The sequence below is a fragment of the Mytilus galloprovincialis genome, chromosome 3, assembly GCF_965363235.1.
Source record: "Mytilus galloprovincialis chromosome 3, xbMytGall1.hap1.1, whole genome shotgun sequence".
Classification (NCBI taxonomy): domain Eukaryota; kingdom Metazoa; phylum Mollusca; class Bivalvia; order Mytilida; family Mytilidae; genus Mytilus; species Mytilus galloprovincialis.
This window is the reverse complement of record NC_134840.1, coordinates 54,647,430-54,708,377: the sequence shown is the minus strand read 5'-3', so window position 1 is coordinate 54,708,377 and position 60,948 is coordinate 54,647,430. Positions and strand designations below refer to the sequence as shown.

General features: G+C 30.6%; 1 protein-coding gene across 1 annotated transcript; it reads left to right on the top strand.

Annotated features, from left to right (window-relative positions):
* The first annotated feature begins 1,601 nt into the window (after nt 1-1,601).
* LOC143068340 (uncharacterized) lies at nt 1,602-32,471 on the top strand. Its single transcript, XM_076242313.1, has 5 exons — nt 1,602-1,767; nt 6,041-7,850; nt 17,797-17,950; nt 23,799-23,943; nt 29,095-32,471. Exons 2-5 carry the CDS (start codon nt 6,155-6,157, stop codon nt 29,278-29,280), a joined length of 2,181 nt encoding a protein of 726 aa, XP_076098428.1. The 5' UTR covers nt 1,602-1,767; nt 6,041-6,154; the 3' UTR covers nt 29,281-32,471.
* Nucleotides 32,472-60,948: the final 28,477 nt, after the last annotated feature.

Below are 60,948 nucleotides of genomic sequence, written 5' to 3'. Positions count from 1 at the left end.
TGGACAGTGGTGTAATAGGTCAACATTTATACATTCTTGAACAATTTTTCGATAGAGACTTAATCAGGGTTGCGCAAATAATAACACAAATTACAATGATGATACGCCGGATTGCATATAATTGTATTCTTTTTTGTTACTTTCCAGAGGTGTGCCTGAGACAAAGGTTTTATATATAAACTAATATGTGAAAACTGTTGTTTCTTATTTGTGTTTGTAACTATGTGTTGTTTATTATATTTGTAAAAGAATATTATATTACTATGATATTATATTATGCTCCTTGTGAGCCCATTTTATGGAAATAAAGCATCTTCTTCTTCTTCTTCTTCTTCTTCTTCTTCTTCTTCTATAATTGCTTACACCAACTTCATTTGAACTATAGTGGATAGTTTTTTCGTTGACAATCGTATAGTGCAAATCTCCTTATTTTTACATTTATCAAGGATTTTAATAGTATCTTATAAATTTGTATTTTCCTACAATAAATTCTTGGTTTTATATTTATTTCGCGATTTTGAATATGGCGAAAACTTCCCGATTTAACACGCACGCGTGTAAATCGTTTGTTATTGTCGCCTATATTCAAGATTTAGTAATGGTATATGTATTATACGAAAATAAGCCGAGATGACATGTTGTATGATTGCCAAGGCAGTATCTATATATTCATTAAAACAAGAACAACGTTTACAATCTTCCAAATGGCCCCGGATATTTAATACAAGTAACATAATCTGACAGATTTATTTTCAGAATGTAAAATGTTTAGTTGAAAATTTAAATAAATGTTTTCGACGAATCACTGAAATTCGTTTTTTTAGCATGTTTGCTTAAAGTGTTTCTTTAAATTTTACTACATCTTTTGAATAATCGGAATGTATCACTGAAATGACATTTGTGATGATTCTGATATCTTTTACTCTTTTGAGCAAAGTAACGAAACAAAGCCATTGGCACGTTTTTGATAATGCACATTAAATGACGCAAGTAATTTCGATAAAAAATGTGTATCTAAAAAGGTGTGGTAGATGGAATGTTATTTGTTTTTCAACTGAAATTAATAATAGAATTGAAAATCAAATTGATGCTTCCATGGGGTATACACTTATCAGTAGTTCAGTGGACATGCTTTCTGATTTTCTAAGTCGTAGAAAACTTATCCAACCTGTTTTAAAAAAGAACGCCAGTCTTCGGAAATTTAAATATAAATTCGGCTCTCTCAAATGTTTTATGCGTTCAATGACAAAGAGTACAGAGGTACGTTGCTTTTATTATATAGTTTAAAAAATCAAAGTTTCAAGTCAGTGGGTTCAATGCTTTGTAAAATATTAAAGGAATAACATGTTAACCCATCAATCAATCTTCAACATTGTGTAACATAGGAGCATAACAATTATTCCTATGTTTAACTAATAACTTTCTCCAAACCAAATTCTTCTAAATCGAAAAAAATCATTTAAAATGATATTTCTACTATTCAAATATCTTGTCGTAGGCGTGGTTTAACAATAACCAATAAGAAATCAGCTAAGGATGAATTTCCACGAGTGTACATCGATCAAGTGTAAAGTCGCGTGTGATTGGGGTGGGTTTCTAATATTCAATCAAGTTTTACTTAGAATGAGATTTTGATTATCTCAGTTGTCACCAAGTGTACAGATATTACAGATATAGCATGTTATGCAGAAAAAAAAAACATATAATTCATTTCTTTGAAATTTTGGATACAAAAAGAAAACTTTGAAGAGTACAGCTTTAATTATTGTAAGTAAATATACTGATTTATTAAAAAAGATAAATTAATTAATATTGTTTATCTCTTGGTATTGTTGAATTATTTATTTGACTAATGTGCATACTTCTATTTTTTTTGTTAACATAATGTTTATTTTTTAATTTTTTTTTATTGTAATTTTTCGTCTTATTAATCCATCTTATAATTAAATTCGCATAATTCACGATTACGGGGGAAATATTAATTGTAATAATTGTCGTATTTTTCATATTTTTCAAGTCATTGAATTTACACAAACAATCTTATATTTACTTTCGTGTGTTATTGTATTTACTAATTCATTGTTCTTACATTTATTTAATATTGAAAGAAATATGCCATCGTGCCGTGACGTGAGAAAAACAATATTATCAATTGATGAAATCCCCAAAGCACCTGTTGTTTCATATTTAAATGCACAGATACTATAAACAAATTCATACAATTGTTCATTTTTCCCCGAGTTCCGAAAATTTAATGCTATATAATTACTAAACTTGTTTTCCACCAAATTTTAATTTAGCATGTAACTATACTTTTAATTAAAAACATGAAATAAAATATTTGTTTGGAATTAAGGAGAAAATTAAATAACAGATAATTTAATGTTAAACTTTTTTTTTATCAGGTAAAAAGGTTAAAGTCCTCTTTTTATCTATATTTCACTTTCAGTTCTCGATATCTCCTACTTTCTTACCTTTGGTCGCACTTATTAACAGGGAAGGAGTTATTAATAGGCTGCAACCAAAGATGATCTCAGATCTTGGCAAATTTTCTATAAAAAATAGTGCAAGGTACAATGATATAGTATTCACTATCCGAAATCTTGATAAATGATCAATTTTGACTACTGATGTAATAAGATTAATCACGACCTCAGAACTTTGACCAATCTTTTTATCTCTTAAGTAAATTGAAAATAAAATTGCATTTGAAGGATGGAGAGGTTTATTTTAAAGCAGGTAAACTATTTATTTTATCCATAAACAACATAAAAGATATTGAAATTATGGCTAATTTTGTGAACAATTTCAGGTGCAAAAAAATATCAAAATAACGTTAAGGAATGAAAAATAGATTATAAACGAAATTGATATAAATTTTAAAAAGAATAAAAATGTAATGGAATTGAATATAATTTTAAACGTGACTTTAGTTGTACTTGGTATTGAAATCATTGGGTGAAGTTGAATTAGATGATTTATTTGATTTTTTAAAAGCTGTTGAAGCCATTATCAAATAATCAATTATAATCGACTTTTGATAAATTGTCCCATTAACTGAAATCATATTTAACTAAGTTAAATAGAATCAAGAAATTACACTTAAAGATTTAAAGGCCGAATAATTATGGGACAGCCATAGTATTATGTGGTTCATTTGTCACATTACACAAGAAGGCCGATGAATGTCGCGTGCCGTGTACTATGGCAGAACGGTGCGAGATAATAACCTACAGGCAATACGCCGTCTTGTCCCTTATTGGCCATTGAATATTTTCCAGGTAAACCGATGGACTAATTATTTCCAGTAGCATATGTAAATTGTGATAAGAGGTTATATTTAAACACCATAAAAGATGACATCTTTTACGCCGTTGTTATTAAACAAATCACCGTCAGGCCTCTCTCACCTGTCGCACGCGCCATTGTCAAATAACCAGGTAACGTAATTTCGATGTCGCGTGGTCACTTGTACCTTTTGTATTAAACTGACCAAGGATGTCCGCGACAGGTGACCAGCTTTTCATTACAGTTTATTATTTTTATCAGTTTTATAGTGTAACATTATTCCTCGGGTTACAAAATAACCCTTCGTAAGTCTGAAAGCTTGTCTTCATCTCCCATAAACTCCACACATTCAACATGCTCAATATTCTGGCAAGTCGTGTATGATAATTGATCACAATTAAAAACTCTAGCATAAACACCTTGGTTGATGTGGTCATTTAGTGATGTTGGTCACTTGAAACTTGATACCCTATATAAAATTAAATGCCTACAAGAAGTTTTATTGTAATATCAGTAAAAGTGTTGAAAAAATTATAGCTATGACTTTTAATCATTTTGTCACTGTAGACAATATAAATATCGGAGACATATAATACAATATTAATGCTATCTGTCCTATTTCTAAATCTTGATGAACATTCTTGATATTTCAAATACCCTTTTTGGTTCAAGCTTAGCAAAACCCTCTTAATTATTTTTATACAAGCACCACGTCATTTACAATACAGCAAATTTTAGCTCATTCCTTTCTAATGGGGAAAAAATAGTGTAAACACATAAAAGATGTTGATCAATTGATATTCATTTCTGAGTTGATGTGACTAGATTTAATTAACAATAGTTTTGACAATTTTTCCTGATTTTTCTATTCTGTAAGAGTGTCTCCCTTGAATTAAGTTTTTTTCTAAAAAGCCATGATTATTTCAAATATATGCAAACTTAATTTTCAACCATTTATGAAATTGGCGACATCCTTCATGAAATATGATAATATAGTTTTTATAAGCTTGGCTTTTTTGGAGACAAAATATTATTGACAAAATTTCCCCAAAGAAAAACATCAACAATTGAAAGAAAAAAAGAACTTGTTATAAAAATCTTAGTTTTGAAGTTATTATGTGCAGGTTTTTTTTTCTTCAATTTTTGATTATGTCTTTTTTAATATATATGGCCAGAGACATATAATACAATTGTATTATATGTCTCTGATATGGCTAGATGAATGATTGTTATTTACCTTCATTAAAGGAAATCAAATATGGATAAATATTGATTTTAAATGCATGCAACTGTCACAATGATCATCTTTCTCTCTTTACCAGATTCAAAATTACAGTAGGATGAATTTCATATAATACACAGTTTAACATCTACAACTTAATATTAGAATTAAACAGCATTTGAAACTTCTAACAATTTCTGGCATGTTTGAGATATTTTCAGTATACTATCAAAAAGCAAACAGATGATATAAAAAAACAAATTGTATAATTATGGCTGGGAATAGTATATTTACAGTCAATATATTATGTCTCAGATAATGGGAAATATGTTCATTAATTTGAAAAAAAAATATGTTGGTGCAATTGTTGAAACACTAAGAGAAATTAAAATTTTAAATTTAGACTACTTTATTCTACTTAAAGTCCAGATTCTAAAACTAATCAAAATTGGAAACTGGATACATTTTTAATTTTCTTGATCTCAGAGATCATCGCAGATAAATTTTCAAAGATGATCCTAAATAAATTTGTTGAAAAACATTTCTAAAATACCCTTTGCAATGCTATAACATGTGGGTGGCTTTGATGGAAATCCAAGAGTGATGGTAAAAATGTTAGAGCCAAGAACCACCATCCTTAACAAGCCTGTGGTTATCCCTTAGCTCTATTTATTTTACAATATTTATGGCGAACGGAAATCGAAAGTTAAAAGCAATCTTTCTTTGCAGAATTTCTGGTTATTTTATGAAATAAACAGAATTTTTTGCTGCAAATTGATATTTATATAGTAAATAATATTTAATTTACTGTATTACAGTAGGCCAAATAAAATAGTATGTGTGGTTCCAGTTACATCTAAAAAAAAATTAGGGTAGGTAGGTAGGGATTTTTTTTTTTATTTTATGTTAATTTTTTACATTGAGTCTATGGGAGCAACATTCTGACTTTAACAGTGCTTCATGGAAAATGACAAATAAATCTTTAGGGTAGGCTATTTTTACGACTAAAAAGTAGGGTAGGTAGGGTTACTGGAACCACACATATATTTTTATTTGGCCTAAGTGGTTAATAGTCCTCTTTTGGTACTTCTTATGGTCTATATAGAAAATTTTATTCCAATTTATTATCTAAATTTTATGAATTAGTTTTTTGATATATGACTTTCGTTTCTATTATTAAAAATCAGAGACATTTAGTATATTGTTTTTTCTAATTTTATGATTTAAGAATCTTTTTAAAAGATGAATTTAAAGCACATTTTTGATAATTACTAAGTAAGAGAAATTTGATATAAACTCAAAAAAGAGATAACATGTATTTAATTCTTGTTTAGCAATTTTTGTACATTAGTAGTATTTTGGAAATGGGTTTTGACTTTATTGGTCACCAAAATGCTGTTTCAAAATGAGTTATTAAAACCAAAATAATGAAGGCTTAGATAATTCAATTATACTCTTTTAAATATGTGAACAGACAGAAAAGAAAGACTATTTTAACACTTGAGTGTATAACTTTTTAACTTCTTGTAGGTTCGCAGTATAGAAAAGTAATTATTTGGATGAAATCAACTATTTGAGGATGTGGGCATTTTCTTAATTTCTACAAAATCATTTTCCGATTAAAAACTTTGGTCCTGAAATAAGATGAAAACCGAAGACATAACTGATTCTGCACAAATATTGAGAGACATTCTACAAAACAGAGAAAAACAAATGCAAGAAAATATAGGTAATAATAACAGTATAAAGGAAATTTGTGGAAATATTCAAGAAGATTCTTGTCAGACATCAGATTTAGAAAAAATGACAATGAAAGCAATGGCTACCACATATAGGGGAGATAACCATGAACAGGAATCTGAACATTCTTCTGATGAACTGTCATTAGATGGCAGTGACTATGGCAGCGATCAGAATCAATTAATGGATGAAATGGAGGGCAGCGAGTCTATGTATGATATGAAAAATAATGACAGGAACTCTGTCGACGGTGATGAAAATAAAGAAGCAAAGCGTGCACGTGTTGAAAACATTTTATCACACATAAGACAGTCCCCTCCTAGCCCAGGGGATCAAGGTGAGAATCATTCACAAGAGGTGCGGAGACCAAAAAGAAAACAATACCAACCGCAACAACATGATTCTAAATTTCTTGATCATTCAGGCAACAAATACAGAAAACTAGAAAAGTTAGCACTGCAAGATCAATTACTTCAACTTCAGCAACAATTGCAACTTGTCCAGAAACGATATCTGGAAATACAGTATGACGATGAACAAGTCAATGGCGAAGAAGAAAATGAAAGTCCATTCCAATTCAGAATGAATTTGGATAAACCATTGTTTAATCACAAAATGTTTGAAAATGAACCATTGCAGATAAATAGAACAAACAACATCAAAGAAAAAATAAATAGACTTTGTGAAGAACCAAATAACCAACAAGCTAGGCCAGTAATTAGTGAACCACTTCAGCAATTAGATGTTTCTAATCTTGCAAACTCTTTAAAGACTAAAATCACTGATGCTGTTTCAAATGCTGTAGAAAGTGTAGTTTGTGAATTGTTGAAAGATAAACCAAAGAGGGTAGAAAATGAGAAACCAAAGTCTAAACCAGAACCAGTTCCAAGTCCAATAACAGTAAGAGAAATACCAGAGAGAGTCAAAGAAGAAAAACCTAAACTTATGATGCCACAACCACCACCTTTCAGATCATCACCCATGCGTGAACCAGTGCATGATCACATTGGTCAAATGGCCAGAATTTTAGAAAAAGCTAGTGCCTTTGAGCCACCAAGAGGCCTAACTCCAGATTTTAATAGACCTCCACATCTACATCCATCATTACCATTTCATCTACCATTTTCTTATTTTCCGCAATCTCATTTACTGCATCCACCATCTATCTACTCTTGTGCTCCACTATCTGAATCAGAACAAACAGAACCATTGCCATTAGTTGTGAATACACCAAAGAAGAAACGTACAAAAGTTACAGACACTAGAATTTCACCCAAAACTGCTAGAGCATTATTGGGACAAGATCCAATGTCTTTTGCTCATTTACATATGGAACAGTCAGAACAGAGACACCATTTTCCTGGACTAATTCCACATCATCTTCCAACAAGTGTGGCGATTCCTAATCCAAGTTTACAGAATCCATCTGACATATTAGGGTTTTATCGAGGAGAGCATCAGTTCGGTGATCCACGCTCAAGTAACCACTCACCTCTTCATGCTGACCACCCATCACCAAGTTGTTCTGTCAGTTCACCATCTGACAGCTACAAGATGTTTGAAGGTTCCGACAGCTTTGATGGTCATCACATGCATGTCATATCCTTTTTTAAGAAATGAAAAATAAAATGAAGAAGGTTTCCAGTAAGCAAAGTAAGCCATTTTTGTTTTTTGCATGGATGTATTATTTTATTATCTCTTTTGTAAGTGATACCATTAATATATAAAGGCTTTCAAATATTTGCAGTAAAACCCCTTTGCATTGCTTTACAATGTTTTTTGGTTTACTTTAATGAAGATATATTCAGCCACACACATATATATGAAAAGTTTTACCAGTTGAAATAACAAATTATTATTTTCAAAATATAGATAAATAAGGAAAAGAAATAAGGACACACTTATACATGTATTATAATGATATCATGGATTTAAAAACCCAACTAAATTCGGTGAAAACTTGCAGACTTTGGTAAATTCATAATTTATTTCAGTTTTTTGCTAAAAATTTGAACAAATAAGGAAATTGTGAGATTAATTACAGCTAAATACCAGTTATGTGTTATAGTAAATTGTCAAAAGAAAAAATGAAAATTTGTAATTATTGCAAAATTGACTCTATCATGTCTTTTAGTTCTAAAAATAAAAATGTTCGGACTAATTAAACTTCAGATAGTGTCAAAAAACTTTGTTAATGAAACTACAAAAACATTTTCAATCTGTATCATGTAAGTTTCAGCACTTGATTTGTGAATTATTACTTTCTTTCATTTGTTAATTAAGCAGCTTATTTTCCATTAGTAATGTAAATTTATGCAAATGTTAGAAAGCTTTAAGGAAAATTAATGACAGCTTTAGCTGACAACCTTAATTGCAGAAATAGCATCCTTTTATTGCCATTTGAATAACACTTATCTTTGGTAACTGCACGCCAAAGGTAGCAAACATTGATCGTCTATTTAATGAAAAGATGTTCTGATATCATCTTTTAGTCACCTGAATAATTGCATATCAGACTCTTGAAGTAAAGTGAGCTCTGCTTATTCTATCCTTTTATGCAATATCAGTGTAAGAGTGGGTGTACTTTCTCATTTTGTTATAATTAATTGTCAAGATCTTTGAGATTTTCTGGTGAATTTCCTCCAGATAATCATGGTTTACCATCAATATGTTATTTGGCCATTCTTTGGATAATAGTTACAAGAAAATGGCATTAAGATACAGAAAAATACAATTCAATCTACTTATCAGATGATTTGAAGGTTTGGAATTTTAGAATTAAGCTTATGAATTATAAAAGTAGTTGTCTAATCTTCCAGTAGCCTAAAGTAATTGAAATGTTCTGGCCAAACATTTCATAGAAAACAAATCTGGATTTTTCAATCACTTTTAAAATTTATCAGAAGAAGTAAATTTGCATACTATTAAAATAGTATTACAACTTTGGAATCATCTATCACAGAATTTTACATTAAGAATTTGAGTTTTAGTATCAAGTATAAGTAGTAATTGTTGTTCTCCTTATCAAATTATATTTTGCTTTTTTATGCCCCACCTACGATAGTAGAGGGGCATTATGTTTTCTGGTCTGTGGCTCCGTTCATCCGTCCGTCCGTCTGTCCGTCCGTCCAGGTTAAAGTTTTTGGTCAAGGTAGTTTTTGATGAAGCTGAAGTCCAATCAACTTGAAACTTAGTACACTTGTTGCTTATGATATGATCTTTCTAATTTTAATGCCAAATTAGATAATTACCCAATTTCACGGTCCATGGAACATGGAAAAGGATAGTGCGAGTGGGGCATCCGTGTACTTTGGACACATTCTTGTTTCTTATAAAGATTTCCATCAGTTTGATAGTTAAATTATTCATGAAGCATTTTAGCTGTGTTTGATATAAATTTTTAAATCATATGAAAACATAGTGGAAATACTACTTGTTCTTTTTTTACTTTCAGCCATTTTTACCTGGACAGTTTGTTATTCATTTTATAATTTAGTTTGATAACTGTCCATTTTTAGACACAGCATGAAACTCTTTTATTCTGTTGATGACAAAAGAGACCTTTAATGGGTTTTATTGAAATTGAGACAGAATTTAATCTTCCATAAATGCTGAAAGATGATCTTAACAGTAAACAGTCTTCACCTGAATGAACAAACTAATTGAAATTTGCAACTTTCAAGAATGTACATTTTAAGAAATTCACAAATTCTAAAGACAGCCTCTTGAGGTGAAGTTATCTTAATTTAAACTCAAACCGAGCAAAGAAAAGATGGTAATGTAATTGGAGTATGAATTAACAATGAATTCTTGGTGCCTAAGTTATGAATTATTAAAAGATATCAAGTCCGTTCCTAAGAAAATTTTGAAGACTGTAATTGTCAAGGGTTTTGAGGCAAGCAACATTGATCTTCTTTTATTGAAAAGTTAGGGAAGTTTCTGGTCAGGTAGTCATGTGTAAGTTAATCGTCTTTGAGTGTTAAGTGATCTTTTAACAGTTAGTAATGGGGAATATGTCCAGTAATGATCACAAAGCTCGTGAGACTTCTTATTGTTGTTACTTTGAATCAAATATCATCCAAGCATTTATAAACACAACCAACAACTTAAGCAGGGATGATGATCACACTTTATAAATAATTAATAAAACTCATTTTCCTTTAGAGAGTGAAGAGGGCGTTTCGGAGATCAAGTTGCAGTGCCATTAAGATATGAAATATTCCTTAATGGACATACTTTAATCTTGAATTACCATACTTTTGATGGTGTTAGTCTCCTTTCAAGCATAAATTTTGTTTTCTTCAAACTTTAAAAAGTAAGATTAAGGCTGGTCTTCGTATGTTTTTCTCTAAATTGTAATTTATTCAAATCACCAACTAAGTACCGAGAAGCATATTTCTTTCCTTTTATGTCACATGGGAGTTCACTTGTTAGACATTGGAAATATAGAAATTTTGATAATTATTCTGTTCTGACATTTAGTTTTAATAATGAATTTTACATCTATACTTAACATTCCTTTTCTATACTAAGGATGAACATATAGTAGTGCATTCTATAGAAGTTATTTGCTTCAGCCTTTATATATAATTTTAAGGAAGGGAACCAAATTGTTGAATATATCATTTGTTAAGCAAAATGAAAATAAGAAGAATGGTATGATTGCCAATGAGACAAGTCTTTCATTTACAAGCCTTAGAACAGAGTTACTGAATATTTCAATAAAAATACACAATATACTTAAAGGACCAAATGAATTTAGACAGCAGTATGTTGTTATATTGTGTCCAAACCATGTTTTGAGCTTTTTTCCAACCTTTTAAGGAAGGGAATTAAATATCGTGAAGACAGCAGTTAAGCTATGGTATTTTGTCACAGCACCAACAATTGTTTAGTTTGAAAGTAAAGACAATAGTTTATTATAATGAAGCAACCAAATCTCTTTATCTTATAATCTACTGATTTCTGTTCCTTCGTTTTCTAAAAGCCTCAGTAAGTTTGTATCTTTGTCACTTGAAATGTAAATAAAACTAAATGTAGGAATTTCTAATGTACTTCATTTCACAGAGTGTTGCAGGACTCTCTGTTGACAGAATAGATATGATTTGTAGTTTTGAAAACATCACATCTTGCACATGGTATTTGCAGGTGTACATCAGCAGTGAATCATTCCAACCTTGATAGTAGAAACTGTCTTAGTTCACAATGTGTCACATCACTTTAAACAATAGATAGGTTGACAAAAGTTCAATAAGAAAATTCCAAATAGAAACTTTCTCACACTGTCAATGTTCCAAATCTAGATGTTGACATTTCCATACTGACATGTTGTGTTTTCCAGGTGCCAAGACCTACTCAATCATCTGATGTAGAATTAGTTCAAGTTAATCAAACTCACAAACATGCATGCTTTTCCTTCAACAGCTTTTATCTTCAGAATAGAATGTCAAAGATAAAGAACTATTTTGTTTTGTACCAGTACCTCTTTTTCCATTTACCTTGTCTTTTTGTTGCTTCTGTTAGCAAATGGTAGAAAAAGTTCTTCTTCAGTGATAACAAACCTTTGAACACTCAAGTTGTGAGTTTGAACCCACACACTTGTAGCAAGTGTTTTTTTTTAACTATCCAATCATTATTGACATTCAAATTGCTAGTTTTCTTACCACAGGCCTATAGATCCTTCCTGGTACTCTGGCTTCTAGGACCGGGCAACATTTTATACCTACAGATGCTTAAAATGGCATTAAAACCCAAACAGATCATTTCTATTTCAAAATTTGCTCTAAGGGAGATAATCAACTTACAAGAATACCTTTTTTTTTTCATTATTGTCGTTTAGCCTAAATATATACTAGTAAAGCATTTGAAAAGGCATACTTTTATAGTTTAACTAATTTTTTAAACACTAATATTCTAGAATTTATCATGGATTTGACATATCTTGTACAGAGACCTAGAGTAAAGGTGTTTTTTGTTGAAATTTTTAAGTGAGAATTCACCATTACCTGTGAAATAAATGCAAATTTATAATAGCTGAAGTTATGTAATGTTGTAACAATGACTAATAATTTGAATTAGTTGTAGAAATTTTATATTTTGACTTTAGAAACCCATCTCCGTCTGTCTCGTTATCTTGAAGAAAAGTCAATGAACTTATCTGACAAACTGTTGCAAAAAATAAACACAGGACTTGATGTAAATATACAAAGAAAATGATAAATGATAGAAAATGTCAATACTTTGTCTCAAGACTTCAAATTACCTTATTGTTGAAAAAATATATTGTTACAAAATAAATATTAAATTTCGAAGAATTTTCAGTTTGATGGGACTTGCAATATGTGGCAAGGTTTATTGAGATATTGAGTTACTAAATTTGTCTCCGATGTCTGTATCATGGAAAAAAGTGGATGTCATTTACCAAGAAAATTTATTACATTTATAACGCCTGTCCATATTGGGATTTTTAGTTAATATGAATTTTCAACTTCACCTTTTTTGTTTTGGTGAAATTTAATAATCCTAGGATGGCCTTTTAGAATAATAGATTGACAATTTTTCATTTTATCATGATTTTTTCCTTGTGACTAAAACATGTTGCATCCTTTGTCATTAACGACCAATGTTCCGATATTACATGGTATTCATCAGTATCTAGTTTTTCAATATTTTACCATATTTCTTGGCCTAAAGGCATTACACCTGTTGCTCAAGTAATATATTCGTGGCAGAAGTAATTACAGCAACTTAATCAAAATGAAATATATACCACTTTATTTTCTCTTATATATTGCCTGCTTCCAAGGAATAAATTAAAACTTTGTAACATTTGGTCTACTACTCATTTGTCAAATTTTCAATCTTTGACAGTATTTCGATAAACAAATTGCTATCTTTTGATAAACGTTGAATTATTTTGATAATTTTATATTTATACTCAAAAGATGTTTTCCTAGAAATAATTTCTTTTATTTTCAAGTTAAGATTATCTCCCCTGATTATTTAAGGAAATAATTTTAATCTTTTCTCACATCCTTTAGAAAAGTTAATGGGAAATTAAAGAAAACTAATGTTTAGTAGCCTATTGCATAATGTCTAGAAAGGAGCCAGCAATAACATAAAGTACTGTGCTATAACAAATATTTTAAAAGTTTTCATTTGGCAAAGTCCTCATCTATTTTTTTTTTTGTTTGAACTTTATAAAATATAACTGAAGATGAATGGCATGACTAAGGAAAAAAATGAACAGAACATTTATTGTTTTTTTATTCCCAGTGCTTATCAATCTAATTGACAGAAAAAGAAAAGAATTTAAAAAAATGTATTTCTTTAGTCAATCAATTAGCTGGATCTTCAAACTTGATTAGAAATAATTTCCCCCTACAAAAGCAACAAGCTTAGATGAAACAAATTTGTTTTCCTCAGATCCCAATGCTACTCAATAACTTTAATGAAATTGGCTTTTTTCTTTCTTAGTCACTTAACAATAAACCAACTTCTTTTCATCCAGAAATGGATGGCTAGTGTTGATTTCATCTTGTTTAGAATAAAATTGATCACTAATTTGTATAAAGTTGTATCCACTTTTATTAAATATTAATTAAAGATGTAGTAAATGTGCATTAGTAAAGTGGAAAACACAACATTAAAAGATGACTGAGGAAATCAGAGGCCTCCCCAGGGAAACATGTGTTTGTAGACGGCCGCCTAATTGAGTTTCTTAACACAAAAGGATACCAAAACACAAGTGTATTGAAAAACTATTATCTTACTATTTGTTGAGAGTCTTCACTTCATAAGGACACTGATGCTATTAAGAAAATTAGATATCTTTGTGAAGAAAGGCTGGATACAAATTGAATGTGGCTTGTTATGCGGTACTTTTACAAATGAAAACTTATTGGCTCTTAAAAGCTGATGAAGCGATACCAGAATTGGATGAGTCCCAAATGGAATTAGCTTTGAGGTGGAGATAAAGACAAGACAGACGTATTCTTTAAGATATCAGTTGGATACGATTGGTTTCGACTTTTATTGGTCATAAAGCAAATAAGACATGTTTTTCTCTGTCTTTTATGCTGAAAATAAAAAGAGTAAATTAAATAAATGTTCTCGTGAAATGTTTTTTATGGTCAATTTCGTATGGTAAAAAAATATGTCATGTTTGTGGGGTAGTTACCATATAATAAATTTAATAAAAAAAATCTGTATGACCATATAACTGGTACATAGAGAAATTCAGTGAGACATTAATATCGCATGACTAAAATATCAACTATGTAAAAACATTGACACCAATTTCTTTTTGTTGGATCTATTACAATGGGTAACAATGCCCTTGCTATACGTTCAGTTTAATAGGGTAAAGTCACATACACATTTTTCTGCCCGATAAGATAAGTCTATCAATATTTGGGTCTTAAGAAATATATAACATTATCATATATATACGGTATAGAATTTAATAAGCACTGTCGAGTGTAGATTGAATCCTATGTAAGTTTAAACACAAAGCCTTTAAAATTTGTACTTGTTGCTCAACCCTTAAGCATGCAGCTTTCAGTTGTAAAAGCCAACATTGGTTTGCCTGAATATGTATGTAATATTTGCCACTGGACACAAATAATTCACTTAGTACATTTGTATAAATTGTAAATCAATGTTTTGAATTTTGTTAATATAAACCAAATACTTTTCGATGATGACCATACATGTTTGAAATTGCAACTCATATTGTTACTATTTTATTTTAATAATGGCATACCGGTAATTGTTCTATATTTCTTTTCGGATATTTGTATGCAGAAAAATAGAGACTTGCCATAAAATTCAGATCTGAAGAATGCATTAAAGAACTATGTCTGGCTTGGTCTTAAATCTTTGAAGAATATCAACAGGATCTAGAATGAAACAAGACTATAGTCAATTGCAACTTTATCACACTAAACAAAGGAAATGATAACAACCTTTAAATTCTAGAAATTATATTTTTATGACAAGGAAATGACTTTATGTGAAAATAAGGTAGATTGGTCTGGGAATCAATTTATTAAATATGCTGTAATTTCCTTAAGTTTTCAGAATGTTTCTATCTGAATGGTTTCGTTGCCAAGATCAAAGTCTACAGATTATGTTTAGTCTTCTCAAAGGCATTATCAATACCTGTTTTGTTCTTAGAAACAATTTTCTGTTTCACTTAAAATGATTTATATTACCTTAAATTACTGATGGTAATGTTATAATTGTGATTCCAATTTTACAAAAGACATTCATCTGATATTTCCAGACAGGCATATCAGAATAGCTTTAATGCACTGATCTTCATCATTTATTTTTTTCATTTATTAAAGAGTTTTCTTTAAAGAGGCTGAGTTAAATTTCTGGGATTTTGGTCCTTCTGAGTGGCAAGAAAACATTGAAATAACATAACACTGCTATATGTAAATATTACATCTTGGTATACATGTTTACAAGTGTTTCTAAAGTACATGTTAAGATCTTATAAGGATTTATAAGAAACAACTGGATAATATGTTGTTTTTTTTACATTCTTTATAGAATTTTAATATAAAAAAACTACTTGGATCTTCATCATTCCTGTCATTTTTTTTACCAAAATTTGTATTATTACAATGTACTGATAAAAAAATGATATTTATATCATTAAACTTGTAATTTTGCTATGATGAATAAATATAGTAAATTCATCAAGAAAACAAATAATAAAGAAAAGCAAAGTTAGCCTGGTAAAAGATCTGCACCAATAGATTTCTGGTCCCCTCTAAAGAAATATCTTTTTATGGTGAGATGATAGAGATTTTTTTAACAATATTTACCATGGTATGAATGTTAGTATTATTTTTTCAACTACAAAGTCTTGTGCTCTTGTATGTGTTTGTTTGTTTATTTTGGTGTGTAAAATGTTGGTTATCTCCTCCTATCCTAAGTTTGACATAATGCCCTTATGGCCTCTCTGAATACACATCTTTTGTGTAATACTGTACCTTGACTTAAGATTATCATATTATAAACTATTACACCTACCCAGGGTGGACAGGAATCTTTATACTCGTGTTATTGACCAAACCTGAATAAGTACTATGCACTTGTCTTAATCCTCTGGTAATGGACAAACACAACTACAAGTACTTTGCACTTTTATGTATGCAGTCATTACTGTAATAATCAAGTAATTAAGCATTTAGGAGTTGACTTAATTGTAATTAGTCATTTTAAGATTGTTGGAATACCATTTATGGAAATTATACATTCCCCAAATTGGTGTATTTGCATTTCTGAGTTCCCATTTCACAATAAGTGGGCATGTCATTAATATCTACTATAGTAAAGAAAATAATGTCTAGATGTTCAGCTTTATCAATTTTATAATTGAACCAAAAATTATCAATAACTTGAAAATTTGGATTCGAAATACATTTTGTTAAATAGATGGATTTTTTTCAGAAATCTTACATTCTGAGTTAAAATAATTTGTTTAACTTTTAGGTGTATGATGCATGTATTTTGGACTTTGAAAAGATTTGAAGTGTTTTAAAATAGACATTATACAAGTTTGGTTTAATTATTGAACTTTTATCTAAAATGAAGAAAAATTTGATGTTAAGCCAAGAATTTGGTATTTGTTTGTTTTTATCATGTTTATTTCGTACACATGGCATGTTATCTATAAAGATATTTGAACACTTCATACCAGTACAATCAAGTACCATGAAGTAAATACTTAAATTTAATCAAGATTACATTTCAATTAAGTTTCAGATGTAAAAAAATAATTAGAAGTTTTTCCTGTCTTTTCTTTTTGCCTTCCTTTTTGAACGAAACACATCAATATAGTTATTTATTTTTACAAATATAATACATTACATTAAAGCAGGTTTGCTGTCCTTTATCTGTTCGACTTAACCAGATATAAGGATTGAGGTTTCACCGATCACCAACTTCTGCCTCCATTGCTTTATCACCATTGAAGACTTACTTACTTAAAAAGAAAATTGGCACCTTCTGCAGTGTATTTACAAATTTTAGGGTCAAGGTTAAAAAAAATAAAAATAAAAACAAATCTACCTACGCTATTTTTCTTTAGAGGGAAATCGTTAATACTCGTATCTTTTTTTTTGGCGTACCAGGAGTTGCATGATTAAGAAATTTCCTTGAAATGCTGGGCCTAAATGTCGGAATTTGAACTTCAGAACAAGTTATAACTGATAATTATCAAAGTTTCCTGGATTTCCCACGCAAATCTAGTGCAACTTAAACGCCACCATATTTTGGACCTTGATACCAAGTCAGACTATCTAGACTATTAGTTGTTTGTTGTGGTTTGTCTTTCTTTGAAACAAACTCAAAAATAAAATTGAGAAATCAAGTGGTGGTGATTGGTGCATTTTGTTGTACTGTTTTATTTTTATATGTATACTATCATGAAATGTAAAATGTTTTTCATAAAAAGTTGTATCTTTGTTACATTTTTGATTCAACCGAAAATGTCTTATTCATATGAATATTTATCCTTAACTTTACTTACACCTCTACATTAACACCAATGCATCTACGGAAAGCCAAGCTGATGTTTTTCTATGTAAGATACCCAAGCTCAGCCATACTGAAGGTGTATTTCCCTGATGTCAAGTTCAACAAGAATAATACAGCACAGCTTGTTAAATGGTTTAGCAACTTTAGGTAAGTTTTTTTACATTTGATTATTTATAACGTTTAGTAAATAGAACATGAGTGGTACACATTTGTACTACTTTTGTAACTTACTATCAATACTAGTGAAAATAGCCACTTACCCGCTTTCCTTAAGTCTTAGGTAACTTCATTAAGTGAGGGAAGATGCCAAGCTGAGATTCCTTGGTATCTGTGGTAAAACAGTCTATTTTATTTTCACTGTTTAACTAAAAAAATGGACTAAAGCTCCTATGGCTGGACCTGAAAGACACTGCAGTATCATACCAAATTGACATTAAATACATGCAAGAATATCGTACCATTTTTTTTGCCTTCAACCATTGTAAGAGGTCCATACAAGGTTATACAGACATTAATTTATATTTTGTTTTTCACCCTAAAAATAGTGAGAAAAAAATCATATATCATATCAAAATGCATTGTAAAAATGCTTTTGTTTGTGTACCTCTCTATTTGAGAATTTTTAAGAAGTCTTTTTTCATACTAAAGTATTTACTTACTATTTATATTTTATATGACATTTTATTCTGTAGTCTTGGTCATTACAAATAATTTAGTCATTTCTATGTCAATTTTCCAATTCTAATAAGTTCCAAGCTGCCATGGATCTGTTGATTTTGTACTCTTAGAAAAGAATATTTTTTGGCAAATATATTTCAAGAAACTATTAATTATGACAAAATTGATAAGAATTGATAGGTGTTAAGGGAACACCCGTTCTTCCTTAATGATATTTGTTCATTTATGTTTCTAGCTGCATTCTCATCAATATTTTCACTTTATTGTCTTTGAAATATTCACTTCAAACAAATTTTTAAATTTCATTATTGAATTATGTATTCCAAGATACAATAGCTAGAACATTAGGCAATACATTTCTTTATTTCATAATAGCTTTTCATACTGTTCCTGTTGTGAACTAGCAGTTTATATAGAATTTGCTGAAAAAAAGGAAAAGAAAATGGCCATTTCTAAGCCATTTGATGATTAATTTTAACAATTCATTTTTAGAATTAGGTGCCTTGGTGAAGGGGTTTAATCATTTTATGACAATCTTATGTCTGTCTTGGGATTTCTCATCAACATGATATGCTTTTCTATAGAAGTGATCAGAAATCCATTAAACCATGAAGTAAGTTATTGCAGTCAAAAAATAAAGGGAAAAGATCAACTGTCAAGATGAAAAGAAGAGTCTGTTAATTTCTTTAATAGTAGAGCTCCATATAGTTAAAAATTGTAACAATAACCTTTTCCTTTTGAATATTTTATACCACTGCAACAATAAGTATAAAAAGAAATTGAAATTTATTTCCCACTTAATTATAAGTGGTTATGCATAGGAGACTTTCAAGAAAAGTAGAATTATAAATCAAGGATTAAACAATATAACAAGACCAATTTTATAACACCAGATGCACATTTCAACATTTAATTTAAGCATTATAATTCATAAATTTACAATGAAAAGTAGTAGATATGACATTAATATAACCCTTTGTGTCAATTTTATAAATGTATTGTTAAAAAAAAATGCAAAATCAACAATATGTCAGAAGTACACATCAATATCTATTTCTTTTTGTTTAATAAGTGTTTATAAGTAACATTTTAATCTATTTGAGAGGTACTTCCTTTCTCAAGTGATTCAACTCTGCAAGACCTCTCAAGGAAGAAACACTTTTCCGATTTCATAAGTATTCACTCTTTATTTTCACAGAATCATAAACCACCCACAAAAGATGTTTGAAACATTTTAAAGAAATCACTAAAATCAACATTATTTCCTAGAAAATAACTTTGGCATGATATTTAATTTTAGTAAGATCACTATCTTGATGTCTTAACCTGGGAAAATAAAGCATCTCAATTTATCATTTCCTGATTGAAAAAAGGACGGAAATAAATAATTTTTAAGAAAGATATTTAAAGGAAGATAGAAGAAACTGGCGCATATGAAAGTTGGCAGAAAACCTAAATTATTTCATAGTGGTGTACTATTGCTTAATGGAAAAGACTTTTATCTAATATCTTAAATGTTACAAATTAACCTAGAATGTAAGGTTTAAGAATATCAATCATTGAAATATGGTTTTGTAAATCTTAAACTCCATAAAATAAGTTTCAGATACAATGTAGAAATCTTGTCCCTTGGGACATCTAATATTAAACTGAGTATTTCTTCTTCAATTTAATGTCTTATTTGAACAGGGAAAAAAAACTGCAAAGGCCTGGACAGTTGTAAAAAAATTATACATTATAAAGTATTTACATCTTTCCACAAGAATTTCACAGACGTGGCTTGACTGGTCTAGTTTTATGAAAGGTTAACATATGAGACACTGTTTGACCCCAATCTGGTGAAAAATTCATTGTTTATTATATAAACAAAGTTTTCTTCTGACACAAGTTTACATTGTTTCCAGTTTATGCAGTGAAATATGTTGTAAATGACATAATGACAAGGAGAGGATAGGTAAATAGCCAGAAATGATAAATAAAGACAATAAACACATCTGGCTTATTGAAAACTATAGTGACATTCAAAGTAAGGTAAAAAGAAATATCAAAATTGTTGCGGTTTGATCTAAAAACATGATAGTATTGTACCGTTAATTTTTTTTTAGCATTCAATTTTTTTGACATTTTCCCATCTTTAGCAGAGAATTTTTTGTTGCATTTGTTCTGATTAATAAGAATTCTCACAGGGACATATTTGAAAATCTGTGATTCTGTCAGGAAATATCACACCAAACAGGAATAAAAGTAAACCCTGTGACTGTTGAATGTGGGAATTGGACACGAAAGATTTTCTCTTTGTCTTCATTGAGTAAATACTTCCCCAATATGACATTTAAAATAAGCTTAAAAGGCCATCTGTATGGATATTACTTTTCTCTATTTAATATCTTATCAGCAATTACAGAATGGTTTAGTTTTGCCATCACCATTTGGCTGTCACTTTCTGAAACCTTGGAGAAAAAATGATGATTATTGTCACTCACAAAAGGCTGCAATACTTAGAAATTAGATCATTATAGTCCTACCAAAAGGAGAAAATTGGTCGTTCTCACAAGAAATTAACAGAGTTTGAAGGATGAAAATTGCAAAGGAAATTTTATGCACAATTTATTGATAATCAGACCTATCATCACAGGCAATTTTGTAATTTATGTGTGTCGCTTGTAAATTGATGTCATTAAGAAGATAGTCGTCATAAAATTTCTCATAAACTGACAAACAGGAATTTTTATAAGGTCTAATCATCAAGATCTGCCTTCGAAATCTAGGCTTCTGTCATATTTCTATATTCCACCATTATTAATATATTTTGTTCTTTTTTTTATTACATAATGTCTTAATTTTCTAATTATGTGAAGAGTATCAAATTAAATGCTAGTTAGTCATTCAATGTAAATGTCATAGAAAGATTTGTGGAATTAAAAAAAGGAATGAAGAAAACTATTTTTGGATTCCCGAATTTTCGGAAACGTTAACACATCTTTCTAATGATAATAATAATTACTGTATCAGATTGATTTCATTGAAACAGGTGCATAGCACAGAATTGATTCCATCTAAGATATAAATATCTTTTCTTTGTTCCAACAAAATACATGTTAAAATTGATACCAGGAACTAAACAGAATCACAGGATAAAAGAAGTATTCTGAACACAATTTTTTGTGTCAGTCTTTTACATGAGAAAATAATTTTAACATCTGACTTGTAGGAAGAATTAATTATTGGTTTGCAAGGTTGACATGGATTTAATAATGAAGATCTATAATTGCAGTTATTACCTGAATGGAATTACCTCCCTTTAATGAAATTTAAATAACTCATGATTCTAAAATAAAGTTGAATAATATACTCTATTAAAGAACAAGTATCAGTAATCTTCCATTAAAAAAAAAATAAATCTCCATCTTTTTATGAAATTTCTATATTCATTTATTTATTTGTCTAAAGTGTTTTCAATCATTTGACATTTATGGTAAAATTTCTATTCTTATTAAGATAATATTCTCAATTCGAATATAATTTGCTTTAATGGTAGCAATTTATTTGGCATAGCATAAAATAAAGACAAAATACTTAATAAAGTGCTAATGAGAATAGCTCTGATTACTGGGCGTTTATCTGATACATTATCCATTGTCAAGAAGCTGTTATTTAAGAAAACCACTGATGAACAAGAAAATTACATATTGTTTGACATTCACTAATCGCTATAGAAATCTTTATTGAAAGATAATGTGGGCCGATGTCGCTATGTTCCTGTCTTCTGTCAGACTTTGTGACGGCTTTACACGAACAGCAATCCCCATTTGTACTCTGTTATTAGATTATAGAGAGATTGAAAGAGGTGTTTAAATGCTTTCTTTTCTCCATCGATCTTAATAGATAGTTCTATTTCTCCATTCCCCGCCCAAGAGGATGTAAAATCTTCGTGCCATCTAATTATGTGGTGATAAAATAATAAATCATGACAATTTATATTAAATAGGATCTTCCCATTTAAGGTTAGAACTAAGTTTGTTTATATTGATTTGATGCCTGCATTCTGATAGGAGATTATTTCTAAGAAAGACTTTGATTTAAAAATTATTAGTCAAGGCTTAGAAATTGAATTCAATTCCCTAGTGAAATTAAAATCTAGGAAAGAAGATAGTTTAACCTGATTATTATAAATGAAATAAATCAAGTTCTAAGAGCACATTTTACTATCTTTCAATCTTTACTAAATGAACTTATTTATTTTGTTTTAAATAACCGTTAAAAACAAATACTACTTGGTAAATGAAAGTGAAAATTTAGAAAAACTTTGAACATATGGTTCATTGTTCATTATAAGTAATATATCAACATAGTTGCAATTGTTTTCTATTGCAATAAGGTATGTTTCAAATCAAATCCATGAATTCTTATCCCATTAGTAAATATTGACATTTCTTGTGAGTTCTTACATTAAATTGGCAAAGATTGAAACTGATATCTTGTAGCAGAAATATAATATTAAGTCTTTTTGTCAATATGATTTTGTTGTAACAATATTCAGATAATGACACAGGGATTATGTCTCCATTCCTTTTCATAGAAAATTAGTTGGATCAGTATAGAAAGAGAAATTAATCTTCTCCAAGATTGACTTTATACCTGGTAAAAATCTTAATTAACCTGTGATATCTTTGAGGGTATTGATTCAGAAATAAGTCGGGTATTTGTCAGTTCCTTTCCAACATAAACAGAATATTGGTAATTAAAGAACAAATACTTAACTAAATCCTGGTTGTTAAGAGCTTTTACTTGATCGTTGGGGCTTATCTTTTCACCACAATTTTCTGTTATTAAATGTTTTCTGATCCTTGATAGAAAAAATGTTTCATTGTTTCTTTGTCAAAGACTTTTAGCTTCATCAGGACATGCTTTTGTCACAACTTAAGCATTCAATAAGGACATTATTTATTCATATATATTAAACTTACTCTATAGCTTTTATTTATGGAAGAAGCTAATTAAGCAAGACTTTACATAGATGAGCTGCCATTGATTATGGCACCAATAGCAAAATAAACTTAGCAAATATATGTATAAAATAAAATATATATATTCAACGCTTCAACCTTTTGTTCAATGGCTGTGGTCTTTACATTGCCTTTACCCAATAGGTATATATGTCTCTGCTTTACTTCAAGAAACATTATGGTTCAAGTTATGTAAGATATACAATGGTAGTATGCTATCCTTTGATTTTACAAGTACCTTTAAAAGCTGAGAGATGTTGCTTATTAAAATTTGATATACTCAATGCAAAATTTTACGTTTTCTTTTTCAGAGAGTTTTACTATATCCAGATGGAAAAGTATGCCAGACAAGCCATTGCTGAAGGTGTCAAACATGCAGAAGACCTTGTTGTGTCCACAGATGCTGAATTATACAGAATCCTGAATTTGCATTACAACAGAAATAACCAGATAGAGGTGCGTACTTTTTAAAACAAAATAAAATGATGTAAAATTTGAAGATTTTTTCCATGTGGAGGACTCTAATAATGCATCAAGGTAGCCATTTGAGTATTGCTATTTCCAACCATTAAGAAATTCAGATTATTTGCCTTGCATGATAACTGAAATGAAGAATAAATGTAACAAATACACTTCCTTATGTATAATTAATTAGATAATTGCTGTCATACCCATAGCATGAAGCTGTTTTAAAGCTTGTTTTTGTAGTAAAAGGATATTTATCACTTGTTTATATGGACTTTCACAATACACCATTGCAGTAATAAAGTAAACCATTATTTGCTTTTTCTGTCATCTGTCTCATAATGGCTGCCATGTTATAATTTATTGTTTATGAGTTCCATGTATTCTAACTCAATTAATTTGTATTTTCACTTGGTTCTTATTAATTTTTTCTAGTTCTCTTTGCATAGCCATTCTTTCAAATGGCATAAAATGTCTCATTCATAATTGATATCGGAAACTCCCTCGACACCTACTTTTGGAGTCGGTAAAGTCGAATGAAGACATTTCATATTGTTCATGGGACTCTTTTCAATATCTGAATTATTGCCAAGACATACAATTAACTAATGTATGTTTACTTCAAGTTTATTAATATCGCTATCTATGTTCTTTCGGGAATTACTTTTCAATCTACTTGAAAGAGGAAATGCGGCAGAATATTTGTGATGATTGTATAGGGTGCATCTTCTTTGACGATACATTAATTTTCCTCGTTTCTAGTTCCCTAAGGGTCTGTGATGATCGACTACAATGGTGTTACTCTAGATGAGAAAATGTGATATTTCTCAGACAATGGGCACAAAAAGATTTTCGTGTTGTGATATGTAACCATAAATCTTTTAATTCAAAAGAAAGTTGATGTGTAATCACATTTTTATGAAGTTGGTCAATCTTTTTTATCTGTCCTCGGTGACAAGTCAGTAGGATAGAGAAGTGCATACTACTTTTCTCGATTCCTCGACACAGTTATCGTTACGGAGAAGACTACGATACCATAGAGCATTCCTATACATGTTATTATCACAAAGGATTCAGATAGAGCAATCATATCTGTAAAAACTAGCAGCACTTAGTAATGTTCCAAGAGAGTCATTAACTTGGAACTCCTGACACTTAAATCATCGGTTCCTCTAATCACCATTGTTGCCAGGTTGCAAACCTTATTATCATTCAGTGCTAATAGATCTTTGATATTTCAGGAGGGCTCTTTGCTTAATTTTTTCTTTTTATTTGTGATATAGAATTATTAATCAAACCTTGACTTTGAAAATTTAAAGAAAATTAGTTTTTTGTTAGATATTTACTTATTGAAGAAGTCATTTATATTTTTTTTTAAATTGTTTAAATTATTGTAAAAGGTTTGTTAGTCACCATGAGTAATGATACTTGGACCAGAGAGAATTTTAAGATTGCCTATTTTGTTTTTGAAAATGAGCTGTGGTTTTTACATCAATGTCAAAGCAACCCAACAATTCACCCCAAAAAAAGTCATCAAAAGTTAAAATATAACAAGCTTATTTTAATCAAACAATAACATTTTATTGGATTGAAGGATACTTGACTATAACTTTTGCAATGCATAATTGAGGTCCCTGAAGACTTGACTTTAAAAAAAAATAAACTTAGTTCAGATGAACTGCATTTTCTGAATTTGAAATATAATGCAATAATTTGAATTCATGTATTAAGATAAAAACAGCACAGCACACCTGTGCAGATTAATATGCTGATAATATTAAAGATGATAGTTTGGTCCTTTACAAATTTTAAGAAGTCGATACATAGAATAAGTCCAATCTATGTATAATAATAGTACGATCTTCTTCACAAAACTGCATCAATACAATACAGTTTTAAATTATGTGTAACATGACCAATTATTTAAAGATTATAAGTTGCTTTCCTTTAGTTCTCCATTGATTTTGGCATATCAGATTTACCCTTATATGTAACATATGTCTTGTGTATCATCTAAAAGATATATTAACAATGTTCTACTCAGGACAATAAGTTTTCATATTGATATTAAAGATTTCCAACAAGTGTATATTTAATTGATAATTCCATTGTAAATTACAAATGACTAAATAACCTACAAAAATAATTTGTACAATGTCTACATTCATCTTTTGAAGAAAAAACGATATAAAGTTTACAATATGTATTGGGAACCTTTAAGTAATAAAATTCATTATGAACAAATGTGTCTTTAATCAGTATAAATATAAAACTTGCACTGATCTTTAAAATAATTGGACCTTTGGTATACTGTCAGCAATGGAACCACATGCTTTCTGTTTCATATTCCCTTAGGTAAGCTCGTGAGGTACATGACTGGTGCTGGTAAAAAAAAATATTAAAATTATTTAAAGTAGAAGTTTTAATGGTATAAAAGCATAGAGTATAAATCAAACAATACTGTCAATTTAACGTCTCCTATTTTCATTTAAGTTATGCAACAATTCGGATTTATATTTATTCAGAGAGAAATTAAAACCTAAATATTGTACATCTGGATAGCATTTTTTTTTCATCATTTAAAAAAAAAAAAATTATAATCTACAGTAACAATTAAATGCTTTCAAATAAATTCATGTGTGACATTTTTTTTCTTTCTGCATTTCAATTTTTTGCCATTTTCTTCTTTGTTCCTTCTTAAATATGATCTTGTTTAGTGGTACAAAATTGTTGCTATAACCAAACAAAATAAAAAATGCTTTTTATGATCAGATAATTTCAATGCCTTTTTAATAGGGAATTAAACTGGTAAGAAAAGATGCTACTGTATTTTTCAAGAGACATTCATATTATGATTAAATCTATACATGTGCACTGATGCATTTAAACTCGCCACACTTCTTTAAAATTAATGACATTTTAAAACCGTCCCTTTTTAAATTGTTATAGCTAAGGTGCAACGTGCCATGTTAAATAACTCTATACAATTCTTTATATTGGAAACCATACTGAATTCATCCCATATAATTATGAAGATTACATCTTTGGTTATATTACATTTAATTTCGGTCTTGCATTTCTATATACCCACATTAAGGTTTAATCTCTTCCCATAATCAGCTGTTGGCCCATGAAATTGACATGAAATGAACATATCTAGAACCTGTTGTATCATACTTAAAAGTTGCTTCTTGCCTTTCTAAAGTCGGAGAGTATTGACTTCTTTTGTGACTTTCAATAATAGTTCTATCATCTCCCATTCTGACTGTCCTTCTCTTATAATAACCTGAAAGAAGTAAATTCTGCATGTTACAAGAAAAAGTCGTTAAAGCCATGAAAAGGATTGAGTGTAATTTATTTGTGCTTTCTGAAGCGTCTGAAGATGATTATCTCTTGTTTCCTATTAAGAGAGGTTAAAAAATCTTATTCTTTTGCACTAGGCCTTTCACATTTTATCTAATACTTTTGTGAGACATATTATTTTTGTGTTTAAAAGGTTAAGTTTTTTTGCTTATCTATCAAGAAGTAATTTGACCATCCATTACTTGTTTGTCAGATTCCCCATCTTTATTCAAGTTGTTATTGAGCACCACCTATCACATCAATTGAAATTTGCATTCCTTGTGTTGTAAGAGTTGATTTGTTGTAATCCTCCTTAGGTTTTGACAAGGAACCTATGGTATTAAGTTGTCAAGGAGCCAGCATTTCTCTTCTTCCATCTTAATCCATGTCATTTTCAACAAGAAACTTTGAGTAATAGTAAGATTAGTTATGAATAAGTAATTAAGTATATTTTTACATAGCTAGTTTTGCTATTGTATCTTCAAACTCGAACATTTACTGGAAGCAGATTGTTTTTTAAAATTATCTTGGCACTGTAAAGGTTCAGTATTAAATAGTGTAATCACTTTGGGATTCTCATCAATTTATAAACTTTTTCAAAATTTCAAAAATGCTTTCTTGCTGACTCCACAGGGCCTTTGAATAAAGCAAGCATGATCACAAACATTTTTATATTTTCATATTTTTAGTATTTATGTGTAAAATACTTGACAATCAATATGTAGTTCGTCTTTCTTTTTTACTGTTTTATATTCAAAAAATTTTGAAAATTGAAAGTTATAGAATACATTGTTAGATTGGAAATCTCAAAGAAATAGGAACTAGGATACAAATAAATCCACGGTATTTTAATTTGACACTGTAATGGCTCAATCAAAGATACCAATGTTACTGCCAATTGTAAAACACTGTAGAAAGTGTGGCCATGTTTTAACCTTAATGTTCCCCTGTCACACTTAAGCTAACTATCAGAGACATAATTGAATGAGTTAAAAATGGGGGGATTTGTAGAACAAGAAAAGCCTAAGATATGTCATGGGTTTAAGTAAGGTGTCACTCTTGTCCTTCAATTGACATTCACAAGCTAACTCAAGTCTGATTCTTATTTTATTTTGCTACTAGTTTCATTAAAGTCTTTGTCATTTTTCATGTTATTAACATCACAACTGCCGATCTTAAGTTGTAATTAAGGCTTAGAATTTCTAAGAAAATGATGAATTAGGATTTTTGTTTTTCCATCATTTTTCAGCTTGTTATCAGGCGATCTTGACAGTGCAGGGGTTGTATTGTGAAAGCTTAAGACTTAAGGTTGAAAATTAAAGTATAGATCAATTTGACTATGTCAGGGAGCAAGGAAAAGTTTAATTAAACATTTACTGGTGAAGTATGATATATAGTCTCGAAGGCTACTTTTGTCCTTTAAAGTAGAAGGAATTCAATGATTTAGAATAGCAGATGTTCTTAATCTTATATGCTTTTAAAGCACATTTTAAAATCTTTAACCATAAATTTAAGATTTTATCTGATGAAAAGGTATTGATGAAAATGTATGAGGATTATCACCGTGAAATTTGACAGATAGCACGGTTCATTTCAAGGTATATTATCAACTTTTATTTTTCAGGTGAAATTATTATTTTGAGGTTATTTTTGTGGTTTTATACAAAATGCATAAATCATTTTAAAATTATAATAGGGCCATTGGACACAATACCGTTTTTTTCAGTATTTTTTTTAAGTGTTTTTAGACTTTTGTATAGTTAGATCTTTTATCTTTAATTGAAATATTTTATACTTCAGGTTCCTGATAACTTTAGAATGGTTGTACAAGCCACATATAGAGAATTTTTCAAATCTGTAATGGCCAACAAAGACACAGAACCTTCATGGAAGAAAGCCATCTACAAAGTGATAGCTAGAATGGACGATGTCCTCCCAGAATATTTCAAATCACCCAACTGGATGGACCAGCTAGGAGATATGTGATTCTTAAACTCAATAAAGATAGTATATACCAAGTTCACAAGTTCTTACTTATATATTAACTCTGACCTGATTAAAGGTTATATGCGTAGGAGAAGGACCGAATGACAAGTACTTGAATAAAAAACATTGTCCTTGGTGATACTGTTATTATTACACCAGAAGGAAGTTTATAATTTATAATATTTTAGATATATTATCTATTAAGCTCAATAAGTGCAGAGAAAAGGAAGCCATTATTATTGTCCTTAACATTATAATTGGTAGTTGTTTTTTACAACAGTATTTCTATTATAATTATGTATAATTATTTTATGAAGATGTCATTGAATGGTCAGAGAAAGTAAGAAAAACTGGAGAGAAAGAGGAATGTTAATCGACAGTAGAATGTCATAGAATTAAAATCAAAATTCGCCATTGCTGGTTTGATTGAAAATGTTCAATAGCATGAACGATCAGGCATCCCTGAGAAAGATTCATTTTGTATTTTTTAAAGTTAAAAAGCAGTTTGACTTACTTTCAGACCTGTGGGTTGTGTTCAGATACTTTGTTAGTCAGTTAAGGTGCAATTATTTATTTTTTTGTTGTTTTACCTTTATACCAGGTGTACTAATTAAAATATTTTGTTAATTAGTTTTTCTTTGTTGAGATTACTGTCATTATTTATTTCTTTATTTTCATTTTCACCTGCATGGTATCTAATTGTTTGATACATGATCTTGCATAATTTTACTTGTCAATTTATATGTCCATTAACATTGATTCAGTATTTTTTGTTAGCCATTTGTCCACATTTATTTTAGTGTTTTCTTCATTTTAAATAGTTATTATTGACAATTTTTTTTATTGCACACAACATGCAGTAAAAATACATAGTATCTGAAGAAGATATTTTTTTTGTGGTAATCGGAACAAATATTTTGCATGCAAATGTACATAAGAGGATGTAACTTTTATAAATTTTACCATTTTGTATTTTTCTATTGTTATGTTATTTCTTGTAATCAAAGTTTTCTTAATTCCAACTGGGGCTTATATGGTAGACAAATTAACCCAGGTTCAAGACCATTCAGACAAAACCACACTGTTGATTCCATTAGCTTTACTACTTATCATTCAATTTTTTACATTCCAGAAATGCTCAGTTGTGAATATCTAGTCATGTTTTACATTATTTGATTGTTGATATTTGTTTAATTTGAATTCCAAGACCATTTACTTGCTTGATCAGTATTTTTTTTTATTATTATTTTGTTTGACAAGTTTTCAGGTATTGTTACAAAAACAATAATTCTGAAAGTTTTGTACAGTCATTTTTTATCTTTTTAAACATAAATACATATTGAATCAATGGGCTCTTTTATGAAAAACGTATGATATTGCAAAAAATAAGAACATAGGGGTAGTCCTGAAGTGATAAAAGATATCTAAAAACACTAGCCTGAAAAAATAGTTACCATATTTATTTTCTGTATATCACAGTTTGTAAGTTTGTGAGCTACTAATATAAACACAAAAATGTATAAACTTTATGACACTTTGAATTTCTTAGGGAAAGTGTTAATTTAAATAATCAAACACTAAGTGTCTTGGAAGTAAAGGTGTAATTTATTTACCCTATATATGGTGTTTGACATTTGTGTGAGTTTTATAACTCTCTACTGGAGTCCTAATGAAACATTTGTCATGGAAGATTAACTATCTGTTTAAAATTAATAAGTAGAAAATTATTACATGTTTTCTTCAAGACCTCCCTTGGAGAAAAGTTACCTATCCAATTACCACACCAACAGACAATATGGTGGTAGTGCCACTTAACCAATCATATGACTTGTAAACAATATGTAGGTGCTGCCACCTGTTACAGCTGAAACGTATAAATGTTTTTTTTCTCTTCTGACAAGTAAATGTAGCTCTCCAAAAATTGACATATTGTTTCTGATGGGTGACATCTTGTGTTAGACCATTTTTATTTCTTAATTGTTAAGTAAAGTAGTTTATGTCAATAAATTGGCGTTCAAAATTTATTAACAATTGATTTCAATGTGTCTCTTTTATTGATAGAAAATAATTAGGTTTTAAAAGATTGTTATTAAGTTATTTAAAAATCAAAAGAACAAATTTGAATTAAGTTTAAGCCTTAAATAGCAGATGTAAAATTTGTTATTTTGAATTTGTTTACTCACGTAAAGTGCTTTTGTCCTTTGTAGTAGGTCCTTAAATAAAATGCAGTTTCATTTTGTCCATTCTCAATGATCTCTTAAATTTTATGATGATAGTCATACATGTTTTTTTCTGTTGAATTCCACACATTTTTGAAATAAATTTGTCATTTACAATCATTTTTCTATATTAAAACATTTTTTTTGTGCAATATATATATAAACAACAGTCATTGTCTCAGATTTGTGCAATATTAATTAATTGGTGGTAGTTGGTCATTAATTTAACATGCTGTGTCTAATGTTATATAACCTTACACAATATAATTATTTTTTGTAATTATAGTAAAATATATTAGAAAAAAATAAAGGTATTTTCTTCAATTTGATATTATTTTTTTGTCTCTTTACATATAATTCATTTGATTACTATTCCATGAATGAAATTCTGAAAATGATAAAATTATAAATGTATATGAAATGAAAATATTTAGTAAAATTCATTTAGAAGTAACATGGAGCAAATAATTTTATTTAAATAAAATATGAATGCTATGAAACGAAAGTTAATTACCATAAGATAAGTTTTATGAAATTTGAGGTAAAAAATATTTTCTGTATATTTGACTTGTACCTGTAGGTAAAAGTTACTTTCACCGGAAATACATGATTATTAGTGACAAAAATACTTTAAGATGAAACAAAATACATAAAGATAACTTTAGTATCTTATAAAACAAGGTTACTTTTGATTATTACATGTCATTACCTTTGGTGTATGTGTAAAGGATCTTTCAGGATTAATATGATATTATTTGATGTCTTGTATATATATAATGTTTTTGTCCAGATATTTTGTTATGTATTTTGTGCTTGATCTAAACCAATCCAAGTTAATCGTCAACCAATTTTATGACATTCCTTCATATATAATACAAGATTGTTAAAGATGTTATGTATATGATGACATATTTTTCCATTTCTGTAAACGATTCTTTAGAATAGAAGAATAAAATTATTTGAAATGAGAAATATTTTTGTTTCTTTGTTTCTGAAATGATCTCTGAATTTTCAGAAAATATAGATGATGTTCTTTTTGGTGCCAAATGTACCAAGTATTCAGATGTGAAAAAATACACAAGTGAAACCCAGCTGTAATATTTCTTTCTTTTACAGGACATTTGTACTATGATTTTTTTTTTAGACCAAATGCAATTTAACACCACCACATTATTTATGTGCATGTCCCAAGCTAGATCCCTGCAATCTTGTGGTTGTCATTTGTTAGGGTCTGCCATAATTGTTTTTCATCTAGATCTACTGTGGTATAAATTTGGCTGTTTTTTTTCTCTTTTGAACATGTTCACAATTTGTCATCCTAGAGACTTTTGTAGCTTATTTTTGCTCATCATTGAAGGCTGTATGGTAACCAGTATTTGTTCAAATCTGTCCTTTGTCTTTTATGAATAATAATGGCAATTGGCAATTATACCTCATTTCCTAATTTTTATATTTGACTGCATTGTGAAGCTGATTAACACAATAAGTGCAATAATTAACAAAATAGTAAGAAAATACCATAAAAGAGAGTTGAAAGGTACCAAAGGGATTCAAACTCAGAAGTTGAAAACGAGCTGACAATACAAAGGAAAAAAAACAACCAGAAAACAATCAACAGTATATAAAACACAACAGAAAAACTAAAAACCTGAACAAAAACTGATGGCAATCTCAGATGCTCCCTCTAGAAGGGTGAGCAGAACCTGCTCCACATCTTATGTTGATCACACCTGATAAGTCATTAGTTCAGGAAAGACATACTATACCTTAGCCAAAAGACGGAAAAAGCAAAGAATTGCCCACAAGACAATGCAAAGAAACTACAGATTGAGCAACACCAACTCAATTCAATACAAAAAATTGGGGTCTTCAACTCGTTTACTCTCAAATTTTACTGCAAGTTTGCTATAAGCAGTCAGTTTGGTTTAATTTCGTGAAAATAATCTAAAAAACCAAACATCTGATATATTATTGGCTTGCAAGTCATTAATATAACTCTATAAAATCCGTATTAATAAAGCCTTTGATCTGACCACTAGCGGAGATTATTTGTGCATTTGCTCGGAACGTTGTCAGCATGTTCTTACAATAAAAAGAAAAGTATGTCAACATTTAAACGTAGAACAAGGGAAACACAATTTTGTTTCTTAATCCGGACCACAAAAATCGGTCTAATACAGGTAAAACGATGATTTATATATATATTTTGAACCTATGACATGAAATTAAACAGACCTAGAAAATCGTTTTATACATTTGCACAAAAATGCGGTTATATGACGATCAGAAGTCTTCGGAGGTCATCTTGAAGGATGACTAGATGACAGTTAAGTCTAATACACGCACGAAAGGTTGATACAGTAAAGCAACCCCACGAGTTGGTAATCATTTCTTTTAGACTTTTTTTATAATTTGGATATACATTTTCGTATAAAATAAAATCACAAAAATATTGAACAATTCGGAAAGTCCGTAATCACATGGCAAAATCAAATAACAAAACGCATAAAAAACGAATGGACAAGCACTGTCATATTCCTGACTTGGTACAGGGATTTTCAAATGTAGAAAATGGTGGATTAAACCTGGTTTTATAGCGCTAACCCTTTCACTTTGATTACAGTCTCATCAAATTCCGTTATATTTACATTGGTGCGTTAACTAAACAGACACAATAAATAAAATAGTCAAAATATGGGTACATCAGTCATCATCGTAAAACAATTTTAAAAGAAACAATTTAACAGAACACAAATCATCTATCTACAAACACATGTAAAATACATTGATTTGTGTGTCTGACGTCAGAAAATTTTATACGTCACATAAATTTGTCGTTCAATGTGCATAAAAACAATTTTAAAATTTACATAGGCAATGTTAGCATATAGGGTTAAACAATCAAAAGTATGTAAGAATAAATTTCAGAAACAGACCGAGATTGAAAATAGTCCAAAAGCTATATATAGAATTTATAAGAATCCACAAATAGTTAATTCCACTACGCGAGGAATGATTTTGACGTTTATGGTTCTACGTATTTTGTAATTCATACTGAATAGAAATATATCGTAATGGCATAAACTAGAACAATATCATACTGACGAGATCTTTTAAGGTACAGAGTCACGTTATAAGAACCAAAGAAATACAAAAAATCGCATATACAAAGCACGCCACCAAAAAATGAAAGACAATACAAACACATAGACGAGATGTATAAGTACCGAGCCACGTCAAACGGATATCACATAAAACCATTCAACAGTAAAAGTAATATTAATAATAGAACAAGGACAAATGAAAGCACTATAAAACACGTTGTTAAGATGATAAACAACACCAGTACGCAGAATCTATACATCAAGACCATCGTGTATTATTTGTGAAATTGATACGGAATATTTATCAACAAGGTCTTGGTACCTTCCGATGAATTTTTTAGAAAAAGGACGAGACGTTCTTTGACATACCCTTGGTTCATCAACTTTCCACTCAGACATTGCTGACGTTTTACACAGTCTGAGTAGGAACTGCAAGCTCTTGAATATCGAATAACTTGGGAAATATATATCCCATATGCAGGTGAAGTTGGTATATTGCTACTAAGGTGAGGGAAATTTATAAAATAAAATTTTTAAAATGATATAAATAAAATACTAGAATTTGTGTCAAATCGGTGAACATGAATTTTACAGCTAGAGTGCCCCTTTAAGGTTTGAGATTTGGTCTAGTTGATTAAGGCATAAAAAAATGAGTATGTCTTAAGCTGCCAACTGAATTCAAAACCACTTCTTGGCATAAAATTGGCCATACATTTTTTTAGTTGGATCTGATTAAGTACTACATATATTTGATCTAATCAGTCCCAAAAGTAGTGCACCTCACTGTAATACCTTATTGAGAAGTACAGGTGCATTTTTTTTTATTTGTATTTTTTTATCTTAAGAATTTAAGTCACTTGATAAGGGGGGCCCTCTGATAACTGTGTTCCAAGGGCCCAATATGTATTAGTGGTATTCTTTATTATTTGAAAGTTTCTTTGACAATTGTTTGTCGTCTCGTCTCGTGTCGTGTCGTTTCTTTTTTGCGTTTTTCTTTGTTTTCTTATCATGTTGTCTGTCGTCTGTCCTTTTTAATTGTTTTTTAACTACCTTCTTAATAATGTCATCATACGTTCAGCTATGAAAGACACGCTACAAATTTATATAACAGATAGCGAACATTACAATGTCTATAAACAATAGTTAAGCTCATATTAAGTTTCCTGGTTTTTTTTTTTGTAGCAACTGCAAATATCATCTGCAAATCACCTGCATATACAATCTAGGGCACCATCACAATTTTTACACCTTGAGCACAATAAATCTTGAATGAAGCAATTAAGACTACAATTAAGTACCAGTTTGTATCAGAAAGGAGAAGGTGCCCTCACGAAATATGTATAATCGCATCCAGGAGAGTCGTAAAAGTTGTGAAACCTTCGGCATAATTTATCTTTTTAATTTACTTATTCAAATTTCAATAATATCAAATACAGACAAAGTTATGAGATTATAATGATGTCTTATATAGAATGCATTTGTCGATTGTCATCCGATACACTTAAAAAAAGTGAAACGCCTTTTAGTAAAACATACCCATCTTAATGGGAACTATAAACACTTAAAAAACATCAACACACTTTATGTTGATAATGATAGGCATAAAACACAGGTTTTGTATCTATAAGGATATGTGGCAAAGGAAGTGGAAGTACACAACTATGGATCAAAAGATTGCTTTCAATATGAGGAAAACCCTTGCCGTATGATATTCAACTAACTGAGGACCTGGCATGACAAAAAATGAATTAATTCGTAATATAAAAAGTAAAATAACAAAAACACTGAACTTCAAGGAAAACGTAAATTCACAAAATTACTGAACTCCGAGGAAAATTCAAAATGGAAAGACCCTCATCAAATGGCAAAATCAACCGCTCAAACACATCACACGAATGGATAACAACTATCATATTCCTGACTTGGTATAGGCATTTTTATGAGGAAAATGGTGGATTAAACCTGGTTTAAAGCTAGCTAAACCTCTCACTTGTATGACAGTTGCAACAAATTCCATTATATTGACAACGATGTGTGAACAAAACAAACAGACATTATAGGTAAAATGTCAAAAATAGGGGTACATCAGTCACCATTGTGTTAAAATCTTTATCACTATTTAAACAACCAAATGCGTAACAAAGCAAGCACAAAATGGCATACAGGCCACGCAAATAAGCAACAATTAAAGACAAATTAATAATGTACAAATAGTACAATTCCACAATGACGGGATGTAAAGGTACAGAGCCACGTCATATATATGTATCAAAGAAACATAAAAAGGCATATAGACAAAGCACTTTAGCTAAAATGCAAGATAAGAATACAGAAATGTTTAAAATAGCACAATAACGGGATGTATAAGTACAGAACCACGTCATATGTATCAAAGAAACACCAAAAAGGTATATTGACAAAGCACATTGGCAAAAATGAAAGACAAGAATACGAGAAATATCATAGAACAATAACACAATGACGGGATGTACAAGTAACTAGCCACGTCAAATGGATATCAATAAAAACAGACAAAACAGAAAAAGTAATGTACCCAGAATATATAATTCAAGACCACCTTGTACTAGTAATATTTGTGAAGTTGATACGGACTATTTATCAACAAGATCTTGGTACCTTCCGATGGATTTTTTTTTTAGAAAAATGACAAGACGTTCTTAGACACTCCCTTTGTTCATCAACTTTCTGCTCAGACACTGGTGACGTTTAACAAAGTCTGAGCAGGAGCTACAAGCTCTTGAATACTGAATTATTAAGGAAACGATATCTAATGTGCTGGTGAATTTGGTATATTGCTTTAGTGAGGTGTGAGAAATTGAAATTTCAAAATTAAAATCGACGAGTTTGTCATAGATTTTGGTATTGAAATGACCATGTCAAATTAACATGGTTTACATGTTACTTGTGTACTAAATATTATTTGTTTTTACGTTTCTCTGTGCTGAGTGATTTAGCGTTTGTTTGTACCGTATTCTTGTTACATTGTTTTGTCATTTTAGAGATATTTTTTAACATTGCCATGTAAGCAAAATGTTTGGCTATAGATAAAGGCAACAGTAGTATACCGCTGTTCGAAATTCATGTATCGATTGAGAGAAACAAAACCAAATCCGGGATAAAAACTAAAACTGAACGAAACACATCAAATATATGAGGAGAACCACGACACAACAGAAACACATCACTAAAAACTAAAATGCAGCATACTCAGAAACGAACTGTTATATAACAATGGCCGTTTTCCTGAATAAGTACAGGACATTTTAAGAAAAAAATGGTGGGCTGAACCTGGTTTTGTGGCTAGCCAAAACTCCCGCTTTTATGGCAATGTTAATTATAACTTTTAAACGACAACATTACATGACAGGACTACAATACAAATAAATGGGCGAACATACAGGACAGAGAAACACACTAATAAAAGCTATCCAAAGATACCAGACTAATAATTAAAATATGCCAGATGAGCTTTTCGTCTATATAAGAACCATAAAACCAGGTTCAACCCACCATTTATTCTAAAAAAAATGTCCTGTATCAAGTCAGGAATAATTATGGCAGTTGTTATCAAAAGTCCGTTTATGTGTATGTTTGCGTTTGTTTTTGTTGTTCTGTTGTTTTCCTCTTAAAGTTAATGTGTTCCCTCGGTTTAAGTTTTTATACCGGATAAATTATCAACTAAAAGAGATGGAACCTTATTTATATGGCCGAAAATAAAGTTAAACAAGGATAATGCTAGCCCATTTCCATTCTTCTGAAAAGATCATGTATGAAGCCTGTTTTAATTGCTTTAAAGTAGCAAGTAGGCGTTTATCATTATGACAGTTGGTTCCCATAGAATGATGCTATTTATCAAAAAAAACAAATGTCGTATGTATCGAATTCGTTGACATTTTGCAAGACAGGCTTAAGAAGAGACGGAGAAGATATAAAGGAGACAATTGAAAATCATAAGTGAAATTCAAAATATTAGAAAGACGAAAAGACAACTAACATTAACAAAACATGTTAAAGTAAAAACAAAGGTTGAGCGACACAAACCCCACCAAAGATCGAGGCCGAACTCAGGTGCCCCGGAAAGGTCAGCAATTCCTGCTCCTTGTATTGCCCCGGTCGTGCTACTCATGCAAATTAAATCCGATGATACGTATAATTCGATAATAACACAATTGGGGATATAGGACGGCATTGTGTAAACGAAAAATGGAACATATCCGTGGTCCTTTGTAACAAAAATATAACGGTCAACCACATCATGAAGTCGTCCGTAAAACATTCGAATGGATGACTTCATCTTTTCCACGAAGCCATGATCAAGGAAATCATTATTGGAAACGAAAGCCCTGTATGATGAAAGTTGATATACAGTGTGTGTGTATAAAGCGAAAAAAATATGTAGAATAAAATTATACCGTAATACAGTTGAAAATTTTCTTAGAAATGCAACTATTCACATACTATTATAAGCTTTGCCAACATTCTGTTAGTACACACTTTTTCACAAAATCAAATCGTGATAGCAATGCTTAATACTTATTAGTCAATCATTTCTACATAATGAAATGCCTGTACCAAATATGAAAGTTGTTGTCCATTCGTTTGATGTGTTTGAGCTTTTGATTTTGCCATTTGAATACGGACTTTCCGTTTTGAATTTTCTCGGAATTTAGTATTTTTGAGATTAATCAGTTTGGACGGTATAAAAAATGAGCAAAACACTTGTCAGGTAATGACCTTGAAGAACTCTGACAACAGTGTTTGTAAGTAGAACCTATTATATTATTCAGACAAGACCGACAAAAATACCTGTCATTTGGTCTGGTTCGATTTTTTTTCAGAAACACAATTAAATATTAGGATCATTAAACATGTAAAATCTACAAATGTTCACACATAAATTAAATCTGACCCTAATGTAAAATCAATTTTGGTGAATGAAAAGATATAAATATTGAGTTTTCTAAATGGGTAGAAATATTCTTATAGAATTTATCACAACATTAAGATCTTGCTAAGCGTTTACATTGTATTCTGCTTATTGGACATTATAGAAATACTAATTTTTTTCCAATAAGGTCGTCATTCATCATCATACTCAATTAATTTATGTGTGTAATATGTGGGTGGGAAATCATGAGTAGTATGTTATTTATTAGAACAAAATTAACCTTTTATTGCTGAGAAACCACGTTTTGACAAAAAAAAAATTGAATGATTGATTTTTAATGTGAGAAGTCTTTTTAAGCAAACTTATATCACTTACAACTGAAAACTACAGAAGTTTTTTCTTGAAGACAGTTTGCCATATTGTTTGCTTTATACTATAGTGAGAGAATTAAAATCGTTATTTCTAAAGTTCCTAATTAAATACAAAAAAGTCATACATGCTAGATTTAGTTATAAAGTGATGTCCTGCTGTGATAAGGTAAGGTCGAAAGTTCCGAAGGTGCAACGATGGGAACATAAAAAGCTGAGGCCAGAAGCAACTTGAGTCAACTTTGGTGCTTAGTTTACTCTGAAAATAAACTGGTATTTTCTGATATTATATTTTAAATACATGTACAACTGTCAATGATATGAGACCGAATGCATTCAATGTATATACAAGAATAATTTTATTCTTTTCCCTAGAGTAAAAAATATCAAAGAGATTCTATTTGATAAATTCTCATTTCAGCTTATCAACTTTTTAAAAATGAAACCCGTTTTTATATTAATTTTTGTAATAACTTCTATACGATATCGCTGTTAACTCGATGAAAAGACTAAAAGCTCATGAATGCATTATTATTTAATTACCAAAAACCTGTAACTGCTGATAAATTATACCATTACATTGTAATTCCTTAATAAGTTATGTCTATTACTCTAGACTACACCAGGGGCCGTATGCATAAAACATCTTAACTTAAGTATTCCTTAAACTTAGATTTCACTAAGTATTTCCCTAGTTAAGTAAAATTCTTAAGCGGTATGCATAAACTTACTTAAGTCTTCACTTAACTAAGGAATACTTAAATCGGAACCTTTCTCTAATTACCGTATGATATATACTAGCCCATCACATGTACTCATCCATGTAAAAGTTTATTATGATTATTTAAATTTATTGATCAATGCATGCTTTTATTCTAAAGAGCTGGGGTTAAATTGATACAGGTATGTAAAACAATTCAATAGAACGTAGCATAGTATGATGAAGAACAATTGGCGCATATATAAGACAACGGTTTTTTAAGGTTGATGTTTCGACGGATGAGCATTGGAAGAAAAATATTTCGCTAATCCGACTTTCCTCTACTTAATCTTTAATCATCTTTTAACGGGTCTAATATTTTCTGGATAAAACAATATGTTTTAAACTCTAACAAAACATGATTAAGGTTTCAGTGGCGTAGCACAAGACTAAGGGTAGTCTTTTGTGGATAGTTGTCTTATTGGCAATCATACCACATCTTCTTTTTTATATTGTAAGCAAATCATTAATTTACAGAACACTTTTTTCAATAAAATGTTTACTAATAGTTCAGCTTATTACATGCACTGACGTCTCCTTTTCCAGACCCCTTGCTTATATTTGCTTATGGTTTGAAAAACATCTATTGTGATGTGAAATTTACATTTTTATCACTTCCTTTTTACAACAACAAAAAAAGGGGGAGGAGGGTAGAATTTTTTTCCAGGAATCCATATACAAACTAGGGCATTTTTTAAAATTCCTACAATCTTTACTAAAACAAATTATTACAGTAAGTATATTCTCAACATCTTAACGTACTTAGCAATATTTTCGAAACCGCAATATATGTCATTGAATTTATAATGGAATATAAAAAAAAAAATTGATACGAGTAAGGTATCATTAATACCTTATATGATCTTATATAAATTTCGAATTCCATGGGTTTGTAGCAGTGGGGACGTCTGACTGCCATAACAGTGATTCCATTAACAATCCCCCCTCCCCTTTATGAAAGAAATCCACCTCTGGGTAGATCTTAAAACTTTTTGATTTTGTCCCTGTAAGTGAAAGAAATTTAGGGTATGCCCTACATCTTTAAAATAACACTAAATTGAAAATTCAAATGAACCCCCCCCCCCCACCAAAAAAAAAAACAAAAAAAAAAAACCACACACATGATATAAAAAATGTAGTTGTGCATGCCCTCTCTTCATTCCCTAATTCTGTTTTAACATAGGTTACAAATGATACCCACGCGGTGTAAAAATTAAAAAAACGTGCACGTACAGAGTAAACAAAAGAAAAATAGAACCATGAATTACACGAGTATAAAAACTGAGTACTTTTCAGTATACACACGAGATATGGGAATAGTGTATAACTACCCACTGTTATCTCTTAATTTGTTGATTATACGTGCTTTGAAGAAAATTACGATGATCGTTAATATTTAGCAACAAATAGACGAATAATTAATATGTTATTACTGATACAGTTATTAATCAATTGTATTGTAGGTAACCTATTAATGTTTTGCAAAAAATGCATACTTTCGATCGATTTTAAACTATTTTTGCAAATTTAAGGAAGCTCTATAGGTACCTTAGACTTAAGTGTTATCTTAGGCGATTCCTTAGTATAAGGAGTTGTATGCATACCACTTAAGTTTTGTGGGCGTGACTTAAAACAACTAAGATTTTACTTAGGAATTACTTAGTTTAAGATTTTTTATGCATACCACCTAGATAAAAAGGGCGGAGTTTCCTTAACTTAAGTGTTAACTAAGGAAAATCTTAACTTAAGTAGCTTTATGCATACGGGCCCAGGTCACTGGGGATATAGAAATATATCACATTCTCCCTTCAGATACTCTTTGGAGGGGCTATAGGCGGCCTGAGCACTCAATTCTAACCTCATTCAAAATACCCTAATTTCCCGATTGTGGTTCAAATTTTCCTCCCTTGCATTACTCTTTTTCTGGAAATGCAAGACTAATTGGAAAGTTGACCAAAAGGAAGAACAATCAATCATCTTATATGTTCTAGGATCTCGTTAGTTTGTGTGTGTGTGTTTGTTTGCTTCTTTGTTAAAATATTGTAAATCACGAGTTACACGAGAAAACACATCCCTCCTTTTTAAATATCAAGCCACACAAGAAAAACGCATCCCTTCTTTTTATCTTCGTATCTTTTTCATGATTATTCAACATTTTTTTTTTAATTTTACAAATATTTAAATATAATGCACGCTAATGCGCTAATGCTTTTTTTGATTCCGGAATCAACTTCTCCGTTCTGTCACAATCTTTCCTACTCATCTATCACTTTTGTCGTGACAATTTATCTCGTCATGGCCTTTACACGCTATGGTGCAAATATCTCACTTTCGGATAAGCATGGTTAACGGTGTAAAACTGGACACGTGCCTACTGTCAACACTTGTATTCATATTTACATCTCATTATGATCTCACCTGTAGCAAGGAACATTATCACGTCTTTTGTGCAAATGAAAAATTAAATTGTCCAGATTTTAAGACCTTGTGGCGGTACTTACAGTGTAAAGGCGATAGTGATCATTTGATTAATGTCTTTGTGAGGCCTTTCAAAGGACAAACAAGAAATTGAAAGTAATATTCTCCCGTTTTGCGTATTTTGGAGTGATATGATTATGTAATGAAGTGATTTTAAACACATTTGAATGCACCTGCGAGTGCATTATCAATGATTTACAAGCTTTTTAATGTGCTCTTCTAATGAGGTACCCCAATTTAAAATTTTAAATATATGACCGGGGCATCTAATCATATTGCGGCAAGATTGTCGCAAAATGTGATGGATTTTATCTATTAAATTGTTTGCCGCTTCACGCCACACAAAATCACCTTAAATCAAATTTTGTCAAAACTCGGTCGGGGATATCATTTCTTAACGCTTTCGTGTTGAAAAAGTTTTAAGTGGGCATTTTTTATTGTCTTTTAACATCTGCCCTTAGACAACGTATTGTAATTATAGATTTGAATTGATTGTCAAACAAACACAATACGGTGACAAGAAAAAAGAATGAATAGAAAAATATAATGATATTGGTTATTAAGTTTTTCGGGATACAGTGTAAATGTGGTCTCGAGAACATCTTCATTCATCAAAAGACGCCGGCTTTAGAGAGATATTATGTTGACCCAAGTACTTAAAAATAAAATAATGATGTCTAATCCTTTTTAGCTTGTTTTCTTATGAAAAAGGTTTTGTTCTTTAGGAGTGCATCGTAAACATTGTATTTCTCTATCCTATTGACTGATGAGGGGATGATGATGGCGGTGGTTACTTCTGATGGTTATTAGTTAGACCATTGACTTTATAAATGTCATTACACAATAAATTTATCGGTCACAGAATCACTTAAAGATGCTGCTTGCTGTCTGACATCATTAGAGGTTCAGATGTTACAAGCAGCAAATAACATAAATATAGAATAAATTATACATTATATTATTACAATATTAAAATAATAGGATAATTTATAGATAAGAATCGGGAACAAATAAATTCGCGTAGTTTTTCAATGGTCAGACATTTTATTATAAAAAAACTCATGCGAGATCATGTCTTTTTGATGTCACACGTAAGAAAATAAAATTTGTCTTCGGTTAATATTAAATTCGATTATTTGATTGATAGCGTTTTTAAACAGTCCAATAGATCAGAAAGGATCTACCGAGACCATGATATACATGAAAATGGAAACAAAAAGTGGAATATATTTTGACTACCACATGAAATAAATGGAATGTTTGGCCAAACAATTTAGCCTCAGCATCGTACCCTTAAAGTTTAATCTCACAGAATAATTTGGAACGTTTTTTTATTGCTAGAGACGCGATATACCCCCTGTCCATTTATCTGAAACAACCGTTACATGTTTAATACAATCTGGTCGATAAATGTTACACAAAATTTAAAAAAACAAACCAAGAATCACTGAGATGTGGACCCAAAGAGATAAACTTAATTCACCACTGGCTTGATAATGATTGTTTGTGAAATCTCAACATGAAATTATCATACTTTTTCTTTAATTCAAAAGACAAAATCAAAAACGATAAAAATCTTCAATTAAAAATGACAGTTTACAAACAATACGTGCGTATGAATTATATTAGACACAACTGGAACTTTTCTCTTGAAGAAAAGAAAACGTGGCTTGAAATAAAGTGCACATTATTTGCATCTTTGCATTGACTATATCTCCATTGTTTGGTAGAATCAACAGTGATTATGCAACAAAGAATGGGCCAATTACTCAGGTAAATTGATTCCATTTAACTGTTTAAAGAAACGGTTGTAATCTGATTTTTTATCAATAATTTCCAATTATGAAATCTTTTCTTGACCTTAAAACAAACATCTTGGAAACGAAAGCGTTAGTAATAGGAGCATGTTCAAACTAAATTTTAATTATTTTTTCGCTATCCGCCTTGAGACGCAAGTCTCAATTTGCTAATTGAAAATATTTTTTTTTTATCGAGCGTTTTGAGTGTACTATTTCATCTTTATTGACATCAGATGGGAGAAACTTTTCTCTTGGTACGGAAATATTTCAGCGAATAATTGACTTTTTTACATTGACAAATAATGTCAAAGAGTCTTTAACGCATAAAGTTAACATCCCTACAGCATAATGCAAACAGTTTGTTTGGTGGTAATAAAAAAATATCTGCAATGCAAGGAAAGCATGTGCATGATGCAAGTTAAAGAAAAGACAAAGAAAATGTTTGATCATAAAGAAGATAGAGAGGGAGCGCACTGCCGAAAAGATCCAGTCTTTTTAAAAGGAAAACAAATGTAAATGCATACAGAAACTAAGGCAACAGTATCTAAAAGTTCGCTCTTAACACTATTATTATATACCCATGAAAATTTAAAACTTATACTATTATCGTTTCGTTAAAACCATAATTTGTCAGTGATGTGCTAGAAACGGACGATAGTGTAATTAGTGTTTGAATGTTTTATATTCAGAACGATTGATTTCTTCTAAGAATTCCATATTTATTGTCCAATATCCTTTCTGGTTTTATTTAACAAAGTTGACTACGTCTTCAATACAAAAAGAGGTTTTAGAAAACAGTTTTTATGAAATAAGACCATTATAAATCATGCTTTTCAGTATCGTGGAACCAAGAAAGGCTTTGAAAAGATCTATTCAAATTTTGCATTTGTCGCTTAAGTAGAAGAAAAGTATTTCCTTTGTACGCTCTTGAAATAGAAATTGCCTATTGAAGGAGAAAATGTCGATTTATTACCTGTTTTGTTCACATATGAATGCAAAACGAAACAAACTGAAACCTGTATTGGTAATAAAGAAACACATTAGCAAGAGATGTGCGAAAAACTGTAAAGATTATTAAGTCGTAAGAACTAATTGACGCTCACATGATTATTAATCCAAGTATTGCATTGTTTTCTAACAGGTAAATTCATCTTGAAATTGAAGCTTTCGTCAGATATTCAAAAGTACAACACAGAAAGTGACTCAAACGTGAGGATAAAACATCTGAACGACTAAATTAGTCATTGAATATACAACAGCATTCTTCAAAGATTAAACATTTCAGAATTTTGGAATGCATCTGCTGCTAAAAGTCCACTTATAAATTGTTTTCTTGAAATTAAAGTTAAAAAAACAAATTTAACGAATACAATGTAAAGTTTCTACAATAAATATGTTAAGGTGCAATTAGAACAGCTTGGAACAATATGGCTTTTGATATCTTTCAGAAAGTTTACATTTTAATTTATGGGATTTGTGACGTTATTAATTAAGCAATAATAGCAAACGTAAAATAGTTTTGTGCAAATCTTCCCAAATACCACAGGCAAAATAACTGTAAAACTTTAATACTTAAGAGAATGTTTAATGAATTAGGAAGAAATGTTGTGCTTACCATCAATTCTTTTGAAAAAATTCATGCTCAAGTGACTTAAGAATGTACTCATCTGAGGAGCCAAACATTTCTAGAATTAAACTTTCAAGTTTTCTTAATCTGATTTTTGGGTTTATATGACTGTAAACAAAAAATTGGTGAAGAAAAATCATATGGTGGTGCACTGTTTTTTGCTAACACCGTTTTAAAGTACCCAATTTTGATGATTTTCCCATTTTTCATCAATTTTTACCCATTTTGGGGCTATTATCATGAAACAAATCACAGATAGAATACAAAGTTGTATTGAGCAATGCAACTGCTTACGGAATAACAGGTGATGTGCAGTTAGCCAATCAGAATAAAGTATTATAATGAAACATACATCTTATGTAATTATTAAGAACACTTAACAATCAAAAGAATGAAAATCAAATATATATTTAGAATTCAAAAGTTGGAAACACCACTGAAATACAAGCCAAGACGACAATGTGATACATGTACATGTATAGAAATTAACATACAGTTTCCTTCGTCATTGAGTATTTTGACAGATGTTTTCTGAAAAATAAACCAATGTAACAACAATATCGGTGATCAATTTATCCCTCTTTATCACTTTTATATAAGAATCGTGATAAAGAAAGAACTATCATATGTTTCTTTTAATTCACAAAAGATAATTAAGGTAGGTATAATACCTGTTATTATCACCCGTAGGAAGTGTGAATGGTTTAAAGAAAAGCGAGCCTTCAGACTAATAAGAGATTAAAGTAATTGTATTTTCCACCTTGTTAATAAGCGTATATTACTTTTCTTGCGTCAAACGGGTTGTCAATAGATACACGAAACAATAAGTCTTATTTTGTACTTCTTAAATGTTTCTGATAGGCGTGGCTGGAATCAGGTAGGAAGCCAAAACATCTCATAGACACGAAACCATTACTGAGAACTTGAGTTCAATCCCGGGTTTTGATGGAATACATATTGCTCAATCTTTACTTTTCTGTTCGGTTCTTTTTTTTGTTACTTTCGTTTGTTTTTTTCATCTTTTTTTGTTGCTCATTGCTCAATCTTTGCTTTTCTGTGCGATGCTTTGTTGACTATGTTTGTTTTTTCATCTTTTTTTGTTACCAATTGTGTTGTCATCTTTCTGTTGGTCATGGTGTTGTCAGATCTTTGTTAATCATTGTTTTTTCAGGATTTTATTAGCCATTGTGTTGTCAGTTTTCTGTTAGTCATGCAGCCAGTTTTTTGTTATTCAAAATTTTGTCAGTTTTATGTTAGGCATGGTGTTGTCAGGTTTTGTCAGCCATTGTGTTGTCAGGTTTTTGTTAGTCAAAATGTTGTACGTTTTCTGTTAGTCATGGTGTTGTCAGTTTTCAGTTGTCATGATGTTCTCAGTTTTCTGTTGTCATGATGTTCTCAGTTTTCTGTCAGTCATAGTGTTGTCAGTTTTCTGTAAGTCATGGTGCTGTTAGTTTTATTTAAGTGAAAGTGTTGTCATTTTTCTGTTAGTCATGATGTTCTCAGTTTTCTGTTGTCATGATGTTCTTAGTTTTCTGTCAGTCATAGTGTTGTCAGTTTTCTGTAAGTCATGGTGCTGTTAGTTTTATTTTAGTGATAGTGTTGTCATTTTTCTGTTAGTCAAGATGTTGTCAGTTTTTTGTTAGCCAAAGTGTTGTCAGTTTTCTGTTAGTCATGGTGTTGTCAATTTTCTGTTAGTCATTCTGTTGTTAGTTTTCTGTTGTCATGATGTTCTCAGTTTTCTGTTGTCATGATGTTCTCAGTTTTCTGTTAAATTTATTTGATTTCCCCAGTATTTTCTCTCCTTTTATAAATTATAGGTGAAATACAAGGTATAAAAAGACAATTCATTCTCGAGCAGGTTAATTAACAATAACATATGATACAAATGCCAATATCTGTGTTGGAAACTTATTTTGCTTTTTGTGTTTTTGTTTTCAATAATGTTGTACTAACAGAAACTAGTGTATGGCCATTAGAATTTATTAACACAAACTGATGTAATCAGACAGTACTTTTTTAGCTCACCTGGCCCAAAGGGCCAAGTGAGCTTTTCCCATCACTTGGCGTCCGTCGTCCGTCGTCCGTCGTCTGTCGTCCGTCGTCCGGCGTCGTTAACTTTTACAAAAATCTTCTCCTCTGAAACTACTGGGCCAAATTACACCAAACTTGGCCAAAATCATCATTGGGGTATCTAGTTTAAAAAATGTGTCCGGTGACCCGGCCAACCATCCAAGATGGCCGCCATGGCTAAAAATAGAACATAGGGGTAAAATGCAGTTTTTGGCTTATAACTCAAAAACCAAAGCATTTAGAGCAAATCTGACAAGGGGTAAAATTGTGTAACAGGTCAAGATCTATCTGCCCTGAAATTTTCAGATAAATCGGATAACCTGTTGTTGGGTTGCTGCCCCTGAATTAGTAATTTTAAGGAAATTTTGCTGTTTTTGGTTATTATCTTGAATATTATTATAGATAGAGATAAACTGTAAACAGCAATAATGTTCAGCAAAGTAATATTTACAAATAAGTCAACATGACCGAAATGGTCAGTTGACCCCTTTAGGAGTTATTGCCCTTTATAGTCAATTTTTAACCATTTTTCGTAAATCTTAGTAATCTTTTACAAAAATCTTCTCCTCTGAAACTACTTGGCCAAATCAATCCAAACTTGGACACAACCATCTTTGGGGTATGTAGTTTGAAAAATGTGTCCAGTGACCCAGCCATCCAATCAAGATGGCCGTCATGGCTAAAAATAGAACCTTGGGTAAAATGCAGTTTTTGGCTTATAACTCAAAAACCAAAGCATTTAGAGTAAATCTGACATGAGGTAAATTTGTTTATCAGGTCAAGATCTACCTGCCCTGAAATTTTCAGATGAATTGGACAACCCGGTTTTGGGTTGCTGCCCCAGAATAAGTAATTTTAATGAAATTTTGCTGTTTTTGGTTATTATCTTGAATATTATTATAGATAGAGATAAACTGTAAACAGCAATAATGTTCAGCAAAAAAAGATTTACAAATAAGTCAACATGACCGAAATGGTCAGTTGACCCCTTTAGGAGTTATTGCCCTTAATAGTCAATTTTTAACCATTTTTCGTAAATCTTAGTAATCTTTTACATCTTCTCCTCTGAAACTACTTGGCCAAATTACACCAAACTTGGCCAAAATCATCATTTGGGTATCTTGTTTAAAAAATGTGTCCGGTGACCCGGCCAACCATCCAAGATGGCCGCCATGGCTAAAAATAGAACATAGGGGTAAAATGCAGTTTTGGGCTTATAACTCAAAAACCAAAGCATTTAGAGCAAATCTGACAGGGGTAAAATTGTGTAACAGGTCAAGATCTATCTGCCCTGAAATTTTCAGATAAATCGGATAACCTGTTGTTGGGTTGCTGCCCCTGAATTAGTAATTTTAAGGAAATTTTGCTGTTTTTGGTTATTATCTTGAATATTGTTATAGATAGAGATAAACTGTAAACAGCAATAATGTTCAGATAAGTAAGATCTAGAAATAAGTCAAAATGACCAAAATCGTCAGTTGACCCCTTAAGGAGTTGTTGCCCATTTTATTCAATTTTTAACAATTTTCACTAATTTGGTAAATTTTTGTAAATTTTTACAAAATATTTTTCACTGTATCTAAAGGTCCAAGTTTATTATAGATAGAGAAAATTCTAAGTACCAAGAATGTTCAGTAAAGTAAGATCTACAAACACATCACTATCAGCAAAACACAATTTTGTCATGAATCCATCTGTGTCCTTTGTTTAATATGCACATAGACCAAGGTGAGCGACACAGGCTCTTTAGAGCCTCTAGTTTTATAGATTAAACACATTGTTGTATCCTGGTTTAAGATCATCTGCGTTAAAAGAAGCCACAGGCAAAATAGACTGACCAACTGTTACATACTGAACACGCTAAATCATCAACCGATATTTTCCAGTCTCTTCAAATAAAAAATAAATACATTTGTGCACGTGTCACATTTTAGTAAATTAACTCATTAATCAAGAAGTATTGTTTTCCCTATATTTGCGTTGTCAGGCTGACTTGCTTCTCTCTTCGACACGCACGTGCGTCCCAGATATCAAATATGGATACATGATGAACAACGTTGTTCAAATTCAACAAGACAGTAGGAAATCAAGAAGATATTCGTAGAAATTAAAAACCACAAAAGCTAACTAGTTATGGAAACCAATGAACTTAATGGATTAATTCTTTTTGAAACTTACAAATCATACTATAACACAGTCTTAGATAGTTACCCTCCATTAAACATCGTGTTTTATATTTGTTAGAAAACCAACCCACAATTGTTATCAGAACAAAGTAAGACGAAGGAAGCAAAATGAGTTTCAACAGTTGGTAACCTTCTATGACATTTGTTTTCAGATGAAGAGTTCTCTCATTGCGCAATCATACCATATCTTCTTATTTTTTATAATCAAGTATTAAAGAAAAATCCATTGTAAATTCAATATATATGAATACAGTTTAATACATATCATTGGCTCATCTTCATTTTGCATTGAATATTTCCACAGTTGAAGTAATGTTATGACTTGTATGGTGACAACAGCTGTCCTATCGCTAGAAGATAAGTAATTATTATTATGATAATCTTGCGACAATTAATTTTTCGTATCTTGTGGCATCTACATTTATTATTTACTGTTACACATTGATTTAGCTTGGAGGTTAAGAACGACAACCGGAGACAGTGAATACGACATGTGGAACATAGATGTCTCTGATGATATCGCATTTGTCCGATCGTGGAGTCGAATCATATCAGCCCAATCGTAGAACTGTATATTTTAAATGATTTTAAAGTTTATAATTTGAATATAAAATATGTTATTCCACAGTAGTATCGGCATACGGCGGGGACTGGTGCTTTTATCATGTTTGAAGTAAAAAAAAATGGTAAAGAAACCTAATGGTGGCTTTATTAAATTTTCAGACTGACTACAAATGATAATTATGACCATTTATGACATGTCCAGTTCTAATCAACACATCTCCTCACCACTTTTCAATATCACGAAGCTTTTCATCTTATTGACAACAATAAGCGTTTCTTTTGTCAAGTGTCATCAGTTGTTATCCATTGTCGTCTGTTCAAAGGTGTCGAATCTACAGACAAAAGTAAATTTGTTTTTGCGTCAGGTTTTTGGTCATCTGGGCATTGGTTTTGAATAATGGATGCGTATCTTTACGTTTTATCAATACATTTATCATCAGATATTCATTATATATCATATGTCTTTCCACTTTCTATATTAAACGTCCTTCTAGAAGATCTAATTTCAAGTAATTAGTCAATAAAACAATTTAACAGTAATATCAGGAATCGTCTTCTTTTAACAATGGCTGATCGCTTTCAACTACGACTATTAAATATAACATGGTACTTTCAAATCATAGTCTGACTAGAAATTTTGAAGAAAAACAAATTTCAATGACAAGCTTTGATATTAAAATAAAGAAGAATGGTTTGATTGCCAATGATACAACAATTAACCATAGATCAAAACACGAGTATGTAGACAACTATAGATCACCAAATGACCTTCATCAAGGACTCCAGTATCCTAGACTATAAAAGGCCCGGGCATGAGAAATTGTGAAACAATTCAGACATGATGTATACTAATAATATCTAATAAAGAGAAACAAATAGACAAGACAAGTCAAGACAAATACTTTATGTACATACATCTAAAACTTATAAATATACAAACAAATATGGAAGACAGCAACAAACGACAATCCTGCACTGAGTTACAGACTAAAGAAACTAAATCGCAGCAATCATGTTTTTTATAATTTTTTTTTCATTATCTCAAAAGATTCACAAGAAAGTATACATAAAAGGTATATGCTATACTCAATACTGGGACATACCTTAAATTAAAAAATATATATATTTTGCATTTGTCTTCGTACTTTTTAAACCTTTCAAAACTTATGAATTTAATTTCACTCTAATAACTTCCTAATATTAATTTAGACAATTCAACAATTAAGAATTAATAATATCCACACGTGTGATTTTCATTGTATAAAACCGGTGATCAAACAAGCCTGACACGGAACTTTTCTCAGCCAATATGAAGTATTTCCTCCTATAGATATAAAGTATTAAAATATATTTCCTATCCAGTTGGATAACTTCTTTTTACTTTCTAAAAGGAAATTTAGTACTCGCAGTACCAGGCAGATAGTGATACAGCGGAAGATCAGATCAAAACTCAATATCTATATTTATCGAGTAAAAACCTCCATTCTATAAAAGAAATAAAAAATACCAAGAAAAAAATAAATGTAGATAACGTAGATATCTTATCATAAACTAGTTTCCAAACAAAACCACAACAATGATCGAACGCGCTAATGCCAATTTTAACTGATGCCAATCTGGAGTATGTGTGTACACGTATGAAGTTTACTCACAAATCAACACTTAGTTGCTTATACATTTATTTTATACCAGAGCCATTTTCCTAAGTTCCATTCTATACATAAACTGCATCTATATGACAGTTTCATGTGTGACATGTGTGTACTTCAACAACAATATGGCAAATTTCTGCATGAACACGATAAAAAACATATAAATTCTTAAGGTGAATAAAATCTGACAATCTTATGAGTATGTATAGATATAATAAGGACAGAACTTACCAAAAAACAACACTTCATTTTTGTCTTTTCAGATGCAAACCATTCACGTTTGCTTTAAAGATATCCATAAATGAAAAATACTATATATATACATAATGCACAAACTAAAACATTTAAAAGCCAGTGATGTATAAATACATTAAAACGTTGGGGGATCTAAAAGTAAAGCAGCATTCTTCAAGGTCAACTTTCATATAGCATCAGAACTGCATGTCAACAACAGTGTATTTATAGCGCCGAAGCAATTTTTAATTTTTAATATGGGTATGATTAAAATTATCATAAACAATTAAATTGTATTCTCTATTTTTCAAATCACAACCTTGAAATTAAGAGAAAATCGGCCCTTTCTCTGAACAGGCACTTGTTTCTGTCAATGTGCGGTTAACTATCCACACCCGTACGAAAAAAAAACATCCACATTTACAGAAACAAATGCTTGTGCTTCTCTTTCATGGCAAATCATTTTTTTTCGTATATAGTATTATCCGTATTTTGGACTGTGGAGATTTTTTATTTTGAAGTAAGACAATTATGATAATGCAAAGGTCCATATTTGTATATTACATGTTTCCAATTACCGCCTCGTCGAATCTCAAAGGTTGTCATCAAATAACGCGGGAGACTGAATGGTACTTATTCACATTTTATGTAGGAAATTCTTTACATTTCACTTAAAAAATAATCTCGTCAAGGACAAAAGTCAAGGACGTTATTCGGTTTTACTTCCTATTGATCCTGTGCACTCCCGATTAAGGTCAACGCAGAACTGCACATCCATTAAACGGAGCAAAATTTGATTTAATAATTGGCATGCTCAGCGAAACAGTTTAATAATTGGCATGGTCTGCGAAACTATTTATTTAATATTTGGCATGATCTGCGAAACTATTTAATAAATTGGCATGGAGTGCGAAACTATATTTGATAATTGGCATGGTCTGCGAAACTATTTGATAATTGGCATGGTCTACGAAACTATATTTGATAATTGGGATGGTCTGCGAAACTATTTAATAATTGGCATGGTCTACGGCGAAACTATTTAATAATTGGCATGGTCTACGAAACTATATTTGATAATTGGCATGGTCTGCGAAACTATTTGATAATTGGTATGGTCTACGAAACTATTTGATAATAAGCATGGTCTGCGAAACTATTTAATAATTGGCATGGTCTGTGAAATTTTTTTATTATTGGTTAGTCTGCAAAACTTCTTATAACCAGATCATTGTATTATCATAAAATACCTCGATTACATAACAATCAAATACAGGTGACTGGTTACTTTTGATTTTGAGGTTTTAATTTATTTAATTTTAAAACTAGACCATGCCAATTTGATACAAGTCATGTTGAGAATAGTCAATATACTATGTTCGTGAACCAACCGTAAGCCGGTAATATTCCGCAACATTTTTATGGACATTTATACAATATTAAAATACCGCCAAAACGTAGCATTTGGAATGCATCATATTTTCCTTCAATACCAGTTAAGTGTTCCTGTGTTTCATAAAAACTAAGGAGAAGTAGAATGAGTGCCCACATACTTTTTCCGTTCTAGTTAAGTTCACCTTAATTATTCGATAAAAAAACCATTTTAACTTTTATTTTAACCAACATTCTCGTATAAGGCGGGACAATGAAGTCCACTTATATTTGATTTGAAGATGTCATTGTAAGAACTTATTCATAATAGTTTTTTTCGCGTTGTCATCAGTCTCCTTTTGTCAATTGCTTTATTTACTTTTTATAAAACTATAGAGTTTACGATAAAATCATATTTATTCACTGAAGATGTCAAACTGTAACAGGAAAATAGCTTGATTTATAATAATGTGATTTCGATGTTCTTTTTAACCTCTGAATATTGTACTTTGAAATTTAAAACTTGCGAGATGAGCTTTGAATATTAGCAAGATGATTCTTTTCTTCATATCATATTCAAGTCCAATTCCAAAGTCTGTCAAGCGTTTATACAACAATAAAACGTTCGATTGATTCCACCTTGATTCGTGTTATTTGAAACGCTTTATCAAATTTTCTACTAATTTCTAATAACCGGTTCCTTTTACATCCACTATTCTCATCTTCAATCATCAATAAAACTTGCACAATTGTTTAAGCTTCCAAAGATAATGCATCAATTGTCTATGCCATTCGTATTTTCAATTGTTAAGCAACTTTACCCCATCAAAGCTTTTCAAAAAGATACCTTTGTATTGAGCGCGCATTAAATTTTTACCAGGACATATGAAAGCTTTTGTCGATTATTTAAAGTGAATAAAAGAAATCCATTTTATTGTGTTTTCATTATTGTATGGTTGTAAGGATATGAATATCTTTTTACAGTAATATTCGTTAATGGAACATCTATTACAGCATACATAATTTCAGCTTTAATTTCAAACAACAGTAATTACAGTCACATTTATTTTTTTTTCTTCGACCAAGATTTTTGAAAGTGACTTATCTAAAACTTCTATAAAAATATGAAATATACATGTAAGATACGAAGATAATGACATCGATTTAAGATGCGCGGGAAATAACAAAAGTAACTCTTTTAGAAAGCGGTAGGTATCTCCAGAAGATAAGAATATCGTCAACATTCATCCGAATTCCTAATTCACAGTATTGGTAATATCTGGAATTGGTCAAAGTCTATAGAAGTATAACTAGTTACGACAGAAACATGCACAAAAATTGTAACCGATTCACCGACTCTTTTTTAAACTAAAAATTTCCTATGATATCTTGATTTCTTGTTTTTTTCGTCATTATTTTATAAATGGCAATGTACACAATGTCGATAAGCAACTGCATACCAGAAAAAGTGAATCCTTTATGGCTTTGCCATTGCTATTGAAATATACAGGGTCATCAACATTTCGGCCATCTAATTCCAAAGATTTACAGATAAATATATTATAGTATATAAAAGTGAGATGAGACTGAAAGCATTTTAGAAACATCTATACCTTTGACAGACTTTTCTGAATTGAGCTTTAGTAATTTAGTAGTTGTGCAATAACAGTTTCAACTAAAGTTAAATTTCACGATTCAACGTGTTCTTTGTATATTTTCTGCCATCGATTCGTATTATTGGTGTAAAAATCAAATAAGTTAAAATAAACGAGAAAATCTCAAACAAAGAAATTATTTAGGAACATTCGGGTTTTAATCTCTAAAATGATTTATATCAACTTTCTAAACTGTCGGTTTTAAGCGTACCGGAAGAAATTTATTCCTTAACATGTTTTGTACGCATGGAAATCATGTATCCTTCTTAAAACTGTAGCGATTGTCAGATGAAAAGCTACCATTACGACAAAGAGAAAATGACAATTTTGCTATTTTTAACGTTCCAATTTAACGGAATAACTGTCCAGCAGCATCCATATTTGGCGTATATATCTCAGTTGATACGGTATTAGCTGTTGTTTCCTATCATGATTCCCTTGAAACAAGATTACGGTTGAAATGAAGTCTACAGATAGATTTATTGCTAATCATTTCTTCTCTTTGGTTGATTGTGGCCAAATTCCGCCCGTTTCTTTCCGCTAATGACTGAGATCTACTGATTGTGACGATTCCTCTAGAATTTTTAAACATTTTTGACGCAGAAACGTTGACAATGTATTTTCATTATATTTTTTAAGATGAAAAATAGAAAATAAATGTGATGATTATTTATGTTATTTTAAGTAATGTCTTCATATAGAAGAGACGTCTACCAATTCGCTGTTGTATGATGCACATCGGATTTAAACTTGAACAGTACGACAATTACAAAAAAACAGGAACTGCTTACCTACTCGTATCACCATAGTTTACCACAATTTAAGAATTTAACTTTTCTACATTAGTGACAACATTGATTTCCTGTTATCTACATTCCATTCATAAACAGTAACATTCTAGCAGCACCTACAGATGGTGCATATATTCTTAATCTATATGTATTTCACATCTTTCATAAATTCCTGTTTTTATGGTGGTTGCTTACATAAAATCCTAATAAAAGGAGAGGTTCTAAGATGTTGCGTTAGAGTGATAATTCGGTCATAACTAACCTGGCCGTTACGGACTATATATATGTCGCAAATGACAAAGAACATAACCCGTTTGTCGTTGTCAAAACATTTTTACTCCAGGAAAGTTTGCTTATATGTTTTGTTCTTCTCAAAATTTTCATTTAGTTATGCATTTCAAATTATTTGTATCAAGCTTACCTGCTGGTCCAAGTGTTTTGCAAACGGTAATCATAACATAAGGTTTTCTGCCATAGTAGTAACAAAAAACACTCCAACGAAAACAAGTTGGAAAAGGTTGGCTATATGGCTACGGACAAAGAGGCAGAAAAGACCCAAAGCGGACATTCAAAAACAAGAAATAGAAGACAGACAGGCAATACCATGAACAAAAAAAAATATTAAATGTTGTTATACTTTTATCTCTTCTAGTGCGTTTGACCCTTGGTGGCGTCAAATTTGTTACTATATCCACGATCTGTTTTCTTATTTTTATCCAGTTCGAGGAGTTCAATCATTATCTATTTGTCTTCCTCCAATAAAAAGTTGTATTTCTTGAATTATTATAGTCTCGTGTTAACGAGCTAATTCTTAAATAAATTCATCAAAGACCGCACTTCTTTATAATACAATATGAATAATTGCTTTACTTTGCGTGACCGGTATTTCAAAGATATTTACACTTAAGACATTCGGAAAATACTCAAACAATATGGCAATCGAACAAATATTGTCATCACTATCAATGGTACTTGTTATCATACCGGAATTCCTCAATTGTATTACAATAAGGCCATAAGCCTTCTAGTTAGCCGGGATAGGTTAATTTTAATTACCACACATTAACTGTGCATATAAATAAATCAAATCACAGAAAAAGGAAAACCCTGATAATTTTTGTACTGCCATTTCGTAATCATAAAGAGACAGTAGAATTTATTTAATAGAAAATTGTACAGGCTTTTTTTGGTGTGATTTTTTTGCCAAACTTTGTCAATCACCACGACTTTGAAAGGGGTGCCTTTCTTTGGGAAAAAAAAACATATTCCATATGGCGGAGGAGTATATGAAAAAACGTAATGTTTAAAGCAAACAAAACAGTTGACACTTAAAAATGACATGATTGACATTGATGGTATGGAATAGCTTTTTATAAGTTGTTGTATTTTGACGCTACGTAAAACCTGGTATTTTTTAAATAGTCGAAGTTGATACTGATTTTGGTCAAAAATATGTTTTTAGATACTTTTTGTGACCACCGGCTGTTTTGTTACGTCTTGATAGCGAAAGCATGATGGATTTGTTTGGCTTATGCCCCTCTTGGACATAATATAACTGTTAACAGTATACAGTTTCCTATTGGAAGCTTACTTGAAATCAATAAATAGATGACGAAAATGGGGGACAAAATAATTGTAATGATATCGGAATGGATGCCTGGAATATTAAGTATGTTTAAAAAATTCACAGGAAGGTCAATGATGTCTATGTTTTTTTAAGTCTCAGTGTAGTAACTATATTCAAGTACCAATAAACCAGGAAGGTACATTCGGTACATTAGGTTGGTTCTTATGAGAAATATGTTTTTAAGTAAGATTTCAATAGTGCTTCCTTTTTGTAAAGATATCTTCTAGGACTAGATCAATTTTTCGAAAACAATGATAATTCAAGAAAACAGATATTGTCATATTACCTTCAAAAACTGTGATAGCATAACTGGTTTCCCATACTTTGCCACCTGTCTCACTGTCTTTTATAAAAAAAAAAAACTTCAAAATTTCTTTAACAATTAAAAAAATTAGGCGCTAGATACCAAGAGAACATTCAAAACTCATTCAGATGTCGAGAAACCCGCAAAAAACCTACATAGCAAACTAATCTCTGAGCAACACGAGCCCTGCAAAAATAAAAGATGTTCCGGATGTGTTAGCAGATACACGTTAAATACGGTTCCGTTGCGCCAGATACATTTTTCTTTTATAACCTGCATCAGGAACACTTACCGCTTGGCGGGTATACGGATATAAAGTTTCTTGCACATTTTTTTTCGTGAATAAAAGAGGGATTTGGTTCAAATATTGTTTATAATATACAAACTAAAGTGTCAACTTTAAACTAATATAAAAAAGAAGATGTGGTTTGATTGCCAATGAGACAACTGTCCACAAGAGACCAAAATGACACAGACATTAACAACTATAGGTCACCGTACGGCCTTCAACAATAAGCAAAGCCCATACCACATAGTCAGCTATAAAAGGCCCCGATAAGACAATGTAAATCAATTCAAACGAGAAAACTAACGGCCTTATTTATATATATAAAAAACTTCATTCTACAAGTTGAAAATTAAAATTTAAAACAATCTTGTATTGAGATTTACAAGTAGACAAATAAAAATAAAAATGTCTACATCCAGGGGTTGATACAATGATAAATTGTCAACTGATTACGGTCGACAAGTTGACATTTTTTTAAATACCGCAATAGCTCGCCTGTTTAAAGTCAATAATGCAGCATTTTATTTTAACAATTAAAATTTTGTCGACCTCTGAAGGTACCAACCACTAGTCAAATTTTGGAGCTAGCGTATAATTGTTTTTTATCTGAGTAAGTTATCCCCGTGAGTGTAGCTCCATCATTTGTTTTCTTTGTAGTGTTAGTGGAATTTGTGTACTTTTAACATAGTGTCTAATCTTTCATTGACTTATCAGTGATTTCTATTGCCAATCTGATGTTTCTTTTACCAATTCTTAGAACTAAAACAACAAGATATTTTAATGAAAAAATTAAGGTAAAAAGAAGAAGAATATAATTAGATAAATAATGTAACATAAAAGTATAAAAATTGACATCGAATGCCCTCAGAGTATGGAAGCCAGTTCAATGTGATCCATTCCCGCACTCTTTAACATTTAAATATCGGGTAAAGTATTTCCTACAAAATTATAGAAAACAACCAATAATTGTCATCTGTTAGGTTCGACTTGTGCAAAACAAGAAGAATGTAGGGTTTGTAAACAAATAAATCTTAAGAAAAGCAAGAATTTGTATCGTAATTGAAATTACAGAAATTCTTGGAAAAAGTAAATTAATCTTTTTTGCTTTTTCGAATAATAAAGTGAATATACTATCAAATTCGAAAGCAGTATGTACATATTTAATTACTAGGTGCAAAATAGGACCGGCATGTACTTGTTGAATGTGTTGAAAGCATATATACCTGTATCTTCTTGCATTCATGTCAATTGGTCTCTTGTGAATAATTGTGTCACTGGCAATCATAATTACATATTCTTATATTTACTTATTGGTAACTCATGTCACGGAATAAATACGATTTCGGAAAAAAGTGGAAATTAATCAGGTAGCTACTCATCAATCTCCACTCCTTTCATTCCATTTCTCGCCTCTCACCCTCATTATGTCTTCTGCTTTTTTTTCCAATTTAGTCTAAAATAAATGTTGAACTTCGAGTTGACAGTTATCTTTTTATTTTGGAAACAGACATTTTCTTTTTAATTTTGTAGTTTCTGGATAACCTTATAGACTAATAATAAAGGCTTTTAAAACACTTATCTCATTTCTTTGTTTTCGGAAAAGAACCCACTTCAATTTTCCTTGTCTTTCCGGATGATATTCAGAGTCAAGTACATGTAAA

Coding starts and splice junctions, on each gene's coding strand:
- LOC143068340 (XM_076242313.1), top strand. CDS start 6,155: ATGAAAACCGAAGACATAACTGATTCTGCACAAATATTGAGAGACATT. Junction 7,851..17,796: donor TGGTCATCACATGCATGTCA/TATCCTTTTTTA, acceptor ACTTTACTTACA/CCTCTACATTAACACCAATG. Junction 17,951..23,798: donor AAATGGTTTAGCAACTTTAG/GTAAGTTTTTTT, acceptor TTTCTTTTTCAG/AGAGTTTTACTATATCCAGA.